The 71,662-nt window shown below is 43.3% G+C and overlaps 5 protein-coding genes across 5 annotated transcripts in view; 3 read left to right on the top strand and 2 right to left on the bottom strand.

Moving 5' to 3' along the window:
* The window catches only part of EIF3F (eukaryotic translation initiation factor 3 subunit F), a 9,283-nt gene extending 6,251 nt beyond the window's left edge, over nt 1–3,032 (bottom strand). Inside the window, exon 1 of the mRNA XM_036325276.1 lies at nt 2,624–3,032. Coding sequence (XP_036181169.1) covers nt 2,624–3,011 — 388 coding nt within the window. The 5' untranslated portion in view covers nt 3,012–3,032. The remainder of the gene's footprint in view (nt 1–2,623) is intronic.
* Nucleotides 3,033–6,644: 3,612 nt separating this feature from the next.
* NLRP10 (NLR family pyrin domain containing 10) lies at nt 6,645–14,348 on the top strand. Its single transcript, XM_036325274.1, has 3 exons — nt 6,645–6,925; nt 10,189–10,511; nt 12,140–14,348. Exons 2-3 carry the CDS (start codon nt 10,226–10,228, stop codon nt 13,762–13,764), a joined length of 1,911 nt encoding a protein of 636 aa, XP_036181167.1. The 5' UTR covers nt 6,645–6,925; nt 10,189–10,225; the 3' UTR covers nt 13,765–14,348.
* LOC118664783 (olfactory receptor 10A3) lies at nt 10,383–23,764 on the top strand. The gene is made up of 2 exons (XM_036325275.1): nt 10,383–10,511; nt 22,263–23,764. The coding sequence occupies exon 2, from the start codon at nt 22,760–22,762 to the stop codon at nt 23,702–23,704; it is 945 nt and encodes a 314-aa protein (XP_036181168.1). The 5' UTR covers nt 10,383–10,511; nt 22,263–22,759; the 3' UTR covers nt 23,705–23,764.
* A 10,188-nt stretch (nt 23,765–33,952) lies between these two features.
* On the top strand, nt 33,953–35,313 carry LOC118663428 (olfactory receptor 10A3-like). Its single transcript, XM_036323015.1, has one exon. The coding sequence runs from the start codon at nt 34,176–34,178 to the stop codon at nt 35,118–35,120; it is 945 nt and encodes a 314-aa protein (XP_036178908.1). The 5' UTR covers nt 33,953–34,175; the 3' UTR covers nt 35,121–35,313.
* A 34,829-nt stretch (nt 35,314–70,142) lies between these two features.
* LOC118663420 (olfactory receptor 1044-like) lies at nt 70,143–71,081 on the bottom strand. Its single transcript, XM_036323002.1, has one exon. It carries the CDS (start codon nt 71,079–71,081, stop codon nt 70,143–70,145), a length of 939 nt encoding a protein of 312 aa, XP_036178895.1.
* Between the last annotated feature and the right edge of the window lie 581 nt (nt 71,082–71,662).

The raw sequence follows: 71,662 nt of genomic DNA, 5'->3' as shown, positions 1-71,662 counted from the left end.
TGGGGCATCGGGCACCGGGGAGGCTGAGGGATGGGGCATCGGGGAGGCTGAGGGATGGGGCATCGGGGAGGCTGAGGGATGGGGCATCGGGCACCGGGGAGGCTGAGGGATGGGGCATCGAGCACCAGGGAGGCTGAGGGATGGGGCATCGGGGAGGCTGAGGGATGGGGCATCGGGGAGGCTGAGGGATGGGGCATCGAGCACCGGGGAGGCTGAGGGATGGGGCATCGGGGAGGCTGAGGGATGGGGCATCGGGCACCGGGGAGGCTGAGGGATGGGGCATCAAGCACCAGGGAGGCTGAGGGACGGGGCATCGGGGAGGCTGAGGGACGGGGCATCGGGGAGGCTGAGGGACGGGGCATCGGGGAGGCTGAGGGATGGGGCATCGGGGAGGCTGAGGGATGGGGCATCGGGGAGGCTGAGGGATGGGGCATCGGGCACCAGGGAGGCTGAGGGATGGGGCATCGAGCACCAGGGAGGCTGAGGGATGGGGCATCGGGCACCGGGGAGGCTGAGGGATGGGGCATCGGGCACCGGGGAGGCTGAGGGATGGGGCATCGAGCACCGGGGAGGCTGAGGGATGGGGCATCGGGCACCGGGGAGGCTGAGGGATGGACATCGAGCACCAGGGAGGCTGAGGGAAGGGGCATCGAGCACCAGGGAGGCTGAGGGATGGGGCATCGAGCACCAGGGAGGCTGAGGGATGGGGCATCGAGCACCAGGGAGGCTGAGGGATGGGGCATCGGGCACCGGGGAGGCTGAGGGATGGGGCATCGGGGAGGCTGAGGGATGGGGCATCGGGCACCAGGGAGGCTGAGGGATGGACATCGGGCACCGGGGAGGCTGAGGGATGGACATCGGGCACCGGGGAGGCTGAGGGACGGGGCATCGGGCACCGGGGAGGCTGAGGGATGGACATCGAGCACCAGGGAGGCTGAGGGATGGGGCATCGGGCACCGGGGAGGCTGAGGGATGGACATCGAGCACCAGGGAGGCTGAGGGATGGGGCATCGAGCACCAGGGAGGCTGAGGGATGGGGCATCGAGCACCTGGGAGGCTGAGGGATGGGGCATCGAGCACCAGGGAGGCTGAGGGATGGGGCATCGCGCACCGGGGAGGCTGAGGGATGGGGCATCGGGGAGGCTGAGGGATGGGGCATCGAGCACCAGGGAGGCTGAGGGATGGACATCGGGCATCTGGGAGGCTGAGGGATGGGGCATCGGGCACCAGGGAGGCTGAGGGATGGGCATCGGGCATCGGGGAGGCTGAGGGATGGGGCATCGGGCACCAGGGAGGCTGAGGGATGGGCATCGGGCACCAGGGAGGCTGAGGGATGGACATCGGGCATCGGGGAGGCTGAGGGATGGGGCATCGGGCACCAGGGAGGCTGAGGGATGGACATCGGGCATCGGGGAGGCTGAGGGATGGGGCATCGGGCACCAGGGAGGCTGAGGGATGGACATCGGGCATCGGGGAGGCTGAGGGATGGGGCATCGGGCACCAGGGAGGCTGAGGGATGGACATCGGGCATCGGGGAGGCTGAGGGATGGGGCATCGGGCACCAGGGAGGCTGAGGGATGGGCATCGGGCACCGGGGAGGCTGAGGGATGGGGCATCGGGCACCAGGGAGGCTGAGGGATGGGCATCGGGCACCAGGGAGGCTGAGGGATGGACATCGGGCATCGGGGAGGCTGAGGGATGGGGCATCGGGCACCAGGGAGGCTGAGGGATGGGCATCGGGCACCGGGGAGGCTGAGGGATGGGGCATCGGGCACCAGGGAGGCTGAGGGATGGGCATCGGGCACCAGGGAGGCTGAGGGATGGACATCGGGCACCAGGGAGGCTGAGGGATGGGCATCGGGCACCAGGGAGGCTGAGGGATGGACATCGGGCATCGGGGAGGCTGAGGGATGGGGCATCGGGCACCAGGGAGGCTGAGGGATGGACATCGGGCATCGGGGAGGCTGAGGGATGGGGCATCGGGCACCAGGGAGGCTGAGGGATGGGCATCGGGCACCGGGGAGGCTGAGGGATGGGGCATCGGGGAGGCTGAGGGATGGGGCATCGGGCACCAGGGAGGCTGAGGGATGGACATCGGGCATCGGGGAGGCTGAGGGATGGGGCATCGGGCTCACACATCTGTGAAAGCACATTATCGCTGAAACACTAAATGGGCTCCTGCCAAACCGGTTTGATGTTGACAAGGGTATCTTTTAACAGCTGTCCCACCGGTTACCAACTTCTCTGCCAACACAGGCCTTTAGTCAGTAAAAAAGGGAGGAAAAACGTGGTCACGGGGCTTCGGGAGTCCCGGGTTTCTGGCTTCCTAGCCGGCGTTTTAACTCGTTGTTGACTGGGACTAACCATCCTTGACGTGACATGCGACCGGGAAGCGTAAACGTAAACCACGCGGCACGCGGCATCTAATACACAGCTACTCCCCATCCGCCGTACGTCGCCCATAATGACAGCAGCCAGGCGGCCAGTGCACGGGGCAGCTGAGTCGCAGCGGGAAGGTGGGATGGAGGAACAGGCGGGAGACCAACGCGGGTGGGAGGAAAGGGGAGCAAGAGGAAGCGGCGGGGGAGGTCCAGGGGGACGTCACCATCCTCCGACCACTCACCCAGCAGAGTCCCGATGACTCGGGCAGCACCCTCGTTGCGTCGCTCGTAGCTGTCCACGATGGAGGCCAAAATGACCGGGTGCAGCCGGACCACACGGCCGCCGGGGAAGGGGCCCGGGAGAGCCGGAGCGGCCAGCGACTGCGCCGGGGTCTGCGCCGGAGCCGGCGCGGAGGCTGGGGTCTGGCCCGGAGCCGCGCTCGCAGCCGCCGCCGCCGCCGGGTCTGGGGAGGAGGCGGGCGCCGGAGTTGGAGCTGGAACCGGCGCCGGAGCAGGAGGCGGAGAGAGCGGTGGAGCTGGGGTTGGGGCCGGGTCTGGGGCTGAGGCCGGGGCCGCAGCCGGGGATGTGGCGGGCGGAGGAACGCTCGCCGGGACTGCCGGTGTGGCCATCTTGTCGAGAGAGAAGGAGCGTGGAGCGGAAGGGAGGAAGCGGGCCGGCCTCGACAGCCCCATAGGCTGAGCGCGCACCGCGTGACCAAGACCTCTGTTCCTATTGGTTACTGATGATGGTTCTCACGGCACTGCAATTTCCTGCTCGGAGCTCGTGCTCGTGGCTCTCTGTCCGATGCGCACTCAGTGAGAGCCGAGTCGAATGGTTCCGAACAAACTTGTGACTGCGCTGGAAGAGAAACAATTCAGTCTGACAGTTGCCGCCAGATGGAGGCAGAGAGCTGCGCAAGGCTCGCAAATCGTGTTTCGGACTTCAATGGGCTAAGGGCTGTCAAAGTGGCTTTTATTACAAAGGGCGTTGTTTTTGACAGTCATAAGGTGTAAATCTGTCATCAGGTTTATTCATTCAACAAATTGACTATGTGCCAGACTTTTGTTAAGGCACTTGGCATATATCAGTGAACAAAACGAAGATCGTTTTCTCTGAGAAGTTTACATTCTGGAGGGGCGTGAACAATAAGTACATTATACAATATGTTAGATTAACAGTTAAAAACTGATTCGCTGCCTTAGCAGGTTTGGTTCAGTGGATAGAGTATCGGCCAGAGAACTGAAGGGTTCGATTCGGTCAAGGTCATGTACCTCCGTTGTGTCTCTCTCACATTGATGTTTCTCTCTCACACATTGATCTTTTTCTCTCTCTGTCCCTCCCCCTCCCTTCCACTCTAAAAATCAATGGAAAAATATCCTTGGGTGAGGATTTAAAAAAAAAGTCATGTGCTAAAAAAGAAGAAAGTAGCAGAGAGTAAGGGGGAATCAGGTGTTGTGAAAAGTTAGGTCAGGAGAATGTGAGGTTTGAGTGAACTTGAAAAAGGCGAGGGAGGTGCCCATGGGGGACAAAGGTGGGGAGGAAGAGCCTCCAGGTAGAGGGGAAGCTGGTGCAAAGGCCTCAGGCAAGAGCAGGCCTGGCGTGTTTGAGGAGGCGATTTGATGGCTGGAGTGTTAAGGTGAAGGCAGGGAGTAGCAGCAGAGGCACCTCTAAAGAGGGGTTGGGCCCAGATCCGTGAGGACCTCCTAGTCAGTGATGGCGAACCTATGACAGGCGTGTCAGTGGCGACACGCGAACTCATTTTTTTGGTTGATTTTTCTTTGTTAAATGTCATTTAAATATATAACATAAATATCAAAAACATAAGTCTTTGTTTTACTATGGTTGCAAATATCAAAAAATTTCTGTATGTGACACGGCACCAGAGTTAAGTTAGGGTTTTTCAAAATGCTGACACGCCGAGCTCAAAAGGTTCGCCATCCCTGTTAGGCCGTGGTGAGGCGCTGACTTTTCGTCTGAGTGAGATGGGGAACCATTCCTGGGTTTTGAGCAGGGGAGGGTCATGATCTGCCTTGTTTTAAAAGGATCACTCTGGTTGTGTTGAGAAGAATAGGATGGGGGAGAGGCAGGTGAGAGAGAAAGAGCAGAGAGGCGTGGTAGGAGCATACCAGGTAATCTAAGTGAGGGATGATGGTGGTTGGCACCAAACTAGTAGCAGTACAACTGGTGAGAGGTGGGCAGATTTCGGGTATATTTTGAGGGTGGAGACAAGAGGATTTTCTTTCTTTCTTTCTTTCTTTCTTTCTTTCTTTCTTTCCTTTCTTTCTTCCTTCCTTCCTTCCTTCCTTCCTTCCTTCCTTCCTTCCTTCCTTCCTTCCTTTCTTTCTTTCTTTCTTTCTTTCTTTCTTTCTTTCTTTCTTTCTTTCTTTCTTCAGGATTTTCTGAGAAACTGTATAAGTGTGAAAGAGATGACTCCAGCTTTTGTGTGCTGAGCAACTAGTAAAGAAGTTGTCTGACTGCTAGTGAAAGCTGCAAGTGGAGCAGGTTTCTGGGAAAAGACCATTTTTGGATGTGTCACCACTGAAATGTCCATTAGACATCCCAGCAGCATTGTGGAGTGGTCAGCGGAGATTCTAGTCTGTACTTTGGGAGAGGATTAAGCGAATAATGCTCTCTAAATCTCTTAGCATGTGCCTGATTACAGCAGTTATTAAGTGGTAGCTATTACCATTACTATGTGACGAAAAGAGGTCTGATGCGAATGCGCACTGTGTAACTGGGCAATCTATACATAGGTAACTCTTTCTGAGCCTCGCCTTTTTTCTTGGTATAATGGGGGTGATAACACCTGGATGACAGGAAATCTGTCATCTCCCTTAATTAGGCCAAGTCCCAGCATTCAGCTGTCAAGTTGGGTGAATGAGTTTGGGCTTTATGCCCAAGAACTGCTTCCTACTATAATGAGAATCGACACAATCCTGCTCCCCTGTCAGTGCTCTGTGTAGACATGCATTATTTTTTAAATCCCCCCAAACACAGGTATGCAGTCTATTAGAGAAGAATTGGATTTGATGACCTGGATCTTCAGCAACCCTAGTACAGCACTGTCAGTGGAATTGGGGTGTGGGGAGAAGCACATGGAAATCAGAATTCAGATGTGAAGGAATCGTCAGTTTGAATTGCTGGTAGTGAGTGTTGGCTACGCTCAAGGAAGTTGCTGGGAAGGAGAAGAGACATTTAAGGCAGTAGCTAGGAGAACATCAGGACTGAGAGGGGGACAATTTAGGCTGGAAGAGCTTTGAGTATATTTTAAACTAAGGGTCAGGGTCTAGAGGAGAAAAATAGAATATACAAATGTGAGTAAGGGGAGCTATGTAATTAAACAAGGCAGGAATGGAGAAGCCTAGCTGGGAGGATGGTCATGGGCAGGATGAGGAAGATGCTGGAGAGGCTGCCCTGGGCTGTGGCCTCCCTTATGGGTTCTGGTGGGGGTCTGCCTTAGCCCAGCTGGCGCCCTGAGATCCTTCCATAGCGAGAAGTCCAGAGGAGAGAACCACCCCCGATGAAGAGGTGTTGCTGCCCCTACTGACCATGCACAACCCTTGGGACCTCCTACTCATATGCTGATTTGAGTTGGATGTGGATCCTTCATCACCAAGAACTAAAGATATTTCTCTTTGGTAAGAAAGGATAAAGGGAAGGATGAAGAATCGGAGACACTTTGGAGAGAGAAGGGAAGTTGTAGGAGCTCCTGTCAAGTCATGTTTTTCTGAGGGAATTGCAGGCAAGGTGATCTGCAGAGAATGGCAATGCAAGGCTGGGGTTCAGCCTTGGGGCAATGGAAGGGCAGCGAGCGAGCTATCAAAGGCATTGATTGATCAATTATGGGAGCCCGGAGACTTCAAGGATCTGGTCAAGTTTTACAATTTCCTCCAGCCACATAGTTCAGGGGCAGGAGGAGAGAGGGCGTTGGCATGGCCTTCCCAGGGATACTGACTGGCCAGAACGAAGGGGTGCACACATCCAGGATGTTGGCTTTTCAGTGGCTGACTGAGGTATCCAGGTAGGCTGAACTCTGTTTACAGAATGATGAGAGAGAGAAAGGGAGGAAAGGGTAAGGGGGAAGGAGAAGAAGAAGGAGACGGAGGAGGAGGAGGAGGAGGAGGAGGAGGAGGAGGAGGAGGAGGAGGAGAAAGAGCGAGAGCGCTGTACCCATCAGCTAATTTTATGTTTCTCTCTCTGTTTCGTCTGCTTTGACTTTCTGTTTCTTCTGCTCATTTCTCTCTTGTGCCTCTTTGTCTCTCTTCTGACTGTTTCCACCCTTGGCCTCTGTCTCTGTTGTCTCCATCCCTTCCTTTTTGGGCTTCAACTGTACCAGATGTCAGTTCTGCCCACAGCCAGGCCAGGGTTAACAGGGAGGGAGATCTCATTTCATTTCCTGCCTCCACCCTCCAATTAAAATTAGTCCTTTTGCATCTCATTTCTACTTCCTTCAGGTGTGTGTCTCAGTCCCCAGATCAGTGATCTCCAGGCCTGGAGCCTTCTAGGGGAGTCGGACCCCGACCCGGACCCGAGAGCCTTCCCAGTAAGTGTCCTCACTCCTCTCTTCTGTCACAGGATCCATGAGGCTGTGTTTCACTCTATTTTCCCATCTTGGTTTCTTGGGCTTGGCTCTTTGCTGTAATGTTTCTGTTTCTAGCCTCAGCTTGGGTAAGGCTCTGGGAGGGACCAACTCCTATTCCTACCTGTTCTCCCGGACTCTGAGAGGACTCCCCGAGCAATGGGCATGGGAAGCTCGGAGGCAGAGGAAAGGTGCACGGAAGAGAGGCTGCCAGCAGTCACCTCCTTCCCTAGCCCTCTCATGCTTAGGGGATGCTCTTACTCATCTTTTATGGAGAATACAGGGACCACCAGACATGATTACCCTTCCAGTGTGGTTATAGTATACAGTGTGGTTATATTAGTTAGATCAGTGTTCAGTGGCTATGTGATTATTTCTATGCAAATGTTATTTACACTTGAGTGTTATAATTTACTATTATGTAAAATCTGACTTCCTTTGTTTTTCCTCTGTTATTTTTTTTCCTAGAGCTAGTAGTTTCCTTGTTTCACCTTTGTGTAAATCTCCTGGTATTTGTGGTTAGTTTTTCTCCTACCTTCTAATGGCCCCTCAGTAGGATGCTTTTGAAGGCCAGTGGCGCCAGTAAACCTCTCCATCCATCCTTCTCCCCTTGGAGAGTATTTATCAGAACCCCTCCTGCTTGGTCAGGGCTTCCCGGGCCATCAGCTGCCAGGCCCTCGGACCAGCTGCCTTCCAGGCCTTGGTTTTGCTCCTTGTTTGGGTTTCTGCTTCATGAAACTCCAGGCTTCCTTCCGCCTTTTTCATTTTGGTGGATGTGAGCATGTCATCCAGTGGTTTCAACAACTGAAAGAGAGGGTGCCACGGCCAAGGAGGTGGTAGTGACAGCACCCCGATTCCTTTGTTTCTCTGTCAGACTGCCCCAGCCTGGCCTGGAGTCACATAACAGAGGAGGGTTGGAGTCCAGAGGGAGATGGGGCATCATTTTCTGTTGCTGACAGAAGTTTTCTTCAGCCCCTGCCTTGTTTCTCAACTGTAATATATTGAAGAATGAGGGCAAGTTCTCTGCTGGTGAGGTCAGGTGGAATGTGTGGTGTTTGTCTTTCTTCACCTGGTCCAGCCCACAGGGCCGGGTGAGTTTCATAGGCTAGGTGTCCAGGTGTTCACGCCCAGACCTTTAACACCAGCCTCACCAGGCAGAAGTGAACCAGTGAGCTTGGGCTAGAGCAGTGGTCGGCAAACTCATTAGTCATCAGAGCCAAATATCAACAGTACAACGATTGAAATTTCTTTTGAGAGCCAAATTTTTTAAACTTAAACTATATAGGTAGGTACATTGTTATTAACTTAATTAGGGTACTCCTAAGGCTTAGGAAGAGCCACACTCAAGGGGCCAAAGAGCCGCATGTGGCTCGCGAGCCGCAGTTTGCCGACCATGGGGCTTGTGGACCAGGGCTGGCGCGGGAAGCTGTCTGATCAGAAAGGGGATCTGTTTCAGTCAGTTCCCAGGACCCTGCCTGGAGCTCACTGTCGGGGGCTCACCTCCCGCGCTCCCAGCCTCCAGCCACTGAACAGCCTGGAGGGCACATGCAGGCAGGCTCCAGTGCTGTCTTTTGTTCTTTCTGGGCTGCCCACTGCAGAGATTTGCAGGGGAGCCTGAGGCTTCATTGCAAATCGCTCCTGCCTTTCCCAATTGCCCTGCGACTTGCAGCCAAAGCCGGATCCTAATGGAGTCCTGCAATTTTCTCTCTTCTTTTGGTATGGACTCAAAATGCTGATGTTGGAAGCTAAACCACTTTCCTGGTTTCCAAATACCTTTTGCTCACTCTCAGACATTTACTACCGAGATGGTTTCCCCACTGGCTTTAGATCACAGACACCATTCTGAACTCGGAAAGTTTTCTATCGATGGTTGGTTTTCTTCTTCTGAGGACTGGTACCCTGCCCACATTTTCATTCTCTGTGTCAAATACAACGTAAGACCCCACTCTCCTTTCTCTGCTGCTTTCATCTCTACATCTCCTTCCAGGTTCGGGTAGCAGTTAGCCTAACTACCTGGTTTCTGTGCCCATCTACTGTGTCTTTGTGTTCATCTCTTTCTCTATCTGCCCAGGTCATGGACCAGAACTTAAATCTCGCCTCTATACCCACTGGTCTAGCGCTAGAAAATTCTGAAAATTTCTCATCTGGAGGGATCCCCAAGACAGTTTACATGATGGTCAAAGGGATAATATATGTTAATCACCCAGCACAAAGTGGGCCCTCAAAGCAGCCATTTAAAAAAATATATATTTTATTGATTTTTTATAGAGAGGAAGGGAGAGGGATAGAGAGTTAGAAACATCGATGAGAGAGAAACATCGATCAGCTGCCTCCTGCACACTTCCTACTGGAGATGTGCCCGCAATCAAGGTACATGCCCTTGACCGGAATCGAACCGGGGACCCTTGAGTCTGCAGGCTGACGCTCTATCCATTGAGCCAAACTGGTTAGGGCAGGGGCCATTTCTTTTATATCATGGTTTAAACTTGTCTACTTATCTGAATGATAAGACTTCCTGCTTTGAAATTCTGTGTTACTGAGTCCATGAGGCTGATGTGTAAGGCCAATGGTTGATGAGTATAGATTGTGTGTGTTTTTTAATTTGTACTTTTTAAAAAAATATTTTTAAATTGATTTCAGAGAGGAAGGGAGAGGGAGAGAGAGATAGAAACATCAATGATGAGAGAGAATCATTGATTGGTTGCCTCCTGCACACCCCCAACTGAAGATCAAGCTTGAAACCTGGGTATGTGCCCCTAACTGGACGTGAACCTGGGACCCTTCAGTTAGTTTGCAGGCTGATGCTCTATCTACTAAGCCAAACCAGCTAGGACAGTATAGTTTTTTTTTGTTTTTGCTTTTTATCTTTTACCTTCTTGCCATATCTCTGCAGTCCCAGAAAAATAAAATTGTTTTCTTAACCCTGACTGTCTAAGGAGGCATACAGGGCCTGATAAACACTGTGTGTGAGAGGGAGGGAGAAGGGAGGGGGGAGATAGAGACAGATAGAGATCCACACACCCACACACCTTACTTCTACTTGCCACGCAATGACGAAGAGGCACGCAGGGAATCGCCCTGCCTTTCTTGGAACTTGGCATGCCTCTCTGTCTCCCTGGCCGTGCTCCGTGGCTTGCCGAGCACCCAGAAAGCAGGGCAGACTGAGGCGCCTTCGGCTGCTCTTCCCTCAGCAGTGCACTCCCCTTTCTTCTCTCCCCCTTCTCCAGGTCACAGGTCTGAACTTGACCCTTCACACCAAGTACCATGGCCCTGGCCCTGACCAGCAACCCACAGGAGGCATTGCTTTTGGCCTTGAGTGAACTTGATGAAAATGACTTGAAGACATTAAAATTCCACTTACGGGACAGATCCCTGCTTGGGGGCCAGGGGCTGGCCCGAGGGGAGCTGGAGGGCCTGAGTCGGGTGGACCTGGCTTCTCGGCTGGTTTTGAGGTACGGAGCGCAGGAGGCTGTGAAAGTGGTGTGCAAGGTGCTGCAGGTCATGAACCTGTTAGAACTCGTGGACCAGCTCAGCCACATCTGTCTAAATGGTGAGTACAGCAGAGGACAAGGGGAGGTCAGGGTGGCACTGGACTCCCCCTCCCCCATGACATTTCTAAAACATTTTTTAGGTCTTCTTTCACTCTTGCCCTGTGATGCGTGGGAGCCCCTGTGCCTGAGGGTCCTAGTGGCCCTAGTGGTCTCCAGCTAATGACTCATGACTGTGGGGTGAAGGGTGGTAGCCGAGGGTGGGGTTTATTTATAGAAAGATTAGGGGATCGCCCTGACTGGTTTGGCTCAGTGGATAGAGCGTTGGCCTGTGGACTCAAGGGTCCCAGGTTCGATTCCGGTCAAGGGCATGTACCTTGGTTGCGGGCACATCCCCAGTGGGGAGTGTGCAGGAGGCAGCTGATCGATGTTTCTTTCTCATCGATGTTTCTGACTCTCTGTCCCTCTTCCTTCTTCTCTGTGGAAAATCAATAAAATATATATATTTAAAAAAAGATTAGGGGATCTTATAGCCACTATCTCCAGTTGTGGTGCCAGAGAGGGAGAGAGTGGAGAAAGGGGCTTGGAGACTTGGGGAGGTGTTGACGAAGGGTTTCCGGCTAACCAGAGTAATGGCTTCTGGGCGTGGGTCAGTCCTCTCCCTGGCTGCTCTCCCGCAGGCAGCAGAGAGGACAGCCTGCTCCTGTGCCTGGCTCTTCCAGGGAACTGGTGGGCGACGGTGCCCTGGAGAGTGGGGTGGCATGGAGCCCAAGAGGCCTCCTGTCCCTTCTCCTGGAGACAAGGGAGTGTATGTGGCGCCAGTGCTCCCTCCACAGGCTCCTTTCATGCCCGAGAGCACCTGTGCCCAGACATGGGAGTTTCCAGAGACTCAGAGCCATGCTCCTGCTCAGCAGCTGGTTTACCTGCAGCCACTGACCGACCTTTACCTAGAACAGCCTCCTGTGGCTTCACCAACCTGCAGCTCCCCTTCCCTTTGTCCTCTCTCTTCTCACCATTTCAAATGCACATGCATTCACATACACACAGACTTTTGCATGTACATATATTCTTACAAACACATATTTGCTGATGCCCACTGACATGCCTTCCCTACACAAAAATACACAAACTTCCATAAGAATGCTTCCATGAGCACGTATGGATACAAGTGTTCACTACTTCCCACACATATTCACACACTAAACACTTGTTGCACACTTACACAGATGTGCATACGAACACCACACACATTAATATGCACATATGTGCATGCACACACTCATCCTATTTAATAAAAGAGTAATATGTAAATTAACCATCACTCTGCGACAAAAATGGCGGTGCCAATAGTGGCCGGAGCGGGATGCTGGCGGCATCGCCCTGGCAATGCAAGCCCAGCATCCACACCCCGGCCGTGCAGAGGGAGGGGAGGGGCGAGGGACTCTGGCGTTATTGCAGGCCGGGCTGAGGAGCCTCCCCCCCCCCATGTGCATGAATTTCATGCACTGGGCCTCTAGTACATATATATGTACAGTGGTCCCTCCCCATGAAGCCAGATGTATAACCTTCATGGGAATACAGTTAGAGAGCATAGAGAATGAGCGTAAAGAGCAGTGTCCAGAGTTTGCAGGGCCATTTTGCCTTTTTTTGTTCCCATCTCACTACCTAATGCACCATGTGTCTGGCTCAGATTACAGAGAAACATACCGAGAGTACGTACGCTGCCTGGAGGAGAGACAAGAAGAGGGAGTCAGCCGCACCTACAACCAGCTGCTCCTGGTGGCCACTGCCAGCCCGGGAAGCCCTGAGCCTGAGCAGGAGCAGGGCTCTGTCACAGTGGAGGCTCTGTTTGATCCGAAGGAGATGCCGACTCCAGGCCCGGCCACAGTGGTGCTGCAGGGATCCGCTGGCACAGGCAAGACAACACTGGCAAGAAAAATGGTGCTGGACTGGGCCACTGGCGAGCTGTACAAAGACCGGTTTGATTATGTCTTTTACGTGAGCTGCAGAGAAGTGGTCCTGCTGCCGGAGGGCACGCTGGACCAGCTCCTCCTCTGGTGCTGCGGGGACAGTAAGGCGCCCGTCACCGAGATCCGGAGGCAGCCCGAGCGGCTCCTGTTCATCCTGGACGGCTACGACGAGCTGCAAAGGCCCTTTGCCAAGAGGCTGAGGAGGCCGGGGCCCAGCCCCGCGCAGGACACGCTGCGCCGGCTCATCCGGAGAGAGGTACTGCCCACGTGCTCCCTGCTCATCACCACGCGGCCCCTGGCTCTGCGGAACCTGAAGTCCTTGCTCAGACAACCGCGCCATGTCCACGTCCAAGGCTTCTCTGAGGAATCGAGGGAGAAGTATGTCCAGTCCTATTTCACAGATGGGGAGCAAGCCCAGAAGGCCTTTGACTTCATACGTGGAAATGACGTTCTCTACCAAGCATGTCTGGTTCCAGGCATCTGCTGGGTGGTCTGCTCCTGGCTGAAGGGGCAGATGGAGAGAGGCGGGGAGGTCTCGGAGACTCCCAGTAGTGGCACCGACATCTTCATGGCCTACGTCTCCACCTTCCTGCCGCCCAGTGACAACGAGGATCCCTCTGAGCTCACCCGAGACAGGGTCCTGAGGGGTCTGTGCTCCTTGGCAGCCGAGGGGATCCAGCACCAGAGGTTCCTGTTTGAAGAAGCTGACCTCAGGAAGCACAGCTTAGATGGGCCCAGCCTGGCTGCTTTCCTGAGCAGCCAGGATTACCAAGAGGGGCTTGACATCAAGAAGTTCTACAGCTTCCGCCACATCAGCTTCCAGGAGTTTTTTCACGCCATGTCCTACCTGGTGAGAGAGGACCAGAGCCAGCTGGGGGAAGAGTCCCTCAGGGAGGTGAACAGGCTGCTGGGTGACAGGGAGCAGGCGGCGGGGGAGGAGATGACCCTCAGCATGCAGTTTCTATTGGACATATCGAAAAAAGAGAGCTCCTCCAACTTGGAGCTCACGTTCTGCTTCAAAATCTCCCCCTCGATAAAGCAGGATCTGAAGAATTTCAAAGAGCAGATGAGCTCTCTAAAGCATAGCAGGACCTGGGAGTGGGACTTCTTCCTGAATGAGGCTAAAATGAAGAGTCTGGCTAACTGTGTTCAGATGAGCAATGTGGCGTTTACGATGGAACATTCAAATGAAAAGAAATCCCACAGCAAGAGCTCATTTTCTGTCAAAACCAGCTTGAGTGATGCCAAGAAAGGGGAGCGAAAATGTCTAGTTGTGAACGAAGGGAATGTAGCAGGGACACAGAAGCAGGCTGCTAATGGGAAAAGCAGAGGGAAGAGGAACTAGAGACCAGGATGGTAGAGGTAGGAGTAGGACAGGAAGCACACAAATGGAGACACTAGAGCTGATGGTGGGGTGGAGAGACAGAGGGAGAGGGAAGACCGTAGACAGGAATGGAGAGATGTGAGATTGAGTTAATGGGCACAAGGAGTGGAAGGACAGAATAACAAATAGAAAAGAGAAATAGATAGAGGGTCAAGAGATTTGGAACATAGGACGTGGGGAGAGCCATGTGGAATGAGTCCCTAGGAACAACCACGTGTCAACAGTGGCTCAGGGTTAGTTGTTTAGCACCACCCACCCCCAAGGCTGTTTGTAAATTCCCCAAATGTAATCTTATGAGGGTCTGACATTTGACTCTTTCCTATAAAAATAAATTCCTTAATATAATAAAATGTGGATTGTGCTCACTCTATAAGATAATGTGAAGCATATCAATGTCAGCATTTAAAGGAAATGTACTGTGATATAATGCAATGTCCCTTTGACTCTGTATTTGTGATCAATTGCTGCTTAAATAAATAGTATCTTTCCATCTTTCTAGAAGCTTCTAGAATTTCCATGCTGGAAATGAGCTATGGCTTGTCACAGACATTTGGTCTTAGAAGCTATACTGTAACTTGACTTACCTCTATGCTAATAACATGCCACTGTTGTCTCCAGCTGTACCATTAACTGACTCCTTTTTGGAAAGAGCAGTTATTTCTAAGCACTAATGAAAGCTTTTTCCTGTTTTGGTTCCCTCTGTATATAAAAGAAGAAGAAGAAAAGGGATTATAGATGTAGGCGTGGTCAGGTCCCAACCCTTATTTCACAGATGAGGAAACTGAAATTCAGTCAGGAGTCCCATTCATTTCTGGGGTTTGTAGACGCTCTCAGAGACCCTGTGCAGGCACCGTGAACCTCCCCGCATCCTGCTGTTGCTGCTGGCTCCAGTGCAGCTGAAAGCGATGCTGCCTCGAACTCCCCGTATCCCTCAGAAAGTACAGACGCTCCTCACACATTTTTACTGCTGTCATGACTCTTCATGAGCTGATTCCACGTGTGCCAATTGCAGCAATCTGCTGCACGTGCCCATACATCTGAATCCAGGAAACTCAGCCCTGACCGGTCAGCTTCCTATGCCATGAGAACAATTATTATTAAGTCTTCTTCTCACAGGAAGCTTGGTGGCTCTACATTTGGTAATAATATTCATAGCATGTTGAACACAGACTGCTTGTATATATAGAATGTGTAAGAAACAATATGCATGTACTTCTTTATAAAGAGAAATTTGTGCTGGATTACTGAAGAGGCTAGTTGGCACCCACTGGGCTAGGCTGTGTTGACTCCTGAAGAGCTTGGATGTTCTCAGCAGGCCAGCTCTTGGATGTCGTAGAGAATCTGGGAACAATGAAACAGGTGCCCAGCCACATTGCTGAATTTTCGTGTGGCCCAAGACGTCTATTTTATAAAAACATGGTTCAAACTCCAATTGGGGTTTAGAGAAGGTATTTCACTTAGGATTCACATTCAATTCAAACTAACTTTAACAAAAATAAATGACTTACTGTATTCATTTATATTAAAAAAAACTGACTTCCAGTTTTAGGTACGTCTTGCTCATTCTAACAGTATCATCAAGGCTTTCACTCTCTCTCCTCTCCGTCCTGGTTAGAGTTACCTTTCTTTGGCTCTCATTTCAGAAAGTAATCTTCACCCGGAACTGTCTTTACAGTCAATAATCCCAAAGGAAGAGAAGACGTTTTACTAATGGCTGTAGCAAGGAGTTGGGGGAGGGTATGACTGACCCTGGTATGTGCCACACCTTGAACAGTCCCTGTGGTCTGGAAGATGAACTCTGATGGGCTAGACCTGAGTTTCATGGCTTAGGTCACATGGCCATACTTTCTAGGTCACTCTGCCACACCCCTAGGGCTGAGTACAAAAGGATCAACACCTCCAGAAATGCATGGACTGGGAGAGTGACTCCTAAAGGAAAGGATTTTGAACAGAAAAAAATAATATGTCATACAGCTATGTACACAGACACAGTGTGTCTGATGGACTGGGGTTCCCTGAGGGAGCATGACCCTCTGTGCAGAAATGCAATCCCTTCCTTATCTACTGATCCCACTGCCTGCTGATGGGACTCACTCTTGCTTTTCTTCTTATTTCCCTAAGAGACTCAGGAAGATGATAAGCTCTGTGTGTCATACTTCCAGGTCCCAATGAGTGTCCTAACACGACAGAGGGGACTGAAGCGTCCACGTAGGGCTCGTAGCAATGCCTTTAAAGTCAGACTCTCAGCCTGTTCAATGAAGGGAGAGTCAATCCAGAGAATATCCCTTCATTAGTAGAATATGTGGCTATTCATCCCTTGGATCCTTTTATACCCTTTCCCCCATGATTTCTGGGCTTGGGAACCAGGCCTCAAACTGTGCAGAGTCATTGAAGTGATTCATTTATGGACTTCTCCTTGGCCTGGTTTCTGTTTATTCTCCATTCTTCCTTTTACCAAGATTTGAAATCCTCTCTTCATGCACCACATCCATGTCCTCCAGCACTATCAATGCACCCCCTAAAGTATTTCTTGTTTTGTTCACCCTTTCCACCCTCTCTATCCATCCTTCCAGTCTGTCTTGCCAAAACAACTAATAAAATTTGATTGGGTTTCAGCTTTCCTCTTCCTCCCTGTATTCACACAATAATTTAAAGTGAACAGTGTGCTTTCTCATATGAATAGGGAGGGGCATTTGAGTGTTGACTTACCATCATTCATTGGCTTCCTTCCCCTCCCAACAGTACCTTCATTTCTCTTGGGGATTTTTTCATTAAACCTTTTTAGGACTGGTTTATCAGTTATGGGGTACGGACCATGAAAAGTGCATATTAAGCAGCATTTCCCAGCCTTGTCGTAGTCACAGTGTCTGGTGTATGATTTCACAGTGAGAAATAAGGGAGGGGTCCTTGGATTGGTTTTTGTGAGTTAGAATGCTTTTTTTTTTTTTTTTTTTGCAGGATAACTGGTATGTTTCCACAAGACACAGATTAGAGAAGATGTATCCCAAAGTGGTGTTGGCAGACTTAGTGCGTCTAGGAGGGGAGAGCTTCCTTGAGAATAGAACCTAATCTAAGAAAACAGAGATGAAAAAAATAGAGAAAGAAAACCCATGCAGGTCCTGGTTACATCATCAGAGTTCTGGATAAAGCCATGCCTGCAACTTCATTCATCCCTGCATTCTGCTGGGACTGAGCCAATGGTCTCAATGATTATTCAGGACAGAATAGTCCTGGCTAGGTAGATTAGTTGGTTAGAGCATTGTCCCAATATACCAAGGCTGGATGTGAGGGCGATCTGGCTGCGACATCTGTCACCCCATTGATCGCCAGGGTTGATTCGGCTGATCTGGCTGGCTAGGCGGGTGTCCCCCTCCTCCCTCACCGATCCATGTGCGTCCCTCCCGAAGCTGCGCGCTCGGTCGAAGAGGACGACCTCCCCCCCCCCCCCCCCCCCCAGGAGAGGACCGGTCTTCGGTCAAGGGTATACGAGTAGCTGCGCTCCCCTGCTAGAACCTCCAAACAAGCTCTCAAGGTCCAATATACCAAGGTTGCAAGTTTGAGTCCCAGTCAGGGCACATATAAGAATTAATGAAGGCATACATAAAGTGGAACAACAAATCGGGAAAAAACATACAGATGGCCAATAAACATATGAAAAAATGTTCAACATACTAATCACCAGAGAGATGACAATGAAAATTAAAACTACAATGAGGTCACCTCACACCTGCCAGAATGGCTACTATCAATAAATCAACAACATGTGCTGGTGAGGATGTGGAGAAAAGGGAATCCTAGTACACTGTTTGTGGGAATGCAAGCTGGTGCAGCCACTGTGAAACATGGTATTGAATTTCCTCAAAAAATTAAAAATGGAACTGCCTTTTGACCCAGCAATATATTCTGGGAGTATATCCTAAGAATCCCCAAAGACAAATCAGAAAGAATATATACACCCCTATGTTCATAGCTGCATACAATAACCAAGAGCTTGAAACAGCCCAAGTGCCCATCAGCAAAGGAGTAGACAAAAAAGCCGCAGTACACCTACACAATGGAACACTATGCAGCTGTATGAAAGAAGGAACTCCTACCATTTGCAACACCATGGATATTATTATGCTAAACGCAATAAGCCAGTCAGAGAAAGACAAATATCATATGATCTCACTTATATGTGGAATCTAATGAACAAATAATAAAGAGGTGATATGCAAATTGACCCTCACGCCCTCGCATCACAAGATGGCCACCCCCATGCCATCACAAGATGGCCACCCCATGTTGTCACAAGATGGCTCCACAAAGATGGCCACCCCACATCATCACAAAATAGCCGCTGCAAAGATGGCCACCCCCATGTCGTCACAAGATGGCTGCCCCCCATCATCACAAGATGGCCACCACAAGATGGTCACCCCCACATTGTCACAAGATGGCCAGCAGAGGAGGTCAGTTGGGGGGGACCAGGTCTGCAGGGGAGGGCAGTTGGGAGCGATCGAGCCCGCAGGGGAGCAGTTAGGTGTCAATCAGGCTGGCAGGGGAGTGGTTTGGGGTGATCAGGCTGGCAGGCAGAAGCGGTTAGGGGCAATCAGGCAGGCAGGCGAGTGGTTAGGAGCCAGCAGTCCCGGATTGTGAGAGGGATGTCTGACTGCCTGTGGGATTTGGCCTATCGGGCCTAAACCGGCAGTCAGACATCCCCCAAGGGGTTCCAGATTGGAGAGGGTGCAGGCTGGGCTGAGGGACACCACCCCACTGACCCCAGTGCACAAATTTCGTGTACTGGGCCTCTAGTAAAATGACAAACAAAGTAGAACCAGGGGCACAGATACAAAGAACAGACTGACAGAGGTCAGATGGGATGAGATTGGGAAGGACTGTATAAAAGAGGGTGAAGAGTGTAGCCAAAGAGCTTATATATGTAATCCATAGACACAGGCAACAGAGTGTGATGGCCAGGGGAAGGGTGGTGGGGGCTAAGTGGAGGTGGGAAAAAGGGGGAGGAAATAGGGGACTTTTGTAATAGTGTCAACAATAAAAAAAGAGACAGTATCGACTGGACTTTGAGTCCTTTGGTTCTTACACATACTCTGTGTGATTAATAACATTATTTTTATCTTTATATTTTTTATTTGATATACTTTTAACATTTCATAAAATAATTAAATTAGTGATTTAATATTATTTTACCATTTTAGAAGGAGATTGTGATAGTTGCAGTCATTGTATAGAGGGCAGTTTGAGATTTGCAATACTAGGTAATTATTTCCTCTTCTGCACTCATGTGTGTTTTTTAAATCTTTATTGTTGAAGTATTACATATGCCCCTCTTTTTTCCCCATTGATCCCTTCTAGCCCACCCACCACCAACCCCACTCTCAGCCTTCACCACATTATTGTCTGTGTCCATGGCCCGGCCTTCTTGGTTCAGTGGTTGAGCGTCGACCTATGAACCAGGAGGTCACAGTTAGATTCCCAGTCACTGGGCCTGATCCCCAGTAGAGGGTGTGCAAGAGGCAGCTGATCAATGATTCTCATCACTTATATTTCTCTCTCTCCCTTCCTCTCTGAAGTCAATAAAAATATATTAAAAAACCAAAAAACTATTTTAGCAGAAAAGCAAGAGCTAAAGAAGTTGTGAATTTGCTCGACGTTATGTAGCTGGTTCAGATTTTTGTTTTTGTTTTAAAGTATGTTTTTATAGATTTTTAGACTGAGAGGAAAGAAGAGGGATAGATAGAAATATCAATGTGTCATGGATCTGCTGCCTCCTGCATGCCCCTACTGAGGATCAAGCATGAAACATGAGTATGTGCCCTGCTTGGGAATTGAAACTGGGACCTCTTGGTCTATGGGACGACGTTTAATCTACTGAGCCACACCAGCTGGGCCCCATGTTTTGATTTCAAATTTAAAAATCTCAAACTATAAAATCATCTGAATGACTCCCTCTCCCCCAATTTTCAGTGTTTCTTTCTACTAGAAAACATAAAACATTTGGTAACAACATCTAGGTTTCCACAAAGTAATTTTAATTTACTTGCCTTCATGTGCTTCCTATCAATGCAGAAACTGTCTACCCCAGGCAATAAAACCTTCCATCTCGATTACCCTGCCTTTGCTCATACCCTCACCCCTTTCTCCCTTCTTCACTCTGCCTGTTTACTAACTTTCACTCAGCCTCTGCTTTCGTTTCTTAAGGGGGAGGCCATGGTGGAATTGAGTCTCTTGAGCTGTTTATTCCCTGTAGAAACCTAAAAAAGTGTTGCTCCAATTTTGTGCATTGAGCTTTCTCAGGTCCATATGGGAAAGTCTACATCAATTGAGTGTTAGTTCTCCAGAGAAGGATTCTCTCAGGTCAACAAGTCAATGCCATATAATGTCATTAAATTGGTCCAGTAAATCACTGAGTTGTATTTATGGGAGAGATGGGGTTTTTTTGTTTGTTTTTGTTTGAAACTAAAGAGGTGAAACCTGCTTAATTGGGATGAAAATCAGAGGCAGGTTAGGTTCTGCTTATGTAACTATTACTGGGTTTACCATTTATAGCTCTTCTCATTGATAACTGGACATGTCCATCAAGTGATAGCTCAGTGCTCAGGTAAGAATGTCAACTACTCTGCCTTTTGTATTCATATATCCAACCATCTGGTTAATGATTAGAGCTATATGTGGTCTGCCTGCATGAATAATCAATTCATAGAGGTTTGAAGCTGGGGTTGGAGGTGTTCAGAAATAAGGCTGATCATGCAGAAAGGTGACACCCAGAAGAGGGAGTGATTTGCCCAGTCACACAGAGTTAACACTGGAGCCAGAGCACATGTCAGTGGGTTAGGTCAGCAGAGGGTAGCTCATGTTAAAGGGAGAAGATGGAGCATTCATGTTTAGTTGTTGCTTTTAATCACTCATGAAGGCAGTGATTTGGATTGGTTCTGTTACTTTATCAGTCCCCTGAAGCCTGTTTATTTTTTAACAGGATGCTCTAAATTATCTTATTCTTTAATGTCATTTTTATACACTTGGAACTCAATATATACTTTTGTCTATCAGAAATGGCACGTAGGTGCTTTTTCCTGCAGAGTCTACTTTATTAATTTTAGAAGACTTTTTTTGACATCCAAAATATAATTATTAAAGTTAATACAGACATTTGATTTTAAAATATCACTATGGTCAAACTCAGTAAATCAATTTGCCTTTTCCCCTCAGCTAATATCCTAATGATCTGAGCTCAAGACAACATTACAATGTTACCCGTCTTCAGCTTGCTTGTCCTTCTGTCCTGGCTTCCTCATATCCCACAATAAAATCTTACTGGCTTTCAGGCAGGCATCACACAAAGACCAGCAGGCCTCTGTTCTAGTGCTAAGGTGTCACTGAACATCTTTGATTGGAGCAAGTCAGCCTTCTTCCTTATGCCTTCCTCCTTCTCCTTCATGGCTCTTCTATCCATGACATCCTGCAATTATAACTGCTCACTCTCCCTCTCCATTCAGAAGTAAGTCTTCCCTCTATAAATTTCTACGGCACTTGTTCCCACTCTGGTTTCCCTTATATGCCAGCCTGAGAAGAGGGCATTTTATTTAGTGGATAAGAGGAGACCTTGAAGTTTCTGGGAGAAGGGATGATGTTATTTTGGCCAAGTTATGAGGGGTAGGTTGGAGAAGTTACAGAACATGGAGAAGCCAATTAGGAGACCATCTAGTAATGGGGGAGGTCGCGGGGAGGGGGACTGAAGGGGAGAAAAGGAGGCAGTGAGCTGGAGTGGTCGGTGGGGATGGACTTACTGCGGCCAGAAGGACTCCAAATTTTAAAGATCCTTGAGCCTGACAGTGATGGGATCCTGGGGACCGGGGAGCGTTGGTCTGGGTGACTAGGGAGGAGAAGGGGGAGAAGTGAGGTGCGCTGCTCAGAGAGGGGCTGGAAAGGGCAGGGACGGGGAGGCAATGATCAGCTCTGCTTGGAGCTGACTGGCCCACAGGACTCAGGCAGCATGTGTGCCTCCTACAAGCCGGCCCACCACTGCTCCAGGGTCTCTGCAGCCTGGCTGTCATATGAATGGAAGGGAAGCCCTGCAGCTTGAAGATTTTTATGAAAAAAAACAAAAATCAGAGAAACACCCATGTCAGAGCCAGAGGGACGTCCAGCGTTGTTTTCCTGTTCCCAAACACACAGGGGGCACCTGAATGTGGGGAGAAGGAGACACTATTTTGGAGGGTAGTGGCAGAGTCAGGATGAGAGCTGAAGGCAATGGTATTTCCAATCCCACAAGGGCCTCAAAATTCTACAAAGCCATAGTTAATTCTGGGGCCTCCTATTTTTTTGTGTGTTTATTTTTTCTTCAGATGCTATATTCCTGAATGACAGAGTCTGGCTTTTCCTAATTTTAATATTTATTCTTCCATCTATTCAGTAATCATTGGTTTAGCACCTATTGTGTTATTTATTATTTGTTTTAGGCACCGAGAATACAGCAGAGAACAGAACAAAGCTCAGAGCGGGGGAGTGAGATAACAAGCATCTCCTTTACAGCAAATTTCCGGATCTCTCTGAGTGCCCGAGGGGCACACTTCTTGAAACTCACTCCATGGATGCATTTGTGAATGTTGATGGTGTATTCTCTGGTCACTACCTCGCTGATGGCAGAATAGTCCCGCATCTTCTCACCCTCTTCTTTGTGGGAGACATTATGCCAGGCCCAAGTCGGAAAGCCATCTGCTGTTACCTGGTACTTTTAAAACAAGATTTCTGAATTAAAAATTCTTCAATTCTTCATTTGTATTTGAAAGATATACTGTTCTAATATATTGGCCATTCTCAAAATTGCCAATTTGAAGATCTGTCAAAGTGAGCTCATCATTTCATCTTCTGGCAAGAATTTCAGACTCAGCGCTGGGACAGTGACTTCAAATTTAACATTCAATGTTGATAAAAACAGTCTACGCCCCCTGCCAAAATGAAGAGGCGGAACCAAAGCTCTGTGGCGGAATTCATCCAAGCGGGCTTTTCTAACTTTCCTGCGCTCCAAGAGCAGCTCTTTGGGGTTTTCTTGGTTGTTTACCTGGCGACCCTGATGGGAAATGCCATCATCATAGTCATCATCTCCCTGGAACAGAGCCTCCACGTCCCCATGTACCTGTTCCTCCTGAACTTGTCTGTGGTGGATGTGAGTTTCAGTGCAGTCATTATGCCTCAAATGCTGGTGGTTCTCTCCACTGAGAAAACGTCAATTTCATTTGTGAGTTGTTTTGCACAGATGTATTTCCTTCTTCTTTTTGGTGGGACGGAATGTTTTCTCCTGGGGGCAATGGCTTATGACAGATTTGCTGCAATCTGCCATCCTCTGAGCTACCCAATGCTTATGAACAAAAGGGTTTTCATGAAATTAGTAATGTTCTCATGGGTCTCAGGGGTCATCGTGGCTACTGTGCAGACTACGTGGGTTTTTAGTTTTCCCTTTTGTGGCCCCAATAAACTCAATCATCTCTTCTGTGAGACACCCCCAGTGCTGGAGCTTGCATGTGCAGACACCTTTTTGTTTGAAATCTATGCATTCACTGGCACCATTTTGATCGTCATGGTTCCTTTCTTGTTGATACTCTTGTCTTACATTCGAATCCTCTTTGCCATCCTGAAGATGCCATCAACCACTGGGAGGCAAAAGGCCTTTTCCACCTGTGCCTCCCATCTCACGTCTGTCACCCTCTTCTATGGCACAGCCAGTATGACTTACTTACAACCCAAATCTGGCTACTCCCCAGAAACCAAGAAACTGATGTCATTGGCTTACACATTGCTTACACCTCTGCTGAATCCACTAATCTACACCTTGCGAAACAGTGAGATGAAAAGAGCTTTGATGAAATTCTGGCGAAGAAAAGTAGATATGCACACATTCTGACTGTGCTGGGAAGCCACGCAATACTTGGTGATTGCTTGACTAAAATCTATTTTAATTCAATAAATGGCCAAACAATCTGCATTTCTTGGCATGAATATGCTTATTTGGTTGAGTTTTTGAAATTCAATTACATATTAGGGCTACTTCCTTAATATTATTAATAGTGTACAGCTGTCATTCATTTTTCTAGATATAAAAGTTTTCATAACATATAATACAACTGATAAATTTATTTATTAGTTCCTCCCTTGTAATTATCCAAATCATTACTGAATTACTAAAATGAAGCTTCAATGAAACCTCTTTCTTATGTTCTTATGTACTGATGTTTTATTTTTGTACTAGAGGCCTGGTGCATGAAATTTGTGCACGGGGGCGTGTGTCCCTCAGTCCAGCCTGCACCCTCTCTAATCTGGGACCCCTTGAGGGATGTCTGACAGCCTGTTTAGGCCCGATCCCACCTAAACGGGCAGTCGGACATCCCTCTCACAATCCTGGACTGCTGGCTCCCAACTGCTCACCTGCCTGCCTGCCTGATTGCCACTAACTGTTTCTGCCTGCCAGCCTGATCACCCCCCTAACCACTCCCCTGCCAGTCTAATCGATGCCTAACTGATCCCCTGCTGGCCCAATTTCCCCTAACTCACTCCCCTGCAGGCCTTGTCACCTCCAACTGCCCTCCCCTGGTGGCCCAGTCACCTCTAACTGCCCTCCCTTGCTAGCCTGGTCACTCCTAACTGCCCTCCCCTGTTGGCCTTGTCACCCCCATCTGCCCTACCCCTCAGGCCTGGTCACCCGCAACTGCCCTCCCCTGCAGGTCTGGTCACCCATAACTGTCCTCCTCTGCAAGCCTCATCATCCCCAAATGACCTCCCCTGCTGGCCCCGTCACTCCTAACTGCCCTCCCTTGCAGCCTGGTCACTCCTAACTGCTCTCCCTTTCAGGCCTGGTCAGCCCCAACTGCCCTTCCCTGCTGGCCTGATTGCTCCCAACTGCCCACCCCTGCAGGCCTGGTTCCCCTCAACTGCCCTCCCTTGCAGGCCTGGTCCCTCCCAACTGCCCTCCTCTGCAGGCCTGATCGCCTACAACTGCCCTCCCCTGCTGGCCATCTTGTGGTGGCCATCTTGTGTCCACATGGGGGTGGCCATCTTATGTGTTGGAGTGATGGTCAATTTGCATATTACTCTTTTATTAGATAGGATGATAGAATCCCCAAATTTGCCTGATGGGATGGAATATACATGTTTATAAATTTTAAGAGCTATTGTAGAATTACTTTTCAAAATGATTGTAACTCCATCAGGTGGGCCCAAAGGCCCACTCTGCTGCACTCATGCGGTTAAATTTCAAGAGACCAATAAACAGATGAGATGTTTATTTCTGGAGTGAAAACCTGTTCCATGAATGACTAAACAAAGTGCAGTTATTTTGGGGAGACCAAACTGGTTCTTCTTCCTGGACCTACACAGATTATTATTCACAGCAGGATTTCTCCAGATATTCATCAGGATGTTGGTGGCTAGAGAACTACATGGGAACTCCCCTGGAGTCTCACTCGGTAGTTTTAGTAGCTTTTACAGACCACTGTTTTTGAACATAGGGTGATCCATTTTTTAAATTGTGGAAAACTAAGTGATTAACTATTTGTGCATATCTTCCATGCTCCTTGAATCACATCATTAACTATCACATGGAGAGAAAGAAGTAATAATTTCTCATCTAGCAACATTTGAAACATTTAATGTTTGCCTCCTATTTTAATGTTGCTATTGTTCATAAACAGAGAGGGGCCCCTTTATTTTTTCTTTTTATTGATTAAAGTATTACAAAGAGTATTACATATGTCTCCTTCCCCCCACCCCTTGACATTCCCCCTTTATTGAATCTATAACATATGAGGGGCCCCTTTATTGAATCTATAACATATGAGCTCCTATTGCTCTTAGTTTCTGCTTCAGGGGTGATAACAATGGTGTAAAATACTATTCTCATTGTCATTCAGCTGTGGGAAAAGCAATCTTTTAATTATGCACTACTGCCTCTGCCAAAGATGAGAAGATACAAAACCGATTAGATTTTCACAAAAGGAAATTTCATCATCAAATGGTTGAAACCAGTTTGAATAATATTTGAATATTGTATAATCTTTTCAATAGGGCATTAAATAGGCATTTAGAAATCCTTTAATCAGATTATGTATCTTAGTGTCTTGACATTTCCTTCTCATGTCCATTAAAGAGTTCAATTACAGGGAAAAAAAAAAAACCCCCACAAACCTCCCAAACCCTAAATCCCAAGACAAATATTCAACTTTCATTTATTTATTCATTGATTAAACAAGTTTTTGTTAGGGGTGACTTAATGTGACTGTCCCTGGGGAAATACAGCCTCTGTCCTTTCGCAATTCAAAGTTTTTTTGAAGATCATGATTTGGGGAGGTCACAGAAGCCAGTCACACCATACCTACGTCTCCACCCCAGCAGAGGAATGAAGTTGAGCAGATAAGGTTCAAGGTTTGGCTGCATACGTGATGATTTCAAAGTCATGATGATTCTCCATGTAGTTATGGCTTTGACAAAAACAGCCTGTTCAAAAGAATCCTGTTATGATTTTACTCTAAATAACAATTCTGGCAATACCAGCTTTAATCTCATGGCAGCTAACAGGACTAACACTTGAAATCATGCTTTCTGGGCTTTGAAGTTGACACCAAGATTTCCAATCACAATCAATGTGGACAAGAACAAAGTAAACTTTTAAAATGTAAAACTTGCTTAAAGCATGTCAAAACATGCCCTTCTCTCCAGCTGATATGTTTTTTACACCATTTTTTCAGCTGATTAATTCCTTTTGTCTTTATTTATTTAAAATTTTTTTTTAAAATATATTTTATTGATTTTTTACAGAGAGGAAGGGAGAGAGATAGAGAGTCAGAAACATCGATGAGAGAGAAACATCGACCAGCTGCCTCCTGCACATCTCCTACTGGAGATGTGCCCGCAACCCAGGTACATGCCCTTGATCGGAATTGAACCCAGGACCTTTCAGTCCGCAGGCCGACGCTCTATCCACTGAGCCAAACCGGTTTCGGCTTAAAAAAATTTTAATTGAATTTATTGAGGTGACATTGGTTCCTCAAACCATACATGTTTCAAATATACAACTCAACAAAATATCATCTGCACACTGCATCATGTTCTTTCTTTACACCTTAAATTGTCCTTTCCTTAAGGCAACCATTCTTGACCCCCGACACCCCATCTTCTCTTCTCAAATTAGTCTATCTGAACACTCTGTTCTTTCTTTCCTTTCCTTTTCTTTCTTTCTTCTCTCTCTCTCTCTCTCTCTTTCTCTCTCTCTCTCTCTCTCTCTCTCCTTCCTTCCTCCCTCCTTCCTTCCTTCCTTCCTTCCTTCCTTCCTACTTCCTTCCTCTTCTTTTTCTCTTTCTTTTCTTTCTTTCTTTCTTTCTTTCTTTCTTTCTTTCTTTTCTTTCTTTCTTTTCTTTCTTCTCTTTCTTTCTCATTTCTTTCTTTCTTTCTTTCTTTCTTTCTTTCTTTCTTTCTTTCTTTCTTCTTTCTTTCTTTCTTTCCTTTCTTTCTCTCTCTCTCTCTCTCCCTCCCTCCCTCCCTCCCTCCCTCCCTCCCTCCCTTCATTCCTTCCTTCCTTTTTGCCAGGAATCAGCCAGCCCATGGCTATTTTTTAAAAGATATGTTTTTATTGATTTCAGAGAGAGGAAGGTAGAGGGAGAGAGATAGAAACATCAATGATGAGAGAAACATCAATTGGCTGCTTCCTGCACCCCCCTCCCACCCCCAACTGGGGATCGAGCCCACAACCTGGGCATATACTACTGACCAGGAATTGCACCATGCTCCCCTGGTTCATGGGTCGACACTCAACCACTGAGCCACATTGGTCGGGCCTCTTTGCCCTTTCTTCATAACCCTTTACTAAATTGTATTTCTTGCAGCAGCTGCCTGGTTGATATTTGGCCGCTCCAGGCTGCTTCATAGTACAGTCCCTATTTTCCTTATCAGGCCCAGTATGTCCCTGGGTGGGTTTTGTTGTGACTTAACTATGTACAGGACTGGTATTCAGGAGTGGAGGTGAAGGTTCTTAATGTGGTAACTTTTATATAGTTTTCCTGCTACTAATGGGAGAGATCGGCCACTTCTGCAGTTTCAGAGGGTTTAGAGATGTCTTGGGACATCATCCATCCAGATTTCCCATGTGTCTAGTCTTTAGATTTTTCCAACTCTGGTTTCAATTTGGCATAATGGAAGTTCCTTGATTAAGCACTGAACTATCTGTGAAGTTCAGCCATTCTGATGATTCAACCCTGGATTTGACCTTTAGCTTTCTCTGCTTGGCCATTGCAAGAGATGAGGGTGTTATGAACTACTGACATGGTCTTTGGCTCTCACATTTCATTTTTAGTGGTTTGTTGATTGCACTCAGCTCTTTCGTTATCTATCTGCAGGGATCAATGCAATATAGTAACAACTATATAATTCTATTATCCTTTGATTTATCAACTTTCATCCCCTCCAATGTTGGATGCCTCAATCATTGTACAGGCCAGTACATTTCCTGCCACAGTTACATAATTCCAAGTTACCATTCCTGAAAGCTTTTATTGGTAAACCTGGTGGCCTAGTATATCGTCAGACTTTTGAAAATGTTCTGTATATGATTAAAAAGGATGTGATTTCTTCTGACTTTTTGATATAATGTTCTCCACATGTGTACTAGACTAAGTTGTATTGTGAATATTTTCTTTATCCTTACTCAACTATTTATTTACCAATTACTTAAAGAGGCATGTTACAGTATCCCACTATGACTGACACTCTTAAGTTCCCTTATGATGTGGTCAATAATTGATGGATATATTTTGCAGCTGTATTATTGGATGCTCGTGGGTTTAGAATTATTATATTCTAAACTCTCTTTGTCTGCAGTAATGCTTTTCTTCTGATAATAATACAGCTACATAAATTTCCTTTTATGTAACTGTATTATTTTGTAATATCTTTTGATATTTAACCTTTCCATACCCTTATGATTTAGATGTGTCTATGCTGAGGCGTGCTGTGGAGAAAAAATAAACCAGGATAGTAGGGTTGCTGTTGGAGTTCAATTATTTTTTTTAAAATATGTTTTATTGATTTTTTATAGAGAGGGAGGGAGAGGGACAGAGAGTCAGAAACATCCATGAGAGAGAAATATGGATCAGCTGCCTCCTGCACACGCCCTACTGGGGATGTGCCCACAACCGAGGTACATGCCCTTGACCGGAATCGAACCTGGGATCCTTCGGTCTGCAGGCCAACGATCTATCCACTGAGCCAAATCAGTCAGGACTGGAGTTCAATTTTATAAAGGTTGATTTGGGATGATCTCATGGAGAAGATGCCACTTGGGCAAAGTGACATAAGGGAGTTAGCATTTTTGAGAGCAATAGTGTATATTCAGGGAAAAACAGAGGCAGCAGCTGTGCGATGAAAACATGGCTGGTGGATCAGAGAAATAGCAAGGAAGCTGCATGGCTGAATAGGAGTGGCTAAGGGGATGTGCCAAGGACGAGCCCAGAGAGCCGAGGTGGGAAACAGATCTTTAATCTATATTCTTGAGTTTGGCTTCTATACTGAATGGGATAGGGTGCTACTGAAATATTTTGAGCAGAAGAAAGGGAGGAAGGAAGGAGAAGTTCGGAGACCATAGCAATTATCCAACGAAGAGAAGAAAGTAGGTTGGGGCAGAGTGTTAGCTTTAGGAAAGTTGAGAATTTTTAACACTGTATTTTGAAGACAGAGCCACAGATAGGTGATGGGTTTGATATGGTTTGGAAGAAAAAAATGGATTCAAGGATGACTCATAGGCTTCTGGCCTGTGTAACTAGAAGCTTTAAGCTGTTATTTACCTGAGATGAGGAATGCAGAAGGTGGAGCAGGTTTTAGGAAAACACTAGACGTTCAGTTATGGACACAATAATAAATGAATATGTGTTTACTTAATTTAAACATGAATTTATTAGTAGTCTATAGTTCATTGCTGACTTCCTGTTAACATGAGATACTTTCAGAATATTTAAAAATTTCCAAGACTTTAATTTTCTTTTTCTCTATTTGGTTGTTGTTTTGCAGTTTTATTGCAAAGTATGTTATATGCATGACTGCCAAGTATTTGAATTTATATTATTTTCTCTCTGACATATAATCAATTTTTATAAATATTTTGGGAAGTATAACGTTAGCAGCATAACAAGTGTTGTTTCTGCCTTATATTTACTCTCATTATCATCTGTTAAATCAACATTCTGTCATTAAAAATCTTCCACTTTCCATCTCTTTTTTGGTCTATTTTGTCTGTCAATCATTGAGGAAGATGTGTTATAGTTTCCACATTTTGATTTCTGTTTTATCAGTTTAGTACTATTGGCTATGAATTATAGTTTGTTATTAATAAAAGTCACTTCCTTTTTATCCCTGTTAGCACGTATCTGAAATGTTTGTATACACTTTTCACTGACATCTAATACACACATAGGAAAGTGTAAAAATCATGCCTCAACATCCTGATGACTTCTTACAAAGTACATTTCACCTGCATTCCCATCGCTGACACCAATAATTCAAACATATCAGTATGAAGGAAGCCCACAGGGGATGTTATGGGTCATGAATCATGGAAACTACATACAAGGCAGCATTTCTCACACCTAGTGCAGGTGACTGGGTCGTGCGCGGGGTGTTACCCTACCTTGGAGAATGATATTGGAAGGGCCCTTGGATTAGAATTTGTGAATGAAAACCCCTTTTCCTCAGGATAACCGACACATTTCCCACTGGATACAGATTACACAGAGTGAACCCTTCTTGCTGCCAGGAGGGGTGAGCTCCCTTGAGACTGAAGCCTGCTCCCGGAAAAGAGAGAGGAGAAACAGACGACAGTAGCCTGCATTCTGGCCACATCCAGTTCTGGACAAAGCCGAGCCTGCCGAAAGCCCAGGGCCTATTTATTGTTCCAGCCAGTTTGGACTGATCCCCGAGTCCCTGATTCTCACACGTATTCCATGAGATTAATGACATGATGCTGATTTTACAGGGAAAGTAATAGAATCAGAGGAGCTAAGTGACTTACTCAAATCACACAAACTAGTCCAGAGTTTTTGACTCCTCATTTAAAATTTCTATCTATGGAAACAACTGTAATGACATTTTTCTCAAAAATTTTCAGTGACTCTATTTGGACTAGAAATGATGGAAAGTTCTTGGAGGGGGGAGGGCACCCAAGCTTTCTACAAAGCTCCCATAGAGTTGCCTCAGCTTGTTTCCAACCACTGCCCAAACCGTGCACTCCTCTACTGAGATCCTCTACCTCTAGCTCACACTCCCACCCCTCACCCCACCGCTCTCTTTCCCCATTTACAGCCTTTATTCAGCCTCTGCTCTCCCCTCCTATTGGGAGATGTCACGGTGAAATCGGTGAAATCGTGTCTCTTGTGTGGAGAGGCATTTTCCCCTCTAGGAATAGGAAGGCGTGGTGGCTCCAGGTGTGTGCTCTTGAGCTTTCTCGCCTGAGGGGCCAAGTTCAAGCCTCTTTAGCTATCACTTGAGAACATGGGAAAGTGTTTGTGAAGTGATTCCACGTTCTCCAGGGAGGGATTCTCCAGGGCACGTAATTCAATGTCATATAATGTTCTAGAATCAGTGCAATAAATCTGAGTGGTATTTCTGAGAAGGTGGCTTTGGCCAGAGGTAAAATATCAGACACAGAAGTGTGAAATTAAAGAGACAGAGTTAACAGGTAAGGAAGTGAAGCTTCCGCTTGTGCACCTGATGGTGGGTTTTCCATGTACATCTCTTCTCCCTGTGAGCTGGAGATGCTGTTGAAGGATTTCTCTGCGCTCAGGAATCACCAGACACAGCTGAAACATTTGAATCGGTAGACTCTTGGTTTTGATGCTATTCAATTTGTTTTTCTCTTGGTTTTGATGCTATTCAATTTGTTTTTCTCTTTTTTAAGAGAAGAGTTTAGGTAATAATTAGGGGTAGAAGTACTTTGCATGAACTAATCATCAAATCTTAGAAGTTTGGAACTGGAAGGGAACTTGGTAAATAAGTCTAATTCTTACCATTTTTCAATTGCAAGGATGAAATCTACAGAAGGGAGTGATTGGTGAGTTAGGTCTAGGATAGCATAAGGGTCTTCTAAGTTACAGAGAATTTAGAGCGTCTGTGGTCAGCTGCTCTTAACCACTCATGAACATTCTGTTCCATAACATGCCTACAGTCAGTTCTAGAAGGTTTTCTATTTTGTTTATATGATACCCTAAATTTTCTAATTTAAAAAATCTATTCACTTTTATATTTATTTTTTAAATCCTCAGCTGAGGATACACTTTTATTGATCTTAGAGAGAAAAGGTGAGGGGAGAGAAACATCCATCAGTTGCCTCCTGTATGTGCCCCCACCGGGAACTGAACCCACAACCTTTTGGTGTATGGAACAACACTCCAACCAACTGAGCCACCTGGCAGGGGATAAAAATCTATGCACTTTTAATATTTGCAGCTGAAAACATGTTATTCTTTTTTCCCCACTAGAAATGGGGTTTAAGTGTTTGATCCTGTGACTACACTTTACTAATTTTAGATAATTTTTATATCCAAATATAATTATTATGGCTAATATAGACATTTAATTTTAATGGATGATTATGGTCAAACACAGAAATAAATCAACTTATCTTCTGCCTGCTAATGACCTACTAATCTGCACGCAAGACAATGTTAAATGACTTCAGCTTTCTTTGTCCTCACTGTGTTCTCCTGGGTTTCTTGTCCCATGGTGTATTTGCTGGTTTTCAAAATATCATATAAGGGACATAGGCCTCTATTGTAATAATAAGGTGTCATCAAATACCTCTGGCCTGACCAAGTCACCCCTCCTTTCACATTTCTCCTTCCACCAAATGTAACTTCCACCAATGACATCCTATGATTATGGTTGTTCACTCTTCCTCCCCCTACAGAATGAATCTGACCCTCACTGAAATGTGTAAGCACTTGTTATTACTTCTGCTTCCCAACGTTTGTGTGCTGGTTTCACTTTTTAAAAGACACTCTATTCCTTAAAGGTATAGTGAATTTAAAAAAAAACCTTATTGAAGGACATTTGTCCATTGATTTTTAGAGAGAATGGAAGGGAGAGATGGGGTGGGGGTGGGGGAGAAACATCGATGAGAGAGACACATCGATTGGTTAGTTGCCTCCCATATGAACCCTGACTGGGGCCTGGTATCCAACCTGCAACCCAGGTATGAGCCCTTGAATGGGAATTGAACCTGAGACCCTTCGGTGCGGGCAGATGCTCTAACCATTGAGCAAGACCAGTCAGGGCAAAATATAGTGGATTTTCCTCATTTTTATTCCTTATTCCTCAAATGTTGGTTTAGCATTTATTATGGGCTAGGGACGGTTTTAGACATTGTGAGTAAGGCAAAGAACAAAAGAAAATACTTAAATCCTGGACTTTATATTATAGTGATTAGATTTACATATATTTATGAAATTCACCTATATTTACTAGTATATGTATAATGTCAGTTGGTAATAATGAAGAAAAATAGAGCAAGGTATAATGGGAGGAGTTAGAGAGTACTGAAGTCAGGGTGGAATGCTAATTTATTTAGGGTTTCCAGCTCTTTGTGGAGTTGTGGGATCAAATGTGTACTTGAGATTACTGAGCCTAGAAAATGTTAGTTGTTGAATAACTAATGATTAAATGAAGTTCTTGATGAGAAGGTGAATAGGAGGAGAGAGAAAAGAGAGGGAGAGAATGGAAACATTTAAATTAGTTTCAGAATGACCAAAATTGGACTTTTCTTACAACCCCGCTTTGTGTCCTTGTTTTGCCTTTATATGTAATCAAATCATATACATGATTGATATTTGAACACGATACATATTTGTTATAAATATAAAATAAATTTGCTGTAACTTTGAATTATTAAGTTGTAATAAACATTTTGTGGGTATCTTTTCCCACTTGTCTACTTTTTAATACTTTTTAAAAATTTCATATTATTTAAAATTGAGAAAAATAAATGATACTGATAGCAATGTCATGGGAGTGGAACCCAAATTATAAAACATTTGTTTTAAGGTTGTGTTTAATTTTCAAACTACATAATGTAAAAGTTGCAAAAGAACTTTGATATGTTTTGTACTTTACAGACAAGGTTTCTGAGCCAGAATTCTTCACTTCCTCGTTTGATTTGAAAGATGTATTAATCTGAGTAATTGGCCATTCTCCAAAATTGCCAAACTGAATGCCTTCAGGATGGATTCCTCTTTACATCATCTGCCAAGAACATCTGGGTGACTGCAGACACGGACACAGCTATCGGATGGCAACTTCATAACTCGTACACCGTGCCCCAAAAACAAGGTGTGTACCCTACTGACATGAAGAGGCGGAACCAAAGCTCTGTGGCGGAATTCATCCAAGCGGGCTTTTCTAACTTTCCTGCGCTCCAAGAGCAGCTCTTTGGGGTTTTCTTGGTTGTTTACCTGGCGACCCTGATGGGAAATGCCATCATCATAGTCATCATCTCCCTGGAACAGAGCCTCCACGTCCCCATGTACCTGTTCCTCCTGAACTTGTCTGTGGTGGATGTGAGTTTCAGTGCAGTCATTATGCCTCAAATGCTGGTGGTTCTCTCCACTGAGAAAACGTCAATTTCATTTGTGAGTTGTTTTGCACAGATGTATTTCCTTCTTTTCTTTGGTGGGGCGGAATGCTTTCTCCTGGGGGCAATGGCTTATGACAGACTTGCTGCTATCTGCCATCCTCTGAGCTACCCAATGCTTATGAACAAAAGGGTTTTCATGAAATTAGTAATGTTCTCATGGGTCTCAGGGGTCATCGTGGCTACTGTGCAGACTACGTGGGTTTTTAGTTTTCCCTTTTGTGGCCCCAGTGAGATCAACCATATCTCTTGTGAGACGCCCCCAGTGCTGGAGCTTGCATGTGCAGACACCTTTTTATTTGAAATCTATGCATTCACTGGCACCATTTTGATCATCATGGTTCCTTTCTTGTTGATACTCTTGTCTTACATTCGAATCCTCTTTGCCATCCTGAAGATGCCATCAACCACTGGGAGACAAAAGGCCTTTTCCACCTGTGCCTCCCATCTCACATCTGTCACCCTCTTCTATGGCACAGCCAGTATGACTTACTTACAACCCAAATCTGGCTACTCCCCAGAAACCAAGAAACTGATGTCATTGGCTTACTCACTTCTCACGCCTCTGCTAAATCCACTGATCTACACCTTGCGAAATAGTGAGATGAAAAGAGCTTTGATGAAATTCTGGCGAAGAAAAGTAGATTTGCACACATTCTGACTGTGCTGGGAAGCCCCATGATATTTGGTCATTGCTCGACTGAACTCTTAAATTTAATAAATGCTGGAAATAATTTGCATTTCTTGGTATGAGTATGCTTACCTTTTTGAGTTCTACAAATATGCTAATACATTAGGGTTATCTATATACATATTATTTTCATAGATGCATTTATTCCTTGATATTCAGTATAATACAGTTTCTTCAAAAAATTGTTTATTGGAGGCCATATCAGTGTTTGTTAGATTTTTGTTCCTTTAGAGAATGCTAAATAAAAATCCCAGTTTTATACATTAATAAATATTGGTGCTTTAATTTCTTCAGAATACGTTTTCCAACTTGAGTTTTGTGGGTTAAAAGAATTGTGAGTTTGCAAACTTTCATAAATATTACCAAATTATGTGTTAAATTTCATCAGCACATTGCTAAAACTGTGGGTAATATCTGAATATTGTATACTACTGTTGTCAGTCAAACATCAAAGAAGCATCAGCAAAAAAGTTTCATTGAATTCTATTCCTTGATAGCCTGCAATTTCCTTCTCATAATTCTTAAAAAACCAATAAGATAAGGCTTATTTAAAACAAATGAGCAAACAAAAAGGAAGCTAAATACAGGGTTTCCTTCTAATCATTCTTTAGTCATTTGTTCATTCACTGATTGTATAAATGGGTTTTTTTCTTTTTTAATACCCTAATTTATATATTTTCTCATCTTTAATGAGATATAATCAACAATAAAAATTGTATATATTTAGTTGGCTGGTGTGGCTCTGTACTTGAGCTTTGACCAAAAAGAATCAGGAGGTCAAGGTTCAATTCCTGATCATGGCACATGCCTTCAGTTTGGGACTCGATCCCCAGTAGGTAGCACGCAGGAGGAAGCTGATCGATGATGTTTCTCTGTCATCATTGATGTTTCTATCTCTTTTTCTCCCTTTCTCTCCCTCTCTGAAATCCATAAAAGTATAAAAAAGTAATTGTACATATTTAGAGTACAATGTGATGGTTTGATATGCATACATGTGAAATGGTTATCACAATCAAGTTAATTAACACATCCAAAATTTCATAAAGTTACCTTTTTGTGTTTTTTAGTTGAAAACACTTGAGTTCTATTAGCAACTTTCAAGTATACATATGTTATTAGCTATAGTCACCATAATGTACATTAATTAGATCCTCAGAACTTATCTCGTAACTAAAAGTTTATATCCTTTGATCAATATCTCCTTATTTCTCCTACCCCAGCCCCTGGAAATCACCACTCTACAGTCTGTTTGTATGAGTTAGACTTAAATTTTTACTTATTTATTTAAAATTCCACATATAAGTGATACCATACAGTATTTGTCTTTTTCTGTATGGCTTATTTCACTTAGCACAATGCCCTCCAGGTTAATTCATATTGTCATAACTGGCAGGATTTCCTTCTTCTGTATGGCTGAAGAATATTCTATTGTATTGTATACATATCACTTTTTTATCCATTCCTCCATTGACAGACATGTAGATTGTTTTCATATCTTGACTATTGTGAATAATGTTGTAATAAACATGGGAGTGCAGATATCTCTTCAAAATCCCCTTTTCATTTTCTTTGGCTATATACCTAGAAGTGGGATTGCTGGATCATATGGTAGTTCTATTTTCAACTTTTTGGGGATTCTCTTTTCTGTTTTCCATAGTGGCTGCACCAATTTGTATTTCCACCAACAGTGCACAAGAGTTCCATTTTCTCCACATCCTTGACAACAATTGTTATCTCTTATCTTCTTGATGATAAACATTCTAACAATAAGATGAGAGGTGACATCTTATTGTGGTTTTGATTTGCATTTCCTTGATGATTAATGATGTTGAGCATCATTTCATGTACCTGTTGGCCATTTGTAGGTTTTATTTGGAAAAATGTCTATTCAGTTCCCCTGCCCACTTTTTAATGAGGTTGTTCTATTTTTCTGTTACTGAGTTGTGTGAATTCTTCATATATTTTGTATATTAACCCCTTAAATATATGACTTGCAAATATTTTCTCTCATTCTGTAAGATGCCTTTTCATTTGGTTATTTCTCTTGCTGTGCACTAGTGTTTTAGTTTGATGTAATCTCACATGTTGAATTTTGCTGCTGTTGCTTGTGCTTTTGTTCTCATGGCTAAAAAGTCATTGCCATGACCAATGTCAAGGAGATTTCCCCCTATGTTTTCTTCTAGGAGTTTTATTGTATCAGGTCTTAGGTTTAAGTTTTTAATCCAGTTAGAGTTAATTTTCATGAGTATTGTAAGAATGGGGTCCTAATTATATTTTTCTGTATGTGGCTCTCAATATTTTTATTGATTTTCAGAGAGAGGAAGGGAGAGGGATGGAGAGATAGAAACATTAGTGATGACAGAGAAACATCGATCAGATCAGCTGCCTCCTACATGTTCCTACACTGGGGATCGAGCCCGCAACCCAGGCATGTGCCCTGACCAGGAATCGAGCCAGTGACCCCTTGGTTCATGGGTCGATGCTCAACCACTGAACCACACTGGCCAGGCCCCAACACCATTTATTGAAGAGCCTTTCCCCACTGAGTCTTCTTGACTCTGCCAGTTGGCTGATTTCCAAGAACTCTCCCTGTGGGACTCCCCTCACTGACTTATAAAGATGTCACTTTCATTTCCTTGCGGTGTATAGAGGACCGGTTTTTCCGTGCATGAAATGCCAAGATTACCTGGCATTGTTTAATGAGGTCGTGAAGGGCTGCACCCATCGCCTCTTCACACGTATGTCTAGTTCCAGAGAAAGGAAAGGAAAACAACCCCTCCAAGCTGCCACTTGGGAGGGCACAGGAGCCAGCAAAAAGGGGCAGGCAGTGCAAGGCTCACCTCCTTGTGACCTCCAGGGGGACTCCACATGCCACTGAAGTCTGAGAAATGCCCCCTGCTGTGCTCTCAGTCTGGGACTGGTGTTATGGTAAGTGTTCAGTATCTTTGCCAAAGCAAGTAAACTGAAACAACAAGGAAGAACAGAACCCAGTGGAGTTCCAGGAACAGGCTTATTATGTGTCTAATCAACAACATATGTCAGCGGAGCCTAAGTAAGTTACCCTGCAGCCATGAAGGAGAGCAGCTGGGAGGGACCAGGGACCGGGAGAGCCCAGCTCTCTGAAGTTCTAAATGAGCCACAGGGCCAGAGGCTGTCCTGTGGTGCCAGAGTCCTGAGGGAATAGCTAGATGACTGTTTCTTAATCCTGTGTCCTCGTTAATTAGGACTATTGAATTTCTTAGAACCTGAAGTACTTGAATATCTTGTGAGTTTCCACAGTTATTACTAAATAGGATTGTTTAGGACATGATGGAGTCCTAACCCCCAGTGCCTGAGAATGTGACCTTCTTTGGGGAGAGGGTCATTACAGACATAACCAAGTTAAAGTGACATCACTAGGGTGAACCATCATCCAGCATGACTGGTGTCCTTATAAAGAGTGGAAATTTGGATACAGATACATGCAGAGAGAGAAGACAACGTGAAGTGACACAGGGAAAAGATGACCACCAAAGCAAAGAGAGAGGCCTGGGACAGATCCCTCCCGCACAGCCTCAGGAGGAACTGAACTTGCTGACAACTTGGTTTTGGAGTTCTAGCCTCCAGAACTGTGAGATGATAAGTTTGTGTTGTTGAGTCACCCAGTGTGTGATACTGTGTTACAGCAGCTCTAGCAAACTAATACATACACAGATATTTTGTAGGGACAGGTAAGTCTCTTTTTCATTGAAAGGGAAAATTTGTTCACTAAAGAAAATCTGTAGAAATTTCATGACTCGAAATTAACCAAACAATATTCTGGTATCTATAAATATATATTTAAGATGTACAGTAACAATTGTACAATCCAGAGTATGCCTGCCTGAATGATTCTTTGAACGGAATTTCTTTCACGCGATTATAGGATTATTTTTATAATGAAGGATAACACAAGAGTTTCATTTTCTCCACATCCTTGCCAACAATTGTTATCTCTTGTCTTCTTGATGATAAACATTCTAATAATAAGATGTGAGATGACATCTTATTGTGGTTTGGATTTGCATTTCCTTGATGATTAGTGATGTTGAGCATCATTTCATGTACCTGTTGTTAAATATTTTGCTTTAAGCTTCATATAAATTTCGTCATGAGCCCAGCTGCAGTGACTCAGTGGTTGACTGTTGACCTATGAACCAGGAGGTTATGGTTTGATTCCCTGTCAGGACACATGCCCGGGATGTAGGTTTGATCCCCATTAGGAGGCATGCAGGAGGCAGCCAATCAATGATTCTCTCTCATCACTGATGTTTCTATCTCTCTCTCCCTCTCCTTTCCTCTCTGAAATCAATAAAAATATATTAAAAAATATAAATAAATTCCATCATGAACATTAGAACACTCCACTCACACTGTTAAAGGTTCATTTCTTTAGGATTTTAAGCAGGTTTGGTTTGCTGCAGTACTATTTCCCCTGAAGATTCTTATTATGAGCTGGAAGCTGGGTCAGTACAAAGCTCTGATGGTCCTGTTGGAGTCCATCACTTTTTTTTAAACTGACTATCAAGAATGATTTCATAATTTTAATGGCTGACCAGAGTAATCATTTTAAGAAGAATAAAAGTGTGGAATATTTTTAGAAGTAATTGCAGAACAGAATGTGGTTCTGTTGCCTTCACATATATATGTCAACATGTCTTAGTGACACTACTTTGGATCACAATCAGTTTTCCTTAAAAGTTGAAAAATATTGTAACTGTGTTCTGAGATTCAGTGTTAAAAAGCCTGAGGCCAGCCTCACTATTTCTGCAATAGATATTTTATTGAAGATCCTAACATTCAAACCAAAATAAGCACAAATTTTGTGTAGGGATTTATTTTCCCCACACACTCAGCTCAAAGGCTTGCAGCTCATGATTTCTACTTGCCTACAACCACGATTGGCTCAAGTGTGAATATGATGCAGTCAGAGCCAATGAAATAGAAGGGCCAATCCTGCCCCCTGCACAACACCCCCCTCCCCCAGGAATTCTAGAAAAGAGAGTCTTGTTCTCTGATGAACTCCATTGAGAAACTAAAGCCTAATGTTGCTGGAGCCATTTTTAAAACCACTAGGATAAAACATGCAGAATGGAATAAGCACACCATGAGTTAGAGCTGGTAATTATAAATAAACAGAGAAACTGAATATATAATGGCCAGATCATATATGACAACAGAGTTCTGACCTACAACCTCTATAGCGATCAGCCCAGAACAGTCAGAACTTGATAAATGACGGCCATTTCCTTACTTATTATCACGCCCTGCTCCAACTCAGGAAAACCAGAGAAAGCCGAATATGATCCCAAGACCAATCCTATAAGACGCCCACCTCCAGCTCTGCATTCCATCAACCTCCAAACAACACATTTGAAGTCTTCCTTTTTCCACTATAAAGGTTCCCTACTCTTCCGCCTGCCTTGGAACTAAACCCAAGTGAGGGTGACTGACGCCCTTTCCATAACCAACTCTGAATAAACAGTCTCTGTTCTCTTTGGATAGTATTTGTTTCTTTCAAAAAAATCAAGCCCTGGCTCGAAGTCTTGCACTTGGGACCATTATCAACCTTAAGGCCTTTGTGTATATGATTTTATATTATTTTTGTGTAAGTCAGTGTGGGTGAGTTCCCTGCCATTTGCAACTAAAGGACCCTAACTGCTACAATAGATATGTTTTTATTTGTTGTGAATTTAAAAGAATGGTTCAATACAAAAGAAAGAAACCAATATTTTAGTACCACCCACTGTACCAGATTATAATTTACCTCCTTTAAATCATACAGCATTGATATGCAATAACTTCCTACTTCATTGAACAGATTAGAAAATCTAGTTTTAGAAGAAATAAGCAATATTCTGAATGTTAAGCTACTAGCAAATAAATATAATTGATGTTGAAAAAAATAAAATCAAATAATGTGTTTGCACAATGTAGGAGGTTTTTTCTTTATTTTTATTATTCACCTTCTCCCTTCTGAGGATATATGTAGGTTTTGATGTGTATTCACTGATTTTGCCTAGAATGTGAGTTTTTTCAATGGAAAAGTCAGTTATTTTTCTACTACAATAAAAAGTCTATCTGCCAAGCGAACCAGCTAGGGCAGATAGAATGTCTGCCTAAGGACCAAAGGGTCGCGGATTCGACTTTGGTCAAGGGCATGTACCTTAGTTGCAGGCTCCTCTCCGGCTGGGGCCCTGGTCAGCCAGAGAGGAGCAGGAGGCAACCAATTGATATATTTCTCTCACATCGATGTTTCCCCCTCTTTCCCTCTCTCTTCCACTCTCCCTAAAAATCAATGGGAAAATATCCTGGGGTGAGGATTAACAATAAATAAATCAATAAATACATAAATAGTCTATTCAAACATGTTTGTTGTTACTGTTTCTGTTGCAATTATTCCGACATCATGAAATGCCTGTAATTCTTAAGGCGCAGCTTCATTGCTGCCTCACTGAAAAACTCCCTGTGCTACCGTCGCCCCTTCTTTGGGAAAGAGCCCCAACACATGCTGGTACATGAGTGGGTCTTGCTACCAATATACTCACTTCCTCACCTCCACTGTCGCTTATAACGGACTGATCCAGAAGAAGACACCTGAAGCAGTCAGGATCTTGGCAGTGTCCTGGAAAAAACCTCCACAAGTTCCTTTTCTAAATATCATTCAGCTTTCACTCAGTGGGCATAGCGGAGAAGTCTCTGATCAAACAGGCTATCCCTCTGAAGGGAAGGTATCCAACCAGGATCAGGGTAATCCTGCCCTCCCTTTCCAGAGGGCATGCTGCCAGTATCTATGAATGCACTTTTATGTCTTTTTGAGACCAAGAGCCTCTGGAACAGGTCAGAATTGAGTGAAGGCATTACGTAAGACATTTCTTCACTGGGCTGCAAATTTACATCTATTTCCTAACTCAAATTGCACACCACGTAGCTCACCAAAAGCTTGTGCAATAAGGACAACAGCACAGCAGAGCCCGACGATACAGTGCAGAAACAGAAAAATGCCTTCAAGTTAAGTCATGTGATGGCCTTCAACCCTCTCCTCAGCTTGAGTGCTCCTTAGACGGTGCTCTTCCTGATTACAGGCCCCTCTCCTCACTCTGCGTAGAGCACTTTAGAAAACCGGGGAGTGCAAATTCGTTCTCTGCCTCCTTTGAAACTACCTCCTGCTATGGAGATATGAGAGAGTTCACTTTTCCTCTGGGTAAGATTGGTCAGCAGACACGCGGCTCATGATTTCCCTCACTCCAGTTCTCAAAATCTCTCCGGCCCTTTTTTGCAGCAGAGTTTGGGTTCAATCTCTCTCCCCTATTGCAACAGTCTTGAATAAAGTTTCTTTTGCTTGTTTAACTTTGTCCAGTGCAATTCTTACTTTGACAGCTCGTTTAATATTAGTGTCATAAAGAGTGAGTACTGAGAGAACCCCAACTACCAACCCCCATGCAGTCTACTGTCTACAGGAACACGGCTGTACTATTTCATCAGCATAACATTACTATTCCAGGGGATGCCTGACCGGCCCTCCTGGCAAAGCACTTGATTGTTCATTGTAGTAACTTCCCTGAAAACCTATTAAGTCTTTTTAAAAAATAATCTTTATGTACAACCAGTGCTTTTTTGAGTTCTCTTTTATCTAGCATCTAATAACTTCCTAAGTGTCTGCAAGGCCTACATCAACAATCTCCTTGAAGCCCATCGAGCTTTCATTAGTATTGCCCTCAAGACACTCATAATTCTGTCCCTTGCTCCTATCCTAGAATCAATGTCAACTTTTAGGGTTCTATTATGGTTGTATTGATGTGATACTTGAATTAAGAACTGAAGGATGAGTGTTATCTTATTTGTAGAAAGTCAATATAGAGCCTGTGTGTGTGTGTGTGTGTGTGTGTGTGTGTGTGTGTGTGTGTGTGTATGTGTTTGGCTATGACTTTCTAACAATCTATGCAAAGACACTGGTGGGAGGGAGAATGACAAGTTTGAAAAGGGAAAGCAGCCATTTAAATCCTTATCCAACAACATTTTTTGAATGACTTCTAAGTATCAGACACTATGCTATGTGCTGAGAACACAAAGGTAAGCAAGACAGTCTAATGGGAGATACAACTAAACACAATAAAAATATTATTACAACCGTATTTATTGTTGTAAAGAGAAAGCACAAGACACTCTGGGTTAATAACAGAAAGACCCATCTAACCCGGAGGGTGGAGCAGAGAGAAACGGCCTTGGGAAGAACAGAAAGGCCTCCCTGGGAAAGTGACATTCAAACTGAGCCTTAAGGTTGACAAGGGTTTGCTGGGCCCAGCTGTGGAGGGTGGAGCAGTCCAGGAGCAAAGAATGAAGCTTTGAAGGCCTGAATGTAAAGGAGTCTGATGTCATCCCAGGAAAGAGAATGCTGGAGAGGGAGGAGTGAGGTGAAGAGGCAGGAGGAAGCCAGACCACGCAAAGTCTTATAGGTCTAGAAAACACTCTGAACTCACCTACTAGCGAAAGGTAGCCAGTGAGGTGTAAAGCAAAGCAGTGCCATGGACATACTTGTCCTTTTAAAATTTCCTTCTGAGTAGGTCATTGATGGGTGAGGTTTTAGAGTAGAAATAGGCAAGGAAGAGACAATTGCTATAACCCAGGTGAGAGAGGAATCTTGGACTAGGATGGGGGCAGTGGAAATGGAGCAGCAAGAATGTCTTTTCCCATATTTAAGAGATCAAATGGACAGGACCTGGTAATGAATTATATGTGGGAGAGGGCAGAAGAGAGAAAGGTGACAAAGGTGAACCCATATTTCTGGTACGAGTAGGGAGTGGATGAGGGTGCCATTTACTGAGCTGCAGGACACTGGAAGGGAAGACGTTTTTTTGGTGAAATCCAGTTTGGTGTGAGTAAAGTTGTAGATGCCTGTGTGGAATCAAAGTCAAGTAGCTAGCTGAGATATGTCGACCAGGCTCAGAAGGAAGGTCTGAACTAAGGGAATAGAGCTGCAGGGCAATAGCTAGATATGCACACTATGGTCTTCTTTTCTTAAATATATTTTATTGATTTCAGAGAGGAAGGGAGAGGGAGAGAGAGTGAAACATCAATGATGATAGAGAATCATTGAGTGGCTGCCTGCTGCACACCCCCTACTAGGGATCGAGCCAGCATGTGCCCTTAACCAGAATCAAACCTGGGACCCTTCAGTCCGCAGGCCGATGCTCTATCCACTAAGACAAACTGGCTAGGGCAGGAGGTCTTCTTAAGGTGAAGAGACTGCAGAAGGCTTGAAGTTCCCTGGAAATAATCCAAAAGAGAAGAGATATTGAATTAGTGTGATTTGGGACTTGTGCTGTTGATGTTTTTCTATCTGACGAAGAGATAGACACCAATGGATGGAGAGCTACATGTATAACAGAGAATGGAAGGGAGAGCTGTAAAGTTACAGGAATTCCAGGGGCCAAGGAACTCATATTAGGGGGCTATGGGACAGGGTACCTGGGACAGGAAGTGGATCTGGGAAGGAGCGTCCAGGCACTAATTGAATGAATGTTCCAGGAGGGATCTGGTTAACTATCCCAAAGAATAAACTAGATTATCGCTGCCATCTAGTGGCTCAAGCTTGTAATTGCTATAATCTCACTGCTTAAAGTCCAGGGGAGCTAAACTTGTTATTGATTCACCAATATCATCCCTGATGAATTCACAGAAAGTATTAGAATGAATCACATCAGCTCTGGGCACAACAAATTTGGGCGGGTGGCAAAGGCAGTGGCAACTTCCATGTCCTTTATAGGTGTAGGTGTATATTTTTGTTAGGCTTAGGATCAGAAGGACAGAGGTACATCCTCCATTCTTTCCCCCTTCCATCTCCTTCCCCAATTTTGCTCACTTCTTTTGTCACCACCACCACCACCACGACTACTAGGCCCAACTGCGGAGGGTGGGAGAAGTTCAGGAGGAAGGAATGTAGTGTTTGAAGGCCATCACCATCATATCATCACCATCAGCATAATCATCATCCTACACCCCACACATTACTCCAAGCATGTCAAACTCAAAGGCTAACACGGGCCAAATAAATGAGGCATGCGGCCCACAAGCTGCGAGTTTGACATGTTTGCATTACACATTCACAATAAGGGACTAAGTCTGTTATCTCATTTGACTATCCTTCATACCCATTTATTGGGTATCTGCCATGTGTACCAGTTGCTGTGCTAGGTGTGAGGCACACAGATCAGGCACACAGATCAGACACTGGGCGCTTACAACCAAATACTGAAGCAGATAAATAAACTCTTATAGCACTGCATGGTGAGTGTTATAATTGTGGTTAACAGCTGTGCTGTGACACTTCACTGTGCATCTTAAGAGTAGGAGTTGGGGGAGACTTCCCGGAGGAGATGGTTGTGGTCACAGTATGTAAGACTAGTAAGAGTTAGTGACATGCAAACTACAGCAGGAAGGCCGGGGAGGGTGGGAGGGCAGGAGGGGGGTGAGTAAGAGATCAACCAAAGGACCTGTATGCATGCATATAAGCATAACCAATGGACATAAGACACTGGGGGGTAGGGGAGGCCAGGGGATTGTCTAGGGCGGGGGGAAAAAAAGGAGACATATGTAATACTCTTTGTAATACTTTAAGCAATAAATAAATAAATAAAAGAAAGAAAGAAAAAAAAAAGAGTTATTGACATGGCGAAAACAAGAAAGAGGACTTTACATCTAGAGAAAAATGAGTGTCTGAAAAGCATGATGGATTTTAAGACCCGACGGAGTGCTGTGTGAGAGATGCTTAGGATACTTGGGGAGGGACAGAAAATGAGTTCGGAGTGTGAATGACTTTATGAGTGAAACAAAGGAATTTGAATTCAGTTTTGAAAGGTATGGGGGAGCTGCTGAAGGGTGTGACACAGGGGTGAAACAAAATCAAGTGTGCATTTTAAAAATAGCTGGCATTTGATAGACACGTACTATATACCTGCCTAAGCCTCTTCCACGGATGAGTGCATCTTATTCTTCGCAATACCACTGAACAGAGGGTCTGGGAGATAAGTAATTTGTTCAAGATTGAAAATTATTTTGTAGTTGGATGGGATTAGAACGCAGTTTTCTTGGACTTCAGGGTTCACGCTTTTGCCAGTGGGCTTGCTCTATTGTCTCTCCTGTGACAGAAGTCAGGCCACATGCCCGGCATTGCTGCAGTGGCCGTGCACTGAGCTGTGGTCTCCAATGTACTTCCCAGCTGCAGCACCCTCCTGGGGTGGCCACACTGGGTATAACAGTTTGCCTGGAGTCAGTAGAGATCACGGGAAGAATTGTTCATCAATACTGGCTGTCCTTGCAGGAAAGACCCACCACCCTAGATCATCATGTGTCCTTGTGCAGCTTTTCTGGGATGGAAAGGAGCCATCAACATGAACGATTTGGGTATATGATACAGTTGCTTTGAGGAAGTAAAAAAAGGCAATTCCTTTTTAGAACGTTCATGTCTGCCCTCTCCTCTGACTTCTCAGCCAGGCCTTAAGCGGGGGAAAACCAGGCATTCATTGCCCATGAAAATCCTTCCAATCTTTGTTATTACTGTTTCAGGCATCAAGTGCTTTTCCCCCAATACTGCAGCCGTTGCTAATGAACTCTATAAACTTGTGATATTTGGCAATTTACAGAATATCAGGCACTGTTTCAAAATAAAATTATAGTAGTGTTAGGACTTCTAAGATGGGCTATTTCTCTGTGTTTTTTATTATCATCATCATCATCATCATCATCATCATCATCATCATCATCCAGAAACACAGGCAGACCATCCCAGATGTCGTTATAATGATGTCTCAGCAGAAGGCCAGAACTCCCAATAGGCTCGGATGGCCTAAAGCAGTGGAAATCGCAAAAGTAAGGCACGGACACCTCCATCTTAATAACTGCAAGCTCTTTTCTCAGACTATGGCTTTGCTTTATGTTTCATTCAGAAGTAGCACCACTCAATGACCATCTTTATTGCAGTTTTGTTTAGAGTAGTGGTTCTCACAGTTGGTTTGAGGACCCCTTGGAGATAGACCCTTTCAGGGATTCTGTGAGGTTACAATAGTTTTCATAATAATATTAGGATACGATTTGCTTTTTATGTCTCATTCTCTCAGAAATGTAGAGTTTTCCAGAAATTACACGATGCATTATATATCACGATGGATTGAATGCAGAAGCAACTATGGGAACTCAGCTGTGTCCAATTACGCCAGACATTAAAAAGATTTGCAAAAATGTAATACAGTGCCATTCTTCTAAATATGTTTTGAAAATACAATTCTTTTCCATCACAATGTTATTTCTGTTAACATGTACTGGCTTATTATTTTTAAATGAGTTAAATTAATATTTGAAAAACACCTTATCTTTAATTTCCAATATAGTAAATATCCATTACTGTAATCGGTATAAGGAAAAGTTCTTTGAGGTTCTCCATAAATTGTCAGAGTGTAAAGTGACAATTTATAAAGTCAGACTAAAATGTTTAAGGATGGTGGTTTAGAGAATTCAACGGTAGGCAATTTCTCAATGATTTTAAGAGGAGGCACTCCCTCCTCCTATAAGAAAAGAAAAAGCAGCAGCAATACATGTGTTTACAGGTCTCTGGTCTTACATGTGTCTCTCTGCACAGTTGATCTGTTTCCTTGGTACCTAAACTGAAGCCACCACCTGTGGCCCATTAACACCCTCCCTTGGCCGACTGGATTCCCTGGGCTGATGTCTGGGAATAATTAGGGAACTTGGTGAAGAAGTTTCCTCCGGCAGGAAATTGGTTCCTCTGGAACTTGTTAAACATTGACTCCACAGCCAAGATCATGAAAACATTTAGTGAAATTGGTAAGAGCGCCCGGGTCCCCTGGGAGCACAGTGCCAGGACTCAGTTTAGGTGTCAGTTTTACACTGTGATGAGGGAGCAATTAGGTTAAAATGACTCCTGCTTTTCTAATGAAGCCACACATTTAAGCCTCTCCCTGGGGTTCAACACGGATCTAGGGTAAGAGTGTGAGATGTAATTGAAGTCTACTGTAAACCCAGATGTTCTGGGGCCCTTTGGCCCTCGCAGATTTCATAAGCGGACTGAAGTCTTGAAGCTGGCCAGACTTCAGGCAGTCTCTGTCAATCATGAATTTCTGACAAGTGGACAGGCTGAACTCTGAGGGAGAAAGAGGCAGAGTTTCCCCTAGCTAACACCTAACACTCGGAGGCTTTAAGACTTGTCTAACATAAGCACATAAATCTAAGGTGAAACAAAACAGAACAAATATAGAAGCAAATCACAGCTATATTTTCCCTGAAAAAAAAAAAAGCTGAGAACTCAAGAGAAGTGAAAGAAAAAAACAAAGGGCAGAGCATAGCAGCCTCTACCTCAGTGACACCTCCTGTCACCCCATGGGAGTTCCTGCTCCAGGCCGCAGCCTATGGACCCATTTCTGCCCCAGGCTGAGCCCAGCCCCTTACGGAGAAGGGCAGGTCTGACAGCTAGAATAGTGGTGTTCTCACCTGCCCTTCTGAGCATCATTCAAATGCTCTATAGATGGCTTGAAATGGACAACAGTTTCAGTAGCACCTAAAAGATCAGATTACACCCAAAGAGAATGAGAAAGCAGAACATTTCAATATGAAAATTTTGTAATAGAAGAAAAAATTTAAAGAGTATATATATATATATGGCTAATATGCAAAGTGTCCCCTCGGGAGTTCAACCAGGAGAACAGGAGTTCGTTCACTTGCTATGACATGCGCTGACCACCAGGGGGTGGCACAGAACATGGCGGGCGACCAGCTGCAGCAGCCGCAGTGGCGGGAGGCTGAGGGAGCGAGGGAAGGAGGAGGCAGAAAGGCGGGGAAGCTGATTGGCCCTGATCACCAGCAGGCCTAGGAACCCTATCGGTGCAGAACACTACTGGTGTGCGGATTTTGTGCACCATGCCTCTAGTTAAAATATAATAAATAATATTTTGAGTGCCTTCTATGAGCTGAGCACTGTGCCAAATGTTTTGTGTTCTCTCAATTAATGCTCTTAACAACCCTGTAGCTTGGGCACTGCTAGGGTCTTCATCCACCCAGGAGGACACCTGGCTGTGCAGAGGTGATATCCACTGTCCAAGCCTGATTAGCAGAAGTGGAATAGAACATCTTTCCCTTTGCCTCCAAGTTCCATTATTTTGACCATTGTCTACTAGCCTCTGTCAGGGCCAGCCTGACAGGGTTGAGCCGGGCTGAGGCAGGGAGGTGGGAATTGAGAAAAGAAAGAAAGACAGGAAAGCGGGGTCGGGAGGACCCCAGTTCTCTTGATGAACTGAAGCGAGTTTATTAGCTATACAGTCCTATTTATACACAACACACTGAATCGGAGGTCTGTCAAGAGGAATGTATTCTTTGTTCCTCTTAATCTGTAAGAGAGAGATACAGCAGAAGGACAAGTTCTCAGTACAGCATATCTCAGTAAATAGTTATAGACTTCTTGGCAAGCTATGAAAGGCTGTTCTCATTCTACAAATGTTACTCCCATTCTACTGATAATCGCCATCCAAACAAGTCTGGGAAAACTGTGTGGGTAAGGGTCCCAGCCTTGCTAGCCCCTACAGGTGCAAGGACCTTGCCAGCTTACATCTGGCCCCCAACAGCCTGCACTCATCATGTCCATTTACTTCCTCATTCAGCTAATGTTACTGAGGGGTCACTCCATGCCAAATCCTAAAATAAGGAGCCAAAACAGACATTGTTCCTGCCCACAAGGGGCTCTTGGCAAATAGCAAAAGATACAAATAATCCCACAAATCAGAATATACAAGTCAAGGTACGTGTTTGAAGGAAGACATAATGCAAACCGATTACATATATAATTATAAATTTATCTTATTTCTGTTAGATATATTGTATTTATATCATAATTATATAAATTTATTGTATATTTACATATATCATAAAATGCATAATGTTATACACACACACACACATGAACTTGACTTAGGTTGGAGAGGTCAAGAAAAACAGCTCCAAGAAAGTGATATTTGCATTAAAATCTGAAGTTTGAGTAGAAGTTAACCAGGGAATTTGTGGAGGGTAGGTATAGAGAGTGCCATGGGCAGAAACAACAAATGTTCGGTAGCAGCAAGAAGCAAATCCTATGTAAAGAACCAAAGAAGCTGTGTGTGATGTAGGACTGGAGAAGTAGCAGGTACAGACATGTAGACTCCTAATGCTATCTTAGAGAAGCTATTGAAAAGGCTTGATTGCCATATTTTATTTTGAATTTTTGTTGTTTTGAAATATTTTTGGCTATTTTTCTTGTTTGAAAAACATTTCATACATAGAGTATAGAGAAGAATGTAAAGAATTCATGGTAACCACCACCAAATTAAATAAAACATTATAATTGAATAATGCCTTTGAATAATATGATTTAAATTATTATTGTTATTATTTTTATTGATTTCAGAGAGGAAAGGAGAGGAAGAGAGAGATAGAAACACCAATGATGAGAGAAAATCATTGATTGGCTGCCTCCTGCACTCCCCTTACTGGGGATCGAGTCCACAACCCTGACATATGCCCTTGCCTGGAATTGAACCCAGGACCCTTTAGTATGCAGGCTGACGCTTTATCCACTGAACCAAACTGGCGAGGGCTTCAATTATTTTTGAAGCCTCCTGTATATGCCTAATGACACTGAAGAATTTTAAGCCAACGGCAGACATGAACAGAGTTTCTGTGTTGAAAAGACCTTTAAGTGTTAGGGTTGCCAAAGGAGGAACATATGAGGCCAAAAGTGGTAAAGAATTATAAATTCATTAGGTCATCTGAAAAAAAAAAAAAAAAGATGGGCTGAGCCCCAAAATGGCGCCAACCCCCAGGGACAGGGAGTCAGAGATTTTAAAGGACTCAAGGTGAGCTTTTTCAGCGGGGAATTCTCTAGGCGGGTCCCGAACCTGGGCAAGTCCGGAGGGGAAAGTTACTGGTCTTAGCAAATGGAATGTGGTCTAAGCGAAAGGGAATGTCATTTGCAAAATGATCTAAAGGTCAGTTTCCCAGGGGAGGGGATATAAATTCGATTATTTGATCAGACCTAACATTGAGGAGTTGTGGTACAGAGAATGAATTATAAGGAAACCACTGTGGATGCAGAGATTCTGATTAGCTTACGACTGAGGCTGTCCAAGTGAGAGGTGTGGTGGGCTGGACTAGGGTGGTGGCAGAAGGGACAGGGAGAATAGGCAGACAGGGGAGGTATTAGGATGAAAGTGGTGTGACTGTGAGAGATGGATTGGTAACGGGGAATGAGGGGAGTAGAACGGAGGCTGAAGATAACTTCTGAAATACTTTCATGAAATGAAGCATTATTACTAGGGGGAAAATGATATATCCTTAATAATTACCTCCAAAATTAAGAAAAAATTATAGTCCAGCCGGCGTGGCTCAGGGGTTGAGCATTGACTATGAACCAAGAGGTCATGGTTCGATTCCTGATCAGGGCATATGTCTGGGTTGTAGGCTCGATCCCCAGTGTGGGGCATGCAGGAGGCCGCTGATCAATTATTCTCTCTCATCATTGATGTTTTTAATCTCTCTCTCTCCCTCTCCCTTCCTCTCTGAAATCAATGAAAATATATTTTTTAAAAAAGGAAAAGAAAAAGAAAAAGAAAAAAGTACAACCAAATTTAAATGGAAATATAACAAATAAAGTGATTGTTGAAAACAGTAGTTAGATTATGAATATTTTCAATTTTTCTAGATAATGCTAAACTGAATTCCAAAATGGTTGTACCAATTTACATTCCAATATAAATTGACGAATTAGGTTTTTAAATAAGCTAAATTCTTTAAAAATTTAACTTATACTTTAGACTGACATATATAATTCATCAGTATCTCTATCTACCATGTCATCTCCCTCAATGAAATTAAAACTGTAATGCACTCTAATTTCCTTCCTCCCCAAACACAGTCCCTCGCCCTGCATTATAATCTCTCATGTTGACACTGTTTGAGGTTTCTTTCCAAGCTCAAATTTTGCAGAATGTGGCAATAATTATTTGGGTTTAATGATGTGATTTACTTGTTTTGTCGTTACTTTGTGTGTGTGCAATCTTCTCATAACTTGCATTCCTCTTTTTGTTTTGCTGAAGAATATACCTGAGCAGTTCTTTCCGAGAGATTCTGAAAACAGTAAACTTTTGGAAATCTTTTATGTTTGAAAATACTTTGTTTTGTACTTCCATTTACTCCACTTACCGGCGCAAGAAAACTTATTAAATGTTATCATTTTTCAGATATGCTATGTTGTAAAAAATATTGGGAACTACCACTTCAGAATAGTATAAAAAATAATCCCTTTCATTTATATTTTATTTTTTAACTATATTTTTTATTGATTTCAGAGAGGGAGAGGGTGCGAGACATAAAAAAAATTAATCCCAAATTTCTTTATTTCTGCTCTGTTTCATTTTAGGGAAAAAATGTCTCCGGAAAAGAAATTTAGGATTAGTTTTTTTTTTAATCTTTAGAGTCAAACTGTATTCTCTCTCAAGAAACATTTATAGCACCACCCTTTATTTTTGATGCTCTAAACGTAACCATAAGATCTGGATTTGGGCCTCTGTTACATTCATCATGCCTAACAATCAATGAGACTTTTTATGATGTTTTATTAGGTATTATCTCTTCCATCTAGGAAATCAGAATTATATACATGAATCTAAAGTATTAGTTAAAATTTTAAAGAATTTATCTTGTTTAAAAACCTAACTCATCAATTTTTCTTTTTCAAAGCATAGGTTTTTCTCAAGTGCTTGGTGATTCTTTGTGTGTGTGTTTTTTTAAATATATTTTTTTATTGATTTCAGAGAGGAAGAAAGAGATAGAAACATCCATGATGAGAATCATGGATCGGCTGCCTCCTCCAAGTCCCCCACTGGGGATCGAGCCTACAACCGAGGCATGTGCCCTTGACTGGAATCAAACCTGGGATCTTTCGGTTCGCAGGCTGGCGCTCCATCCACGGAGCCAAACCAGCTAGGGCGCTTGATGATTCTTGGTAGTCATTTCAATTTTGGATTAAAATCTATGCTCATCTATGGAAGTGGTTTCTCATGATTTCCCTTTCATTGTTTGAAGGAGCAGAATACACTGCCATGTGGACTGTGTCAAGGGTTTTTATTCATCTTGGTTTTCCTACCCAACCTGGGAATGCCGAGTCTCTGTTCCCAGCGTTCGCACTCACTGCTTTAGTCTCACAGAAATGAGATTGTGGACCACTGCTCAGCACAGCCCGAGGAAAAGGGACCGCCAACCACCGGTAATTCCACATCTAATCATTCTGATAATTACCTCTAATGCTTTTTTCCCCTCCTTGTGCTCACTTAGAGTTCCCCTAAGCCTCGCCTAACTCTTCAGCTTATGGCTTTATCTTGGGACATTCCTCATTTTTCTCTCCATCAACTTAATAAGAGAATAATATCTGAAAAAAAAGGTAATTTTGATAATTTTGTTTCTTCTCTTTAGCATTTTATTCTTCATTTTAGCACTTTATTCCTTATTACCTCCTCTTAACCTCACCTTGGCAGATTGCATTGACTAGGATTTATGGAATACAGCTTCCGACCAAGTGAGTTACAGATGTGCTGGGTGGCCAGAGTTTTGATGTCTATTACCTCCTGGCCGAAGAAAACTTATTAAATGTTATCATTTTTCAGATATGCTATGTTGTAAAAAAAAATGGAAATTACTGCTTTAGAATAGTGTAAAAACAATCCCTTTCATTTATATTTTATTTTTTAAATATATTTTTATTGATTTCAGAGAGGAAGGAAGAGGGAGAGAGAAATAGAAACATCAATGATGAGAGAGAATCATTGATCAACTGCTTCCTGCATGCCTCCTACTGGGGATCGAGCCCGCAACCTGGCATGTACTCTGAGAATCAAACTTTGACCTCCTGGTTCATAGGTTGACACTCAACCACTGAGCAACACCGGCTTAACCCTTTCATTTGTATTTTAAAAAATATTTATTACAAAATGGTACATAGTATCATACTGAACCTACCAAATTATTTTTATCTCTGCTTATGTATCTTTGTCCTCATTCTAATTTTGTGCTTTCCTGTTTTTCTTTCTACATGTCTCTTTTTTCTTTTCTTTATTTCAAAATCTACTTTGGCAGACTTGGCCAAAAGGTACCAATTATTGGTCATTTCAAAGAAGTAGATTTTTTCTCCCTTTACGTATATTGATTTTCTGTAATTAATCTAATCCATAGCTTTACATGTATTTGTTTATTCTAACCCCTTTGCTATATTATTAGTAGTATTTCTAGCCCTTTTGATTGAATACTTCATTTTATAAATCATTCTCATTTTTACATACAGTGTTAAGACTACAAATTTTCTTCAGTTTACCACTTTGGACAAATAGTGATATGCAATACTGTTATTCAACGACAGTGACTCATTTCTAATTATGTCATAAAATGAAGGTTATTTTTAAAAACACTCAAGTAATTTACAAGAGAGATATTTATTTCCAAGTGCTTAGAACCTTTCATTTTCTTTCTATTTTTCTCTTATCAATTTTTAGTTTTAATTTATTTTGGTGAAACACTGTTTGAATTCTATCTTTTGAACTTCATTGAGAGCTTTGTAGTCTAATATTTACGTAAGTGTGCCACAGGCATTTGAAAAGCATACGTGTTCCTATTGGGATCTAAAGTTCAGCACACACACGTGCATTCACACACACATCTTGTGTTTCCTGCTTCATCATAATCTCTCAGATCAGTTCACTCGGTCTTCTCCCTGCTGCCACCTGCTGGCCCAGTAGGAGTGCAGTCACCTTTGTCCTGCTATTGACCTGGGAAGCCTATCTTACCATCATGGCCAACTCCAGTGCATCACTGAGGTCACCTACTATTGCAGAGAGGCCTTGATTGCTGCCGGAAGCTGGAAAGCCTGGCAGGTGAGAACCTAGTGTTGGCAGGCTGCAGACTCAGGAGAGCAGATGGCAGAGTGCCAGTCCGAGTCTGAAGGCCTGAGAGCTGGGAGAGTGATGTTGTAAGTTTTAGTCCAAGTCCAAAGGCAGAGAAGGACTGTCAGACAGAGAAAGCAAATTCTCTCTTATTCCGCTTTCTGTTTTATTCAAGCCTTCAGTGGATTGGATGAGGCTCACCACATTAGGGAGGACAATCTGCTTTCTCAGTCTACTCATTCAAATATTAATCACATCCAGTAACACCAGCACAGACACACCCAGAATGCAGTTTAGCCAAATATCTGGGCAGCCCATGGCTCAGTCAAGAGGATCCGTAAGATTAACCATCCTACAAACCTCTGAAAAAGAACAAATATCAGGCCCAGCCGGCGTGGCTCAGTGGTTGAGCATCGATCTATGAACCAGGAGGTCACGGTTCAATTCTGAACTGGTCAGAGCATATGCCCAGGTTGCGGGCTCAATCCCCAGTAGGGGGCGTGCAGGAGGCAGCCGATCAGTGATTCTTATCACTGATGTTTTTCTCTCTCCCTCTCCCTTCCTCTCTGAAATAATATATATATTAAAAAAGAACAAGCATAAGAATAACACTGTTTGCTAGAAGATCTTAGATTCTGCATTTCTGAGGGAAAACGTTTTTCAGTTTAGGACTGTATTTCTCCTCAAACTATCTATCAAGAGTAAAGCAAAAATAAAGTTATTTTAAGACATGCAAGAACTAAGAAAACTCATTTCTCTTTACATTCAAGGGAACTGCTTGGGGAAGTCCTTATAGCAAAATGATGGAGAACACTAAGAAAGAAAGAGAAATGAGATCCATAAAATAGTGCACCCAAACCACAAATCTGGTGAAGTTCTAAAATCACCCTTCGGGTGTCACTATGACCTAGATGACTACCATTCCAGATATCAGGAGGTCCTTGAAGGAAACATCCAGGATAGAGAGACTCAGTAGAAAATATGATATTATAAACAAAAATTAGACTATTAAAGGAAAAGGGAAAAAAGGCAAAGATTGCAAAATAAAGGCAATTACAAACTTCAAAATGCAATATAACAATGGAAATATTACAGTGATGCCTATGCTTTAAATGGAAATAAATGGTCGTCTAGTATGAACACTACTGACTTTCAACTTTAGAATCACAGAAACATGAATAATTACGATTTCAGAACAGAAGGTGAATATTATTAACTTTGACAATTAATGGAAGAGTAAATTTGGAGGTGATAGTTTTGGGGAAGTAATGGGAGGAAGAACTGAAGGATAGCACAGGGGTGTTAATATTTTCATTAAAAAATAAAGCATCAGAGTAGGTGAAGCGAGAAATAAAGTTTTTAGTAGATTACTCAAGGTTACAAAAATATCAGTGGAAGATGGAGAAAAGACAACACGTATGAAATAAGTGAGCAACACATTTTGTCATAGTAGAATGAATTCAGACAATGCTTAAAATAGATTAAGAAATGGTAGTAGAAGTAGATTATTTAGAAATATGAAGTTTAATAACCAGAAAAAATAGCTAAAGGAGATGGTTGCTCTGAGAAATAGAAAAGCAGGTCAATAGGCTCTGGCTTATTAAAATCGTGTGCGTGAATTACTCAGAAATTTGTGTGTGTATTTATTACACATAGATGTTAATATCTTCATTTTTATACACATATATACACATAGAGAATGAACAGCTTAGAGATTTATCATATGTCATATAGAGAATAAATATATAATGATAATATAAAGTAACATGGAAAAAAGTTAGATAATTCAATAACTGGTGGTTGGTCTATATGTTTGCAGTGTAGAAAAAATCAGAATGTTATTTTTATATCATGCTCTAAAATAAATACTAGCTGATTCACAAAGGTAAATGTAGAAAACTAAGCTGCCCAAGTCCTAGTAGTAAAAAAAAAAAATAAAGTAAATCTCTTTCCACTGAAAGGAATTTCCATGAAGTAATAAAAACAATTATAACCAACATGATAGATCACTTTTATTACTTAAAAATGTAAAGATCCCTTTGTGGCAAGACACTGACCAAAATTAAAAGGCAAACCACAAACTAGGATGTAGTTTAATTAAATGTGACATAAAGTGGGCTAGTATCTCTCATAATCAAAGATCTCTTACTCTCTTTGCTGGATATTCCGTTTGTCCCACCAGTTCCATGTATTCAGCATGTTCTGTGCCCTGGGTGGCTAAACAGTGTGGACTGTGTCAACCAGGCTCCCTTGCTCTGTTTTCCAATTGGGTTCAGCCAATGGGAGGCATGGAAGCAGATTGGGGGGTGGGAGGAAAAGGGAGCAGGAGATTGATTCCTCTGGTTCCCTCCCTTCAGGATTACATGTTTTTGCAGTGGTTGTGTTCTTCCAAGAGCCTTCCCCAAAAGCTACTGATTTTGTGGGATTCTGGACCCCCTCCCAGGGTCCCTCGGGCATAAGGGTGGCTGTGGCTCTCCAGTGATATTACGTGTGTTTCCCCATCTCTGTTGCTTTCCCTCAACACTGCCCACACTACCGTAGTAAATGGTTCCTTCAAGTAAGCTGCCTCAGTCACTCTGTTCCGTGTCCTTCCAGACCCTGACTATTACACAAGAAACTAAAATTGCAAAACAGGACACACATAGCTAAAGTATACAAATTGCTACCCAAAAATTTTGAAAATGCTGTCTCACCTGCAATGTCATGTCACACAGCAGTGACATTACATTTTTATCCATCAAACTGTCTAGTATTAAGACAAATGGTAGTTCCTGAGGCTTGTGAGCTACTCCCAGACTGTTCTGTTCAAAGTATAAACTGTTGTATCCTTTTTGGAAAATTATGTCAGTATGTATGACAGATCCTATGAAACAGCTGCACTTTGTGACCTAGGAATTTTATTTCTAGAAACCCAAGCTGAGGATAATAATCAGGAATCTAGATGAGGATCTACATCCTAACATCTACACTAATAAAAGAGAAACATGCAAATTGGTGTTACTCCACTATGCCCACCAGCCAATCAGAGCAACTATGCAAATTAACCCAACAAAGATGGTGGTTAGTTTGCATACACAGGTGCAGAGCGAAGACTGAAGACGATTGAAGATGGCAACGGCCATGGAGCTGGAGCAGCAGGAGGCTTGGGTTGCTTCCTGCAACGGAAGAAGCCAAGCTTCCCACCGGCCCTGGACTCCACTCAAGGAGTGGCTGGAGGCCTGGGTCAACGGGGGCAACCCAGGCTTCAGCCCACCCTGGGCTCTGCTCAAGGAGCTGGAAAAAAAAAGGAGGGGCTGGGAGCAGCTGGAGCCGAGAAGCTAAGCCTCGCTGCTGCGGCCAGACCAAAGGCCTGGGTCCCAGGTGCCAGAGGAAAACCGGTACCGGCAGCCAGGGGAAGGAAGGCCTATTGTGCGAATCTTTGCGCAATGGGCCACTAGTGTTCTTAATAACAGTGGAAAAGATGAAAATGAATCAAGTGAACTATGATAATTGACTATATTAAATGTAAAAGTTTACAAAAGAGTAGATTGCACAGTCATATAGACTTTTTTCATGATCTGGTAGAATGCTCACAAGATAATGTAAAGTAACACGGCGTGATGTTAGAGAGAAAAATGTCTCTGTATCCTCGATGGCTCTAGAGATGAAGCCACTTCCTTCGAGGGTTAAACCGGGCCCTTCCCCAGGACACTCCCACTACTATCTCTTTTTATGCCATTTTCCCCTCTTCATCTTATTTTCTGAACATAAAGAGCCCCAGTGTGTGAGAAAGAAAGAAGCTTACACATAAACTGCTAAATTGCAGAGGTGAGCAACCACCCTCGTGTGAAGAGGGAGCATTTATTGAGTGCTTACCAAGTGCCAGGCACTGCTGGGCTTTACACAATCTATCTCATCGAATCCTCAGGTTACCTACGCTTCTGGTACTATTATTGACCCCATTTTATGAAGTTAAAAAAGAGAGATTACCTAAGTGATGGACCCAAGATTCAAACCCAGGCTGCTTGACTCCTGAGCCTTGAACACTATGTCCTGTCCCTTATTCTGGCCAGTGGGCTGGTGCTGACTGCTGGCCCCAGGCCTGAAGGGATGCTGTGGCCTTCTTCCCAGTCAAAGGGAAGGTCTGTTATTTTAAGGGAAAGAATTCTACATTCTTATTCTGCAGGGCCCTCCATTCACTTAATAAAGGAGGGGCCTCACAATATCAAGGCATTTGGAGACTCAAAAACTGTATTTACTACACATGAACCCTATAAATGCTTTCTGAAGTTATTTAAAGCATTCTCCTTTGATCAGTCAGCCTTGAGAAAACATTACTTAACCAATAAAGTCAGTCAGTTAACTTCAAGGTTCCCTGATGTTTTCAGTGGCTCCATTTTCATTATTTAGTGCCTCCTCCTCCTACCTGCTTTCTCATGAGCCCTGTCCTATTACCAGAGGATGTGTACGGGAAACATATCTTTCTCCCATAATGTACCCAGGTAGGACTGGCAGTTCCTTCTTTTGCTCCTTCTGTGCCCATACAATCTTTTATCACAGCACACAGAACCTATTTCCCCTCTTTTCACTAATTAGACTGTGTGACTTGCAGTGATCATGTCTCATTCAGCCTTAACCACTCAGCACCCAGCCTGTGGCTGAGAAAATGCAAAAGAGAATGCTTTTAGAGGTTGGTGGGTCATCAAAAAGGGACCAAAATGTAAATTCACCACCATCCATGCCCCAGAGCGGATTCAGGGATTCTGGGTCACCCTAACAAAGCTCACAAGAGACTTGTGAATATAGTCAGATGCCACTTTAATCAATTACAATAGGAAACATTCGAACTCTAAGTTCTATCTGCATAATCCATAGACACAGACAACAGTGTGGTGATGGCCAGAAGGAAGAGGGGTGGGGGGCTGGGTGAAGGCGAGCAAAGGTGGGGGAAATGGGGACATCTGTAATGGTGGCAACAATAAAAATAAAGAAAAGGAGGGGAAAAGGATAACGGGGGGGGGGGGAGAAAAAGAAATCTAAGTTCAAGTGTCCTGGAAACCCTCCTTCTCCTGCTTAACTAGTGAGCTTGGAATCAGAGCGGGGAGTTCTGCTGTGATGTAGCATTAAATGGCAGGAGGTTCTGCTGTCTTGATATGTCCATTCTCCAAATCAGGAGGACCAGATATTTGGGTTGGACCCACAGGACCCCTGCGTGGATGGTTTTCCAGATGGCACTACTGTTTGTTGCTCTGCCAACCTTCTTGCTGCCTTTGCTGACACATTCTGCTTTTAAGTGGCACACTGTTCTGAAGTGTGAGGCACCTCCTGCACTCTTCTACAACGACCAGCACCACTGTATATGAACGGAGGGTGGAGTGAACACCAACAAAACGCAAAGAAGCTGAGCATCCAGAAACAATTAAGGGCACTTTCTGTCCTAAGGAGCTTACAGTTGAGTGGGACAAACAAGCTTATCAACAACCATTTCCAACAGAGGAGGTGGGGGTAGCAGAGGAAGCCCATGGAGGAGAAAGTGAGCAGTTTCCTGTTGGACTGGCCAAATGTTTTGTTTTTGCATGATTTCTACTGGGCTTGCAGTTTCAGGCTGTCACTGCTTTTATAAGGAAGAAAGGAACACAAATAAAATCAGACGAAAGCAGACGTAACATGCACCTTGCATAGAGTTGAGAAAGGCTAGAAAAGCAGACTGCACTGTGACTACAATGCTCATATTTTCCAAGAAGGTACAAGTGCTATAACTTTCCTAATAATATCCACATAATTTTCTCAACAGCAGGATTAGTATTAAATCCCGGGGGAAATGGCAAGAACCCATTTTCTCAAGTTATTTAAAACTCAGACTCGACACACTCCCCCCACTTACTCCACAGTATGAACCTGGTGACGAGACATCCATGATAGCAAGTAAGTAAGTGGCTTCTAGATGCTTTGCCTCAGGTATTTTTTTTTTTTTTAAAAAGTCATTTAAAAAGTATAACTCAAAAGCATTACAGTTAACTTAAGTAAGTTTAAAAAGTTAGGCTTTAACTCATCAGAAGATGTAACATAACCGACAGTTCAGTTCAACTCACTCAAATTGTAAATCAATGTTTTTATTAAAATATGCCTGAATTTAGCAAAGTTTTTAAAGGTACCATAACTTGGAATATTATTGTAAAACATGCTTTAAAGTCTCTTAATTAAAGTATTTCCTCTTAGTTATGTTATACGCAGGGGTTTATGAATTATCTGTTGCTCCTTTACTAACCACGCAAAGGTCAATAAGGTTTTAGAGGCTGTTCCTTTCTTTTATCATTATTCCAGAATTTTAGGAATTATTAGGTCCTCATATATCACTTCTCAAATATGGTTTTCACTACAAAATTGAGAGCTTCAGGTAGGATTTAAGTTGTCAAAAAAATTGGGTCTGCTCTAATGCTTTCTGAATCGTGCCGGTAATTTGATCCTGGAGAATTTGGAAGTGAAGTGAATTTCAGGGCTCAGACATCTACTCTGATGCGAGTGATTTACAGACTGGCCCTCGGAGGAGAGCCACCTCTCGTCATAGGAGCCTCAAGTGTGTGTTCTTTGGGAGAGAATGTGCAAAGCCTTCAGGAAGCCCTTACTGTATTATGTACCTGAGAACACACTGGACAAAAGCAAGCTAGGCTCCTGGTGCAGAGGGCAGACCAAGTGCAAAAAGCTTTCTCCTGCGCTGGGGTAACCGCTGAGAACAATCTGGCATCCAGGGCACCGGTCCCCAGCTCTCCTGCCAATCCCAGCTCTGGGCTTTTGTGATGAGAACAGTGGGGAAGCAGTTCAGCCCTGGTGAGCGTTGGAACAAGAGGTCATAGCCCACTACAGGGCTCCCCAGAAGCAGTTTGGCCCCTGAACCCAGCCCCATCATTTAGACAGGCAGCATGGACCAGAGGGCTTTGGTGCTATCTACAGTCCCCCGCCCAATAACATGCCAGCCAAGCCACCATACTTCTCATTTTTTTCTTAAAAGGAAAGTGAAAAATTTAGTTAAAAAAAAAGCTGTAAAAACTCTCAGGAAGGCCTGCACCTCTGTAAGTAACGGCAGATGACCAATCTCCCCACATCTGAATCTGACCTCCACCATCTGCACGCTGTGTGTGTGATCCAGGATGTCACTTAGCTTCTCTGGGGTCCACTTTACGATCTCTTTTGTGGTCAACCATAATAGGATGTGCCATTGTGATGAGAAATGAGACATTCCCACGCATGCAAAGTGCTTAGCGTGGTGTCTGAAGGGAAGCGAGAGCCCAGTGCACGTTAGGTGTGGGGATTAGGACCCGTGACAGTGGGTTGATATCCTGGTGATTCTGAGCAGACTCCTTGTTACATTCTTTATGCCTGTTAAGTCCAACAAACTAAATATGTCAGTGGCAAGTCTAGACAAGAAGGGCAGAGATCTGTGAGTTCCTAGGCTGAATTCTGACAACCAGATGAGTGAGAATGGGACTCGAATTCTTCCTTTTTCTTCAGACCTGGAAGTCAGGGAAGACCTCTTTCAAAAAGTGGTACTAAGTCCCTGTGCAGACTCCTAGGCAGAGGAAAGGGTGAGGTGACATACAGCCAGTTGGGTAAAACAGATTTCCTGGTTCCCATTTCAATGTTTCCTTTAATGCATCAAAATGCTTCTACTAGTGTCTTCTGGAACCTCCAGAAATAATTTGGATACAGCACTGATACAATTGACTATAATAAGAATCATATGGATCCACATTCATCTATTTTTAAAAAACATCAGACCACTGCTATGTTCAAGGCTCTGTGTTGCTGCCTGAACACCAGCATCTTTCTGCTACACCATCTTCCCCTTTGGCCAGTGGCCTCCCAGTCAGATATGAAACCCTGCATCATCTTTTACTCCTCCATTGTCTCATTCTTCCCCTCTCCTCCCACTATCCTTACTCACACACCATTCGTGTAGATTGTGGTGCATCCTTTTAACTTGCCTCCCTTCCTGTAGGCTTGGCACTGGGCACTCGGAAGGTAATTTGGAGTTAAAAATTTAGAATAGAATCTTGGCTGAGGGTTTAAGACTATATCTTGAATAGGATTGATTTCTTATTTTTTGTTTATTTCTAAAACAAGAAATCAGTAAAAGGCACCTGGTATTCTATCACCTAGAAATGACCAATACCAATCACTCACTACCACAATCTGTATCTCTATATATTTCACATATATGATTACAAAAGATAAAATGACCTCAAATGCATAATTTGACTCTTTTATACATATTTCATGAGCACTTTCATGAAAATAAAATAATCTACATAGCCCTAGCTGGTTTGGCTCAGTGGATAGAGCGTCGGCCTGTGGACTGAAAGGTCCCGGGTTTGATTCCAGTCAAGGGCATGTATCTTGGTTGCGGGCTCATCCCCAGGAGGAGGTGTGCAGGAGGCATCTGATCGATGTTTCTCTCTCATCGATGTTTCTAACTCTCTATCCCTCTCCCTTTCTCTCTGTAAAAAAATCAGTAAAATATATTTAAAACAAAATAAAATAATCTACATAATTTTAATTGCTGCATTATTACATGTTATATATTATTGTTTTGTTATTCCTTAACTTACTTAATCAATCCTTTATTGATATATCTTTATATGGCTACTGATGTTTTACTGTTATAAAGATTACTAGAGGCCCGATGCATGAAATTCGTGCAAGAGTAGCCTTCCTCCCCCGCAACCCCCCACCGCCGGCACCGGCTTCTAACTGGCACCCGGGAGGGCTTCCCTCCAGCCACCGGCAGGCACCTGAGGCCTGGGCTTCCCTCCAGCTCCAGCTTCGTCCTCTGGACGTCCGGAATGATGTCCAGTCTAATTAGCATACTACCCTTTTATTAGTATAGATTATAGTAAGTTGCAAAATACATATATCTTTGTACATTTCTTAGAGTATTTTCATCAAATAAATTCTTGTAAAAAAAATTGCTGGATCAAAAAGGTGTTTCACTGTAAGGCTTTTAGTGTATGTTATAAAAATGCCCTTTGGAAATTTTATACCAATTTACACTCTCAAAAGCAGCCTGTAAGCATGCCTCTTTTCCTATACTATCACCTGGTTATTAATATTCTTTACTATCTTTGCCAACGTCATAGGTGAAAAATAATCTCATTATTGCATTAATTTACATTTTCTTGTTACTAATGAGATTGAACATCTTTTGCATATGTCAAACCATTTATATTTCTTCTTTTGTGAATTGTCTGTTCATATCTTGTCCCCACCCTTTTATTGATTTATCTCTCTTCTGTCCATTATTATTCTATCATATATAGTGTGACTATTTTGCCATTTGATGTTTGCCTGTATTTACCGATTATTGTCATAGAAATTTGAAATTTCCATATCACCTAAATTTTCAAACTTTTATTTATAATTTCTAAGCTTATTTATCTTCTTAGGAAGGCTTTTCCTATTTCCAGACTAGCAACCATTCATCTACACTTCAAGCATTTTTAAGGTTCTACTTATTACATTAAGATCAGATTAATCTTGAATTTATTTTGATAAAAGTGTAAGACATATAAATGTGTTTATGGCTTGCAATTGCCCTAATTTACTGATAAGTGCATTGTTTCCCCACTGGTCTGAAATGCTGATAGTAACATACGCTATACTCACACATTTGTGAATCTACTGAGGACCTCTGAGGTGGGGGGATGAGAAGCACAGTCACAGGGAGGCTCCGGAGCCAGAATGTACTGATGAGGCTGGTAATAAGACTGGAAAGAAAGGGGACTGATGCAACAAGTCCTGTGTTAATGCACAGATAAATAGTGAACAAATCTTATCTCCTTTTTGAAATGTGAAGATAAAAAAGGAGAGGTCAAAAGTAACTCTAAGTTTTCTTGAACCAGGTGACTGGGGGAAAGTGGCATTTACAAAACTGTGAAAAGCAAAAGTTGGCTGTAAAGTAGAAGATGATGGTCAATTTGATCATTAAGATTTTGAGCTTGTGGCCCCAAGAGAACATCTATGTGATTGTGATGATGACGATGATGACAACAATAATGATGTGGGTATGAGACAGAGGTGGAAAGCAAGATTGAGAGAGATGAAACCAAGATTCAGTTAACTTTTATTGAGCATTTACTGTATTTAATAGGCAATGCTACATTTTCCTGTAGTGTCCATCAGTAATTGAAATATTTTACTCTTTCCTCAAAGAAATAAAGCCATAGCCAGAACCTCCACAGAGTCTGAGAAGTGACACATCAGCTTCTCCCTGAGACCTCTCCTCTGCACTCTTTCCTCCTCTGCTGCCCAGCCTTAGATCCTCATGTAAGAAGGAAACAGTCCAATAAATGTGACAGATGTTTTTAATATTTCTTTATAAAAATGTCTCACCCAAAATTAGTAACAGTAGAGTTTTCTTTTAATTATTGTTCTATTATTACATTAATTTAAACACCCTATATAATAAAAGCATAGTATGCAAATTGTCCCCTCGGCTGGAGTTCTTCCAGGAGTTCGACCAGGGGGTGGGCAGCCCGGGGAAGGGAGGGAGGCCCTGGCCAGCGGCAGCAGGTGGCTGGGAAGGGAGGGAGTACCCGAATTTCGTGCACTGGGCCTCTAGTTAACTTATATTCTGCATCTGAAAGAATTCTAAGGAAAGCTAGTTGCTACTTTTGCTTAAGGCAGATGATAAGTAATAAACCATTCATGAGATCAGCTTTCAGATGAAACAGGAGATGATAGGGATGAGGAGAGTTAAAAATGATTCTTTTAGCTTGGCCGTGGCAGCTCAGTGGTTGAGTGTTGACCTATGAATCAGGAGGTCACGGTTTAATTCCCAGTTGGAGCACATGCCCAAGTTGTGGGCTTGATCCTCAATAGGGGGCATGCAGGAGGCAGCCAATCAATGATTCTATTTCATCATTGATGTTTCTTATCTCTCTCTCCCTCTCCCCTCCTCTCTGAAATCAATAATATATATATATATAATATTAAAGAACCATTTAAAAATGGTTCTTTTAAAGAGTAAAGACAATAAAGATGGAATAAAAACCTTCTGCTGGAAACCCAGAGAGCTCTCCCTATGCTTGCCCAGGTCTCAGAAACCTGCTGTCCTGTAGGGTCCCTGGCTGAGGGTGAACCTGAGGTGGCCTGGACAGTGCTTGAGCCTGGCTGGCTCATTGTTCTAGCTCTGCTCCTTGGACCAAGTCCATGTGGTCAGCAAACACGATTGTATGTAAGGGGGCCAGAAGCTGCAGGTTGGAGAACATTTTCTTTCAGATCACTGAATAAAACCTAGAAGCTGTTAGGACGGTTACGCTTTTGCAATGGAGTAAGACAGAATTATTTACTTAAAAAAATGAAGATTATGCTTTCCTGTTTCAACTTTCCCTATCTTATCAGAGATGGAAGTTTTAGTTATTTACAACATGTTTGTATTTTTTTTAAAATATATTTTATTGATTTTTTATAGAGAGGAGGGGAGAGGAATAGAGTTAGAAACATCGATGAGAGAGAAACATCGATCAGCCGTCTCCTGCACACATCCCACTGGGGATGTGCCCGCAACCAAAGTACATGCCCTTGACCTTTCAGTCCGCAGGCTGACGCTCTATCCACTGAGCCAAACTGGTTAGGGCTACAACATGTTTGTATTTTTAAGGCAAAAAAAAGAGAAGAGCTTGGAAGAACAGGCTAAATCAGTTACCTTCCCAGGAGCCTTAACTCCCCAACTTCTGACATCAGGAGCTCCCTACCTCTCTGGTGGATGCATCACTTAACTGGGAGCCACACTTAAGCACTTAATTCATCTTTTCCTATTCCACCTTGCTCTCCAAAGAATGCTAGAATTATTCATCCAGGGCAGAGATGAAAATTCAGGGGCACACATTTGAGATTTAAAAATTCTCAAGATTCTGTAATACTTATATACATCAAATAATGTGAAAGATAATGAATAGATATTTGTCCTCTCGTGTTTCCTTTTCTATGATCAACACCATCAAAAATCCTTCTGGCATGTTCCCAAGCATGGCAAATCAAGAGTATTTAAGTAAGGAGAAATAAGACATTTAAATTTAGGCAGATTGAAAAATTCCGCATTTTATGTGCAAATGAGTATAAAATTATATATACATATGCACATTTCATGTTTATTAGATTATTTTAATGGAATTGTCTATATAGTGAATGTTGGCAAATAGCATTCATTTTTAGGATTATCTTTTACATTTTATTTAAATGTGGAGCAATTTTACTTTCATTTTCAATGAAATGTTAGGCTTTTAAAATCTGATAAAGGTAAAATTTTTATTTTGGTGACATTGACTTATTCACAATATATTTGTTTATTTTGGGCTGAAAAACTAGTATAATTGTTATGAGTACTGACAGAAACAGTCTTACTTTACACATGAAGAAAGATGCATAATCATGTTGGTTTCTCTTCCGGCTTAAATATTGTCATTTTAATGCTACATTTATGTATAGTGTGCCATACATTTTTAACAATGTAAGCAATTGATTGAGGAATTTTCTTACTTATTAAAGATGCAAACCTAGGAGATATATTTATAAGACTAAGGAGTACCAATGGGAAAAGAAATAGGAAGTATTAGCCCCAAATTTAGCTGATGCAGACCCTTCTACATATCTTTCTTTGCTTTTTAGGTCTTTGGGAAATTTAGGATAACATGGACTTATATCCATCATAATCTATAAATATAATATTCTTAATTTTCTACTTTGCTTTATAGGAAATGAAGGAAGCACATAGAACAAAGTACGTACATTCAACCACTGGGTGGGCATTATGGGGGAGTTCTTTTATTCAGTTTTCTCTAAAAAGAACTTAAAAAATGATGAAATGTACTCTCCTTAGACCATAATTCATTTGTGAGAGGTATGTATTAAAATATGTGTTTTTTTCCTCTTTCTAAGCTAAACTGACATGAAAATAGTTTGAAAAAAATTTAAGTAATGCTGTGTCTTTTTATTAAATACAATTTCTCATCTAAGGACTGGTACCTGCTCACTCTCTTTATCTCAGTAGAGTAACGAACAGTTCCTTGCCTGTCATGGTCCATTGACAACTCTAGCTACTACCATCTTCCCAATCACATACCAACTTCCCAAATGCATCTCTTTCACTGGCCAGGTTGTGTTGTTGCCCTCATATGTCTTCCTGCCTTAAATATGTTAATCTCGTTGGGGGGGTGGGGAACTACTGGAAAGTCTTCCTGTCATAACCCTAGTTACTTTCTTCTCCCTGATATTTCCCAACCACAGGGCCATTATTGCGCACCATGCCCACCTATCCATTGGAATTAGGAATGAAAATAGAAGAGTTCAATTTGGTTCGGCCAGCAGTTATTGCGTGTCTGTTCTGTGTCTGGAGCTGTGGTAGGTCCTGGGGTGCAGAGTAGTAACCTGCTAAGTCTCAGGGAGCTCGGGATCTAATAATCGGTCTCACATTATCCGTCAGCATTATCCTCCCCACTTGCTTGCTCTGTTGTTGCTCTTACCTATGCAAGCTCTTCTGCCTCCTGGGCTTGCTTCATACCTTTCCTCACTCTGTATTATTTTTCGCTTTAACCAAGCCCACACCCCATCCCCAAGAGTTTAGGGATATAATTTTTGTAATTGAATTCTCCAGAAAGGTTTCTGAGCTAAATAAGAGAAGTTATAAATATTTAACTTTTTAAATTTTTCTAAACTTAGATCACAAGCAGCAGTAAAACAAAGATCCCATCAATTATTTGAAGTTTTAATTTGGGGGGAAAAGGAACCCTTTAGTTTCTTGATTAATATTGAACTTATTTGTAGTTGACTAGTGATATATGTTGTTAGCCATTAAAAAAAACAAGTGAAAATAGTAATCACTCTTGAAAACCGTTTTAGGGAAAAATCTAATGGTTTATGGCAATGTGTGTATCTTAAGAACTATTTTTAAAAGAAGTATGAGAATTGAGACTTAGAAAAACCATAGAGTGCTTATATTCTTACCTGAATAAAAAATCAAGAGATTTTTCTTTCACCTATCCCCACTAACAGCAAGAACATATATATAGCTATATCTCCAAGAAAGTTGTCATATCAGAGCTGAGAAAACAGAAATAAAGTACATGGAAAATGTTACAAAATGAAAGTATTTCTCTAAGTCAGCCAAATTAAGGCAATAATTTCATTTCTCAGAGGCACGCACACTCTGCCTGGTTTCCTAAGAGGCTCTCAGCTCTTTCCCTTTCTAAGTTCATGTATGATGCTCTTCCTCTCTCTCACCCTCCCCCCTAAAAATCACCGCAGCTGCACCTTCAGAGACTAGAAACACTAAACCCTGGCTGTTGGACTACTTTCAACATTTCTGCAAGTACCCTAAATCCTCTTTATCTCTTCTAATTAAACTTTCTTTTCTAAATAAACAGTAAAAGAACCCCCAAATTTAACTGATTCATAGTTTTAAAATTCTTTCCTCCCTTTTTATTGCTGCAATACTATTTTTTCTATTGTCCATTTTAAGCAGGCAGCATTTCAACTACATTTAATAGTAAACTTTTTATGAAGCTTAACCAGCATCTATAGCAATATATTATACAGAAATACATTTCGAAGACTAAGAAATGATTTGCTACTATATTGTCTGTTTTAAGCTGGAAAATGTTTCCAACAACATAGGTATTCATGTCTGGGTTTTGTACCCAGCTTCATTAATTTATACTTTTACCTAGAAAGTTGCTTTTTAAATTTAGAGTGCATATTATTAACTAACTTGTAGTGAGTCACTTCATTTTCAACATATGAAGGACACAGTTATTAAGAGTCTAGCTTGTAAATCCTGATTAGTCCATGATAATTGATTGAATTAAATATTGCTATGTCAAGCAAGTGACCTGGTACTTTTAGTCATTAAAAAATACAAATTGGATTGACTGTTTGCTTCCTAATTGGATAGCAACTGGCCTGCTAAATTTCAATCAGACTGGTCATACCACACCAGTTTATCATACTTCCCCAATGCTACATTCTGCTAACTCACTCACTGTGACTCTTTGCCCTCTATCATCTTTTTCAGGGTGTCCTTTACTTCCGTGTTCCTCAGGCTATAGATCAGGGGGTTGAGCATGGGAATTACAAGACTGTAAAACACAGAGACCACTTTGTTGTACTCCCGTGAATTCCTTGCTTTAGGCTGCTGCAGGTACATGAAAAACAACGTTCCATAGAAGATGATGACCACAGTGAGGTGTGAGGCACAGGTAGAAAATGCTTTGCATTTGCCTTTGGAAGATTGGATTTTTATGATGGAAGAGAGGATGCAAATGTAGGAGATGAGGACAGTCAGGAAAGACCCAGTGAGGTTCACTGCTGAGAAGATCAAGAGCTGCTTTTCTTTGTTGTGGGTATCTGAACAGGAGAGGGCAAGGAGAGGGGGGTCAGCACAGTAGAAATAATGGATGACATTGGAGTCACAGAAAGACAACTGGAAAGTCAGAACTGTCTGTATCATGGAGTTTAGGAAGCCATAGGTATAGACGCCTATCACCAACTCCTGGCAGACCCGCTGAGTCATGATGGCTGTGTAAATCAGGGGATTGCAGATAGCCATGTAGCGGTCATAGGCCATTGTGGCCAAGATGAAGCATTCGGTAGTGGCAAAAGCACTGGAGAAGTACAGCTGGGCAAAACAGCCCAAAAAGGAGATGGTTTTTTTCTTCACCAATAAATTTTGCAGCATCTTGGGTCCAATGGAAGATGAGTAACAAAGATCAATGAATGCCAGATGGCTGAGGAAATAGTACATGGGGGTGTGGAGCCTGGAATCCATCTTGATGAGCAGGATCATGCCAAGGTTTCCCACCAGGGTGATGAGATATATTAAGAGAAACGCCACAAAGAGTGGAAGTTGAAGCTCAGGACGGTCTGTGAATCCCATGAGGACAAATTCTGTCAGTGTGGTACAATTGCCTCTGGCCATTTTGGTCTCTCTCTTGTTGGAAAAAGAAACAAATATGGCTTCAAAATGATTAAATACTTAACAAAAGCTTCTTACCTCTTTGTTCTAGAACCAGATGACAAAAATTGTGCTTCACACTCCCAATGGTTAAAGGCTGTCCTAAGCCAACGGGCTTCATTCTGATCAGACAGACTCAGGAAAGTCCGAGCTCATTCATTTTCTCTTTTGATGCAGATTGATAAATTGACCTTTAAGCAGGTTGCACAAAATTATACTCCCAATATTACTGTACAAGAATACTGATTTTGTCACAATAACATTGTGACCCTGTTTTATCATATTTTAAACCTTTGCCAACTGTGATGGTGAATATTGGTAACTCATGTCCTCTTGATTTGTATGTTTTAAAAGATTTATGAGTAGGGGGTTAGCATTTTGTCAAACAATTATTTACATATGTATTTCTTTTTCTATGTTTGGTCAGTTCAGTTCCTTTGCTAATTTTTTATGTTGTTGGTCTTTTAAGCACTTTATTTACCGGGCTCATTGCTAAGAAAATCAGCCAATCGTTTGACCTATGCACTGAAAATTGTTTGCAATGT

The sequence above is a fragment of the Myotis myotis genome, unplaced genomic scaffold, assembly GCF_014108235.1.
Source record: "Myotis myotis isolate mMyoMyo1 unplaced genomic scaffold, mMyoMyo1.p scaffold_m19_p_10, whole genome shotgun sequence".
NCBI classification, from domain to species: Eukaryota; Metazoa; Chordata; class Mammalia; order Chiroptera; family Vespertilionidae; genus Myotis; species Myotis myotis.
Note: the sequence above shows the minus strand (reverse complement) of the source record. Positions and strands in the feature narration are given on the sequence as shown.

Coding starts and splice junctions, on each gene's coding strand:
- NLRP10 (XM_036325274.1), top strand. CDS start 10,226: ATGGCCCTGGCCCTGACCAGCAACCCACAGGAGGCATTGCTTTTGGCC. Junction 10,512..12,139: donor CAGCCACATCTGTCTAAATG/GTGAGTACAGCA, acceptor TGTCTGGCTCAG/ATTACAGAGAAACATACCGA.
- LOC118664783 (XM_036325275.1), top strand. CDS start 22,760: ATGAAGAGGCGGAACCAAAGCTCTGTGGCGGAATTCATCCAAGCGGGC.
- LOC118663428 (XM_036323015.1), top strand. CDS start 34,176: ATGAAGAGGCGGAACCAAAGCTCTGTGGCGGAATTCATCCAAGCGGGC.
- LOC118663420 (XM_036323002.1), bottom strand. CDS start 71,081: ATGGCCAGAGGCAATTGTACCACACTGACAGAATTTGTCCTCATGGGA.